Source organism: Nicotiana tomentosiformis, chromosome 4 (assembly GCF_000390325.3).
Source record: "Nicotiana tomentosiformis chromosome 4, ASM39032v3, whole genome shotgun sequence".
Taxonomy (NCBI): Eukaryota; Viridiplantae; Streptophyta; class Magnoliopsida; order Solanales; family Solanaceae; genus Nicotiana; species Nicotiana tomentosiformis.
In genome coordinates this window covers 38460836-38532924 of record NC_090815.1, presented here as the reverse complement: position 1 = coordinate 38532924, position 72089 = coordinate 38460836, and the positions used below count along the sequence as shown (strand labels likewise).

General features: G+C 38.8%; 3 protein-coding genes across 3 annotated transcripts; 2 read left to right on the top strand and 1 right to left on the bottom strand.

Annotated features, from left to right (window-relative positions):
- The first annotated feature begins 30194 nt into the window (after window positions 1–30194).
- Window positions 30195–30974, top strand: LOC138909528 (uncharacterized). The gene has a single exon (XM_070200732.1). It carries the CDS (start codon window positions 30195–30197, stop codon window positions 30972–30974), a length of 780 nt encoding a protein of 259 aa, XP_070056833.1.
- Window positions 30975–47765: 16791 nt separating this feature from the next.
- On the top strand, window positions 47766–53071 carry LOC104089323 (DNA (cytosine-5)-methyltransferase DRM2-like). Its single transcript, XM_033654315.2, has 10 exons — window positions 47766–47871; window positions 49303–49366; window positions 49534–49671; window positions 49818–49917; window positions 49997–50040; window positions 50306–50461; window positions 51014–51131; window positions 51428–51519; window positions 51661–52383; window positions 52520–53071. Exons 2-10 carry the CDS (start codon window positions 49364–49366, stop codon window positions 52946–52948), a joined length of 1803 nt encoding a protein of 600 aa, XP_033510206.1. The 5' UTR covers window positions 47766–47871; window positions 49303–49363; the 3' UTR covers window positions 52949–53071.
- A 7206-nt stretch (window positions 53072–60277) lies between these two features.
- On the bottom strand, window positions 60278–61332 carry LOC138909527 (nuclear localization sequence-binding protein-like). Its single transcript, XM_070200731.1, has 2 exons — window positions 61010–61332; window positions 60278–60560 (listed from the first exon to the last, which is right to left on the bottom strand). Exons 1-2 carry the CDS (start codon window positions 61330–61332, stop codon window positions 60278–60280), a joined length of 606 nt encoding a protein of 201 aa, XP_070056832.1.
- Window positions 61333–72089: the final 10757 nt, after the last annotated feature.

Here is a 72089-nt window from a genome sequence, read left to right as displayed (position 1 = left end):
TTAATTTGAAGTATTATATATTATTCAATAAAAATATCAAATAAAAGCCTTCGGAGCTTGATCCTTACATATTGCCTATTAGTCTTATTAAATAATTTTTTGTAGCCACTTACTTTTAAATTTTAATTTTAAAATTTTAAAATTCAAATTTCAAATTTAAAACTTTAAAGTTTAAACTTCAAAATTTAATTCTAAACCTTAAAAGTTTGCAAACACTTAAGTATCAATAACATTGAATAAGAAAAATAAAATTTAATTTAAAAAAAATAGCCCGGCCCGGTCCCGTTAAGCCTGAATCCGGACGGTTCCAAAAAAACCCGAAAATATACAACCCGCTAACAGCCCGTTATCTCAGCCCGCTAACCAACCCGGAATGTTAACCGGACGGGTTAGTTTTTTTGTGTACAACTCGTCTCAGCCCGCCCGTTAAACACCCATACTAATACCACAAATTCCCCTTTAAGAAAAATTAAGAAAATGAGTGGTTTGTTGGATCTTTAAAATATTATTACTAAACTTGACTGAGTTCTTAATTATTTTTTTATGAAGTGTAGGAAGTAGTCTTTTCAGAAACAAAGATTCCTAGGTAATGGATTCATTATGCGATAAACTCAAGGATTTTAACCTTATGCGGTTATAATATTTGATATGGTTGGGTACTAAAGTCTAAATTAATAGAGATTATTTAACATAATACAAACTTCAACGCTAATCACAGTTCAGACAATTTTGATTTGACAAGAGGGTTAATCATTTTTTAATTATTGTCGATAGTTTAGTAGTCACTGTTCAGAAATTGTCAATCTGAGTTAGTACCGAAAAACAAAAAGAAAATTTATCTCTACTACCTGTAGTACCAATTACCAAATACTACATTTCCACTAGCATTTTTCTGTCCATTTTGTTTGTTTGCCTTTTTGTTTTTGAGTGCTAATTAAGATGTATCTACAGTTTTCTGTCAAATCAAGAACTTATACTACTAAGCTTGTGAAACTAATAATATTTTCATGCTTTCTTCGTTCATATTACTTATTTCATCAAAAATTATGTCTCAACTTCCTATGCTTTTCTTAATTTCCCAAATGAATTTTTTTTAATAATGAAATATGCTGAAAGACTTTGAAAACAATTAGGGAAGGGCTGTATATATAATAGTAGACTGTAGTAATGTATCATTCAATCATAACAAATACTATGAAGAAAATTTAAAATAATTAATCATTAGTTCGACTGTTCACCTCAGTGCAAGTGAGGCTTTAGAGCTAATACCACTATTTAGCCGGCAAAAGATGAGAAAAACCTATGTTGGCTTCGTAGATGATGATATACAATCTTCTCTTTCATTTCTATATTTTGTCTAAAAAAATATATTTCATCCATCTTATTTCTAAAATACTGACTGATGTTTTGCATATTTCGATATGTGTTGATGTTACTTTACCCATGTTTTAACCACTTCTTGATGTTATTTGATCTTTAAAATTTCCAACATGGTTTAATTATTGGTTTTATGACTAATTAAGTTATGTGTGACGATTTAAGGTGTTTGGAGTGCAAAATATGAAGAAAAGGTGGTCTAGCCAGAGGAAGAAGGGTTGGATGCGTCGCATCCAACCTAGAAAAACATCATCTTTCGTGCACCCTTAGCAGTGAAGTCGGCCCATAGCGTCCGCCATAGCATCCGAGACTGGGAAGTAGAAGAGAAGGGTGGATGCGTCGCATCCACCCTCGCATGCAAAACTGGGAAGTAGAAGAGAAGGTGGATGCGTCGCGTCCACCCTCACATGCAAAGTTAAGAAATGGAGGACGAGGTGGATGCGTCGCATCCACCTTAGCATCAACCCCTGAAGCCGATTTGGACTAGGGTTAGGAGAACTCTAGCCCACGACTTTTGGACGCAATATATAAGCTTAAAAACGCTTTTTTTAGGGGATATAGATCAGAAGAAGGGGGAGAAGCTATAACCAAGTTCTAAAACCACGGAATTCGTCTTGAGTTCTTATTCTCTCTTTCTTTTATTGATTCTTATGCACTCTTATGAAATTTTGGATGATTGCCTGAATATGAGTGGCTAAGAACCCTATTGTTCTAGGGTCATGGGTATACATGAATGTTGATGTTTGAAGTTTAATTTGACGACGTTGGGTTTATCATATTGGGTTGTTTATTTAATTCTATTTTTAATTATTTTGCTGAGTAGTTAACAGTGAAATACTATCTACGAATCTAGAGTTGAACTCGAAAGTGGGAACCCTAGATTGCATATAGAAGTAAATAGAGTAAGTTCTCAAACCCGGGCATCGGGGAACGGATTCGCGATTAGGATAGACATATACCTAATTGCCTTACTCGGTTGCAATACAGGAATTGTAAATGCGTTCTTGTTAAACTTAATTCCATAGACATATAGGTATTAAGTTAACCTGAATAGGCGAGTAAGAACTCGACAGATTCTTACGAGTGAAATTAACCCTGTGAATCAACAATTCAGATAAATCATTTAGTTATTTTAAACTAAGAATGCAACATGAATGTTAGATGACCCGTGACCCTGGAATATTATATCCTATTGATTGTTATTCAAAACTATTTAAGTGTTGTGTTTAATTCTTAGCAATTCATTATTTGATAGTCTTTAGGTAGTAATTTAGAAAATTATATATTTTGTTAGAAATATCTTGAATCAATAAGCTATTCGAGTTTGAATTAGTCAAAAGTTAATCATAAGTCTTCGTGGGAATGATACTTTATTCACTACTTTATTACTTGACGACCACGTATACTTGCGTGAGTGTGTTTGGACCCGACAAGTTTTTGGCGCCGTTGCCGGGGACTTAGAAATTAGCTACGTGACTAAGTTAAGCTTTTATTAGATATTTTTTCAAGTTTTAATTTTCAGTTTGCCTTGTTTGTGTCAACGCAGGATCTTCTCTCGAATGCAGAGGAGTAGAAGTGCAAACAACCTCATTCCTCTTGATCCAGAAATCGAACGAACACTACATAGAGTGAGAAGGGAACTCGAAGCTAGAACGACAATAGAAAGAGAGTTGGACATCGCAGTTCAACCACAGCCAATAGAGATGGCAGGCAATGAAGAGCGTCCGGTGATTGAAGCCGCAAGGCCCAATCTTGCGAATATGACTCAGGCTATTGTGAAGCCTGATATCACTGGGCATTTTGAACTCAAACAGTACATGGTACAGCTGATTCAGTCCACAGGACAATATGTGGGTCTATCTCATGAGGACCCGCAGAGGCATATTCAGAACTTCTTGGAAATTACGGACACTTACAATTATCCGAACGTTTCCAAGGACTATGTCAGGCTGACACTATTTCCTTTTTCACTGTTGGGGGAAGCTAAGGAATGGTTGCAAAAGGAGCCCGCGAACTCTATCCACACTTGGGATGATCTAGCAAGGAAATTCCTGATCAAGTTTTTCCCAACTAAGAAGACAAAGTCGCTGAGGAGCCAAATTCTTGGGTTCCAACAACGGGATGGCGAGACACTTCGTCAAGCTTGGGAAAGATACAAGAAGCTACTCAGAGACTGCCCGCATCATTGTCAAACTGATGAGGTATTGGGTCACACTTTTGTTGATGGGTTAGATGAAGCATCAAAGATGAATCTTGACTCAGCTTGTGGGGGTAGTTGCATGGCAAGGCCGTATAGTGAAATACAACTCTTGCTAAATAACTTCACTGCTAATGACCATAATTGGCAAGGAGAGGGGGATTCAAGAAGGGGAATTAAACAGAAGGCAGCCGGGTTGATTGAGCTTGATGACTTTTCCGCCATGAGAGCCGATATAGCAAAATTGGCAAATCAGATGAATAGAATGACAACACAACAAATGCAACATGTACAGCAGATGTCTATTTGTTGCGAACTATGCGGAGACAGTCATATGATTGACATGTGCCCCACGAATCCTGAATCTATATACTATGTGGGGCAACAAAACAGAGGTTCTATGAATCAACATGCACAATATGGGAACACTTACAACCCAAACTGGAGGAATCATCCTAACTTCTCATGGGGCGGAAATCAACAGAATCAAAATCAGTATAGGCCTCAAGGAAATTTTACTCAACCTCAGAAGCCACCCCAACAAATGGAAAAAAGTACGAATGACTTGCTGAAAAAGTTGTTGCTAGACAATCAACAGCTCAGGACCGATTTCAGAAATCTTGAGAGGCAAATGAGGCAGTTAGCAGCAAACCAAAATACTAGACCTACAGGCTCACTTCCCAGTGATACAGAGAAGAACCCTCAAGTTAATGCAGTTACACTTAGAAACGGGAGGGAACTAGAGGAAGTGCCAAAGAAGATAAAGGAAAAACCTATACCTGAGGGAGAGCTGACACCTAAGGCAATACAAGAGTCAAAGGAAAATGATGCAAGTTCAGAGCGAATGGAGGTTACAAGGCCACCACCACCTTTCCCCCAAAGATTGCAGAAAAAGAATGACGATCGCATGTTCAACAAATTTCTCTCTATGTTGAGTCAGGTTCAATTAAATATTCCATTAGTGGATGTACTTCGTGAAATTCCAAAGTATGCTAAGTACATAAAAGACATAGTGGCTCACAAGAGGAAATTGACTGAGTTCGAGACGGTTGCACTTACTGAGGAGTGCACATCAAGGGTCCAAAACAAGCTTCCCCAAAAGCTTAAGGATCCTGGCAGCTTCACCATTCTAGTGCGAATCGGTAATATTGACGTGGGACGTGCTCTTTGTGATTTGGGTGCAAGCATAAATCTGATGCCTTTATCCTTGTTTAAGCAATTGGGTCTGGGAGCTCCGAGACCAACCACTGTGATGTTGCAATTAGCTGATAGGTCCATAGCCTACCCCGAAGGAGTGATTGAAGATGTGCTACTGCAAATTGGAAAATTCATCTTCCCAGCTGACTTCATTATTCTAGACTTCGAGGCTGATGAACAACTTCCAATCATATTGGGACGACCTCTCTTGGCTACTGGTGATGCAATAATTAAAGTGAGAGAAGGGAAAATGATTATGAGGGTGGACAACGAGGAAGCAGTCTTCAATGTCTACAAAGCAATCCAACTTCCCCGCCACTATGAGGAGCTCTCTATGATATCTGTTGTGGAGGTGGATGAGAAACTTCTTGACACGAGTGTATATCTAGACGATTATCTAGAAAAAGCAATCATGATGTTTGATAGCTTGGAGATGGATGATGAGGTTGAGGAGATGATGCATATCCTAGATGCATCATGTGCTTACATGCAAGGAATAATCCCGTTTGAGCCCCTGAATAGGCCAAGTGGCCCCCCACCAAAGCCGTCAATTGAAAAAGCTCCAAAATTGGAACTTAAACCCCTACCCCCTCACCTTCAATATGCTTATTTGGGAAGTTCTGACACTTTACCTGTCATTATTTCTTCTCACTTGTCTAAATTACAGGAAGAAAAGCTATTAAGGGTGCTACGTGAGCACAAGCGAGCAATTGGGTGGACAATGTCTGACATTAAAGGCATTAGTCCAGCTTTCTGCATGCACAAAATCCTCATGGAGGACGGACACAAGCCAAGTGTAGAGCACCAACGCCGACTAAATCCAATCATGAAAGAAGTGGTAAGAAAAGAAGTGATTAAGTGGCTTGATGCAGGTATTGTATTTCCAATCTCTGATAGTAAATGGGTAAGCCCCGTTCAATGTGTGCCGAAGAAAGGGGGATAACCGTAGTAGTTAATGAAAATAATGACTTAATTCCTACAAGAACTGTCACTGGATGGAGAATTTGCATAGATTATAGAAAACTGAACAATGCCACCCGGAAAGACCACTTTCCCCTTCCCTTTATTGACCAAATGCTTGATAGATTAGCTGGCCAGGAATACTACTGTTTCCTGGACGGTTATTCGGGGTATAATCAGATTGCTATAGCCCCAGAAGACCAAGAGAAAACTACATTTACATGTCCTTATGGCACGTATGCGTTCAAGAGAATGCCCTTCGGTCTTTGTAATGCACCTGCGACTTTTCAAAGGTGTATGATGGCTATTTTTACTGACATGGTTGAAAGATTTGTAGAAGTATTCATGGACGATTTTTCTGTGTTTGGATGTTCTTTTGATAGTTGTTTGATGAACCTTGATAAAGTGCTAGCTAGGTGTGAAGGGACGAACTTGGTGCTAAACTGGGAAAAGTGCCATTTCATGGTACATGAAGGTATAGTTTTGGGGCACAAGGTTTCAAAAGATGGTCTACAGGTGGATAAAGCAAAGGTGGAGACGATTGAAAAATTGCCCCCACCGACATCCATCAAAGGCATTCGCAGTTTCTTGGGTCATGCAGGTTTTTATCGTCGTTTCATTAAAGATTTTTCGAAAATTTCTTCTCCTTTGTGCAGGCTTCTAGAGAAAGATGTTACCTTCAAGTTTGATAATGCATGTCTGAAAGCATTTGAGGAGCTGAAGGGAAGATTGGTGACTGCACCAATTATCATTGGCCCCGATTGGGCACAACCATTTGAGTTGATGTGCGATGTAAGTGACATAGCAATCGGAGCGGTGTTGGGGCAAAGGAGGGATAAAATCTTTCACTCCATTTATTATGCAAGCAAAACTATGAATCCAGCTCAGATGAATTATACAGTTACTGAAAAGGAGTTGCTTGCAGTGGTGTGGGCGTTTGACAAGTTCAGATCCTATCTAGTGGGAACCAAAGTCATCGTCTACACAGATCATTCAGCTATCAGATACTTATTTGAAAAGAAAGACGCCACGCCAAGCCGAGGCTGATTCGTTGGGTCCTCCTCTTGCAAGAATTTGACTTAGAGATCCGAGATCGAAAAGGGACAGAAAATCAAGTGGCCGATCATTTGTCCAGATTAGAAAGTCGGGACCATGTAGCTGAAGGAGGGTCAATCAAAGAAATATTTCCGGATGAGCAAATATTAGCAGTCACCTCAGGTGAAGCCCCATGGTATGCAGATTATGTGAATTTTATTGCAAGTGTGGTGACGCCACTAGAATGGACACCTGACAATAGAAGAAGATTCTTACATGATGTAAGGTTCTACATGTGGGATGAGCCATTCTTATATAGGCAGTGTGCAGATCAGTTGGTGAGAAGGTGTGTTCCTGAGGAAGAGATGAAGGCTATACTGCATGACTGCCATGCTTCGCCATATGGAGGTCATCACGGCGGGGATAGAACCGCCCAAAAAGTGCTACAATCAGGTTTTTATTGGCCAAAATTGTTTAAGGATGCACATGCCTTCGTTAAAAATTGTGATAGATGCCAAAGAACCGGAACTATCATGAGGAAGCACGAGATGCCCTTGCAAAATATTCTGGCAGTAGAACTTTTTGATGTTTGGGGGATTGATTTCATGGGACCATTCCCATATTCTAACGGGCACAGATACATCTTGGTGGAGGTCGACTATGTTTCTAAGTGGGTGGAGGCCATTGCTCTTCCTACTAATGACGCAAAGGTAGTGGTAAGCTTTGTAAAGAAGCACATCTTCACACGTTTTGGGACTCCAAGAGTGTTGATAAGCGACGGGGGAACTCACTTTTGTAACAAATTGCTGAATAATATTCTTGCAAAATACGGAGTTAAGCACAAAGTTTCCACTGCCTATCATCCCCAAACGAGTGGTCAAGTAGAAGTTTCCAACAGAGAGGTAAAGCAGATTTTGGAAAAGACAGTAAGTATGAATAGAAAGGACTGGGCCGGGAAGCTGGATGACGCATTATGGGCATATCGCACTGCATACAAGACCCCAATAGGTACTTCTCCGTACAGGTTGGTTTATGGGAAGGCCTGCCATCTGCCCGTCGAGCTTGAACACAAAGCATATTGGGCGATTAAAAAGCTAAATATGGAGATGGACTTGGCCGGTGAGAAGAGATTGCTACAACTCAACGAGCTTGATGAGTTTCGATTGCATGCGTATGAAAATGCCAAATTGTATAAAGAGAAGACCAAAAGATGGCATGATAAGCATATCCAACATCGTGAGTTTGAACCAGGTCAAGAAATTCTACTGTTTAATTCAAGGCTAAAGCTTTTTCCAGGAAAGCTTAAATCTCGATGGTCGGGTCCGTTTGAAGTGGTTAGTGTGAAACCTCATGGTGCGATAGAATTGTGTGATAAGGGGTCCAATGCGACATTCTTGGTAAATGGCCAAAGAGTAAAACACTATTGGGGTGGTGACATTGCACGTCACAAGACCACGATGGATTTAGTGGAGGCATGAAGAACATGTTGCGTCGTGCCGCGACGTTAAATCAGGCGCTTCTTGGGAGGCCACCCAAGTTAGTTAGTTCATTGTTTTGTAGGAATTAGATCTTGTATGTATAAAAAATAAAAATAAAAAAAAATTTGTCCAGATATGAGAAAACGAGGCGGATGCGTCGCATCCCCCTTAGCATGAAAAAAATTGACGGGCCAATTGCTCAAGGCAGTGAAGTCTGCCTATCGCGTCCGTGTCGCGTCCAACAAATTTTGAAGGAAGAAGAGGGGATGCGTCGCGTCTAAGCTCGCACGCACAGGTAAGTACTATATATTTTAACACATCTTAAGAAAAAAAAAGTCAGGCATACAAACGCATACAAATTCGTTAATCGAACTTGCGACGCATACAAACGCATACAAATCTCTTTAATTCAACTTGCGAAGCATACAAACGCGACAGGTACGCATCATCTTCTTCGTTCTTTCTTTGGCTTCTCTCCTAATTCTTCTCTCTTCCCTCTCTCAATGGTAGCAACAAGTAGGTTTTGCAATTTCAAATATCACACATGTAATTAAGAAAGGAACTGACAAAGCCTGGGGTTTAGGGCTGTCGTTCTTGGTAGTTGTAATGGTTGCGAGATGATAAACTATAATTCCCTTCATCTCGTCAAATTTTGGGAGGGTAGTCGCATTACCCAACTGATAGAATGAACTAGGCACACTTGTTGCATATCACATGTTCGACGAATTGTCCATGAGGAAAATTTAGGCGTCGGTGAAGTCTGAGTAACCGAGCAACATTGGTATATGCTTGAGAATAGGTGTGGGGTCGAGTGAGGTGCTATGTGAAATTGACCGTGGTTAGTGAGCGTCGCTAGGATAGACCTCATGTTGGGCATAACGATATCTATATAGCGCAATGCTTATTTGTAAAAATTGAAGAGAGTTATCACATACTTGCTGAAAGCCATGAGCTATAATTCCATGAAGTATTGAATGGCATGACTTTATGAATAATTGGAAGTGCAAGCTGTTGCAACTGCTTTAAAGCTGAACTTCGCTGTTTCATATGCTAATTGTTGATTTCTTTGCATTGAAGGTACTTAGATTCGTAAAATGACAGCAGTGAGTAAACCGTCCAAGCAACAAGACAAAGATGGTAACAAGCAACCGCCCAAAAAGCCTACCGGAAGGGCAGCAGGCGGCCCAAATCCACAGAAAAAAAGAAGCGGACGGAGAAGGAAATGGAACTGCTGCCTAGGCAGTTAAGTGATAATTCAGAGCAAGAGGAAGAGGAAACATTAGTCAGGAGGACAGTGAAGAAGGGTATTACACCAAGCAAAGGAATAGAGATAAGAGAGCCTGTGACATACCAAAGAAAAGCCTCCAAAAAGAGTGATCCGACTGATAAAGGGAAGGAGAAGATTACTACAGAATCTGAGTCCGAATCCGATTCGGATAATGACCTCCTACATGTCAAAATGAGTGATGAAGATGAGGGTGAACACATAGACCGAGTTGCTTGGGAGAAAAACTTTGTTAATGAGAAGGCATTCCGAGCCTATAAGAAGATACTGGTTTCAAAGAAGTATATTCCGAAAAAGCCGATCAACATCGGAACACTTAAGAAAAAGTACTCAGAGTTTCTAAAATCAATTCGAGAGGTGCAACAATGGGGACCCATCTTGAAATGTCACGGCAAAGCCAACCTCACCATTGTTAGAGAGCTTTACGCCAATTGGCGTCACGCCAGGGGCAACATTGTGCGAGTAAGAGGGGTAGATATTAATGTGTCAGCTGAAGCTCTGAATAACTTCTTAAGGGTGCCACACATACTTACAGATAGGTTTGACTCCATATGCAAAACACCAGATTATGCACACATTAAGTCTGTCCTATGCCCTACCAGGAAGGATGCAGAATGGAAGCATGGGAGTATGGAGTACCATTCTATAGCCAAGGAATTCATGAGTGCGTTAGCACGTGTGGCTCTAAATTTCATATGTAACCGCCTGATGCCATGCCAACACAAAACTGATGTCCCTCGTCACCGCGCACTAGTATTATATGCTTTATTAGAGGGGATACCGCTCAACTTAGGAGCCATCATGCATGATCAAATGCAGCGCACCAGGATGAATTACAAGTGGAGGCTGTTCTTTGCTAATACCCTATCGGCTTTCTTGACAGAGATGGGAGTACTATGGGACAAGGAGAATGACGACATTGAGGCTAAAGCTCCAGGACCATACGATGTCACTCATGTTCTAGAGCCGAACAAGGGAAGGTCTTCTAAGCTCACTATTCAACAATTATTTGAGCAGATGCAAGCAGATATGCAAGAGAACAGGGCTGAGCTGATAGCGACTCGTGTCGAGTTGAGTGCCACCAGGGATGAGTTGAGACAGACTCGTGCGGATCTAAGCCGAGTTCAGACCGAGCAGGCCACGATGATGAAGGAGATATCATTACTCCTCAGAGCTCTGGTTCAATGTGCAGGTACAGACATCTCACAGCTGATTGCATCATCCACTGCCGGACCATCCACTCCTGTTCCTCCTATAGTCACTGAGGCTCCACACAACAGGCCTACTGAGGTCGCTGTAACACCTGCTACAGAATCAGCTCCAGTTGTTGATGATAGGACAATGACAGCTCTCCCTATGCATGAGGATGATGTTGAAAGGCCGGAGGGGGTCATGATGAATGCTATGGATGCAGATGCTCTTCCACAGAGTGCGGATGAGCCCTCCACCTTGACTTGAGGGAGTTCTTCTCACCCTACTTTACCTTGTTTGTGTGCATTGGGGACAACGCACAGTCCTAAGTGTGGGGTGGGGGGCTATTCATATTTTGTTGTATGGATGAATGTACTAAAATATTCACTGGATTAATGGCATATAATAGCAGTAAATTCATCTATATGGAGTAACTCTCAGTTTATTCTTGAAGTTATATATATATATATATATATATATATATATATATATATATATATATATATATATATATATATATATATATATATATATATATATATATATATAGTATCTTTGTAGGTAGTCATAATCCCCTGTGGTTTTTTTTTGTGCATCGGTTCTTTTCCATGGGATGTATTTTGAACCGGGTAGAAACTTTTTCTTTTAGAATAGATTAGAGTGAGAAAATAAATGGAGGAAGAAATATGAGATTCCGAGGGGGCTACTGACTTATTTGATAGTAGCATAGTCAGGCTTTGGCATATGTAGGGCCTCTCCTATGTTTTGAAATTGATCATGAAGCCTTCATGTATTGGATAGCATGTTTGTGATACCTATGTCTCGTTTACATGACTTATGTTCACTTTGCGCTTAATGTTTAATATCTCGTGGCTTCATGAATACTTGCATTGTTTGAGAGTCGGAATGTGACTGTCCTTAATGAGTCATGTGCCATGTGTGGTGAGATTTTTTGTGTAGTCCATGTATTGTACTTGTGTCTAGAACTTGCCCGGTATGTGAGTTGAAGCGAAATTTTAGGTGATGCTCGGTTTGAAAAATGATTTTAGGCTTTCTTTGATCTTTTTGAGCTTAGTACTTATCATAAATAAAATTTATCCCTAGTTAACCAATTTGAGCCTATTGACTTTTATTTGGTACCCACATTACAAACCTATACCCTTTTTATTTGGAATTGACATTGTTTTGATCCTTTTACCTCTTAAAGCACTTTAATTGTTAGATGAGCGCTAAAAGAAGTAAGAAGGAACTAAGTGTGGGGTGGCCTTTGAGTGAAACCAATGAAAGGAAGAAATGTGCACTTGTTTTGTAAAATAATACACCACTAGCGGAAAAAAAAAGAAAAAAAAGAAAAAAAATAATAATAATAATTTGGAATAAATATAGATGAATAAATTGTTGTTTCGTTCTTGCTAGTGGGTATGAATTAAAGTAATGCTTAAAGAAAGAGAAAATATTGTTGAGGGTGATATTATTTGTGAAATTGAAGTGGGGTTGAAGAATTTGCGCTTAAGTTATTTGGTGATGTGTTAAAGTGCTTAGGAGGTTGAGTCACTATTCCTAAAATATATCCTACCCGTCCCTTAGCCCACATTACAACCATGAAAAAGTCCTAATTGATTTTAGATCGAGCGAGCTTACATTAGTAGAGATTTACATTAAGGGCAAGCTTATGGTACCAATTACATGCATGTGATTTCTTTTGTGAGAGTGAGCGATTTTCGTTGATATATGAGCATGAGATTCGAATGTGTGGATTGATTTGACTTTCTTTGTTTTTGTGAGGGCACATGGTTTCAAGAGGGATAGGTAACATTATTAGACTTCTCTAGGATGTTGGGTGTTCAAGCCACGAGTACATTGTGACAATGAGTCGGTTTTTGAGGCTAGGATTGTTATGAGCATGCTGACTTGTTTGAATATTTTTGAAGAAGGGCATAAGTAAAGGGAAGGGTATGTGATGCATAGCCTAGAGCCTAATTGTTGTAAATAACCACGGTCATAGGTACAGTGTGCTTTGAATGATAAGAGCTTAATTTTGTTTCGTCTACTATAGGATGGTTTGTTCGAGGACGAACAAAGGTTTAAGTGTGGGGTAGTGATGTTTGGCATATTTTGATATGTGTTGATGTTACTTTACCCATGTTTTAACCACTTCTTGATGTTATTTGATCTTTAAAATTCCCAACATGGTTTAATTATTGGTTTTATGACTAATTAAGTTATGTGTGACAATTTAAGGTGTTTGGAGTGCAAAATATGAAGAAAAGGTGGTCTAGCCAGAGGAAGAAGGGTTGGATGCGTCGCATCCAACCTAGAAAAACATCATCTTTCGTGCACCCTTAGCAGTGAAGTCGGCCCATAGCGTCCGCCATAGCATCCGAGACTGGGAAGTAGAAGAGAAGGGTGGATGCGTCGCATCCACCCTCGCATGCAAAACTGGGAAGTAGAAGAGAAGGTGGATGCGTCGCGTCCACCCTCACATGCAAAGTTAAGAAATGGAGGACGAGGTGGATGCGTCGCATCCACCTTAGCATCAACCCCTGAAGCCGATTTGGACTAGGGTTAGGAGAACTCTAGCCCACGACTTTTGGACGCAATATATAAGCTTAAAAATGCTTTTTTAAGGGGATATAGATCAGAAGAAGGGGGAGAAGCTATAACCAAGTTTTAAAACCACGGAATTCGTCTTGAGTTCTTATTCTCTCTTTCTTTTATTGATTCTTATGCACTCTTATGAAATTTTGGATGATTGCCTGAATATGAGTGGCTAAGAACCCTATTGTTCTAGGGTCATGGGTATACATGAATGTTGATGTTTGAAGTTTAATTTGACGACGTTGGGTTTATCATATTGGGTTGTTTATTTAATTCTGTTTTTAATTATTTTGCTGAGTAGTTAACAGTGAAATACTATCTACGAATCTAGAGTTGAACTCGAAAGTGGGAACCCTAGATTGCATATAGAAGTAAATAGAGTAAGTTCTCAAACCCGGGCATCGGGGAACGGATTCGCGATTAGGATAGACATATACCTAATTGCCTTACTCGGTTGCAATACAGGAATTGTAAATGCGTTCTTGTTAAACTTAATTCCATAGACATATAGGTATTAAGTTAACTTGAATAGGCGAGTAAGAACTCGACAGATTCTTACGAGTGAAATTAACCCTGTGAATCAACAATTCAGATAAATCATTTAGTTATTTTAAACTAAGAATGCAACATGAATGTTAGATGACCCGTGACCCTGAAATATTATATCCTATTGATTGTTATTCAAAACTATTTAAGTGTTGTGTTTAATTCTTAGCAATTCATTATTTGATAGTCTTTAGGTAGTAATTTAGAAAATTATATATTTTGTTAGAAATATCTTGAATCAATAAGCTATTCGAGTTTGAATTAGTCAAAAGTTAATCATAAGTCTTCGTGGGAATGATACTTTATTCACTACTTTATTACTTGACGACCACGTATACTTGCATGAGTGTGTTTGGACCCGACAAGTTTTTGGCGCCGTTGCCGGGGACTTAGAAATTAGCTACGTGACTAAGTTAAGCTTTTATTAGATATTTTTTCAAGTTTTAATTTTCAGTTTGCCTTGTTTGTGTCAACGCAGGATCTTCTCTCGAATGCAGAGGAGTAGAAGTGCAAACAACCTCATTCCTCTTGATCCAGAAATCGAACGAACACTACATAGAGTGAGAAGGGAACTCGAAGCTAGAACGACAATACAAAGAGAGTTGGACATCGCAGTTCAACCACAGCCAATAGAGATGGCAGGCAATGAAGAGCGTCCGGTGATTGAAGCCGCAAGGCCCAATCTTGCGAATATGACTCAGGCTATTGTGAAGCCTGATATCACTGGGCATTTTGAACTCAAACAGTACATGGTATAGCTGATTCAGTCCACAGGACAATATGTGGGTCTATCTCATGAGGACCCGCAGAGGTATATTCAGAACTTCTTGGAAATTACGGACACTTACAATTATCCGAATGTTTCCAAGGACTATGTCAGGCTGACACTATTTCCTTTTTCACTGTTGGGGGAAGCTAAGGAATGGTTGCAAAAGGAGCCCGCGAACTCTATCCACACTTGGGATGATCTAGCAAGGAAATTCCTGATCAAGTTTTTCCCAACTAAGAAGACAAAGTCGCTGAGGAGCCAAATTCTTGGGTTCCAACAACGGGATGGCGAGACACTTCGTCAAGCTTGGGAAAGATACAAGAAGCTACTCAGAGACTGCCCGCATCATTGTCAAACTGATGAGGTATTGGGTCACACTTTTGTTGATGGGTTAGATGAAGCATCAAAGATGAATCTTGACTCAGCTTGTGGGGGTAGTTGCATGGCAAGGCCGTATAGTGAAATACAACTCTTGCTAAATAACTTCACTGCTAATGACCATAATTGGCAAGGAGAGGGGGATTCAAGAAGGGGAATTAAACAGAAGGCAGCCGGGTTGATTGAGCTTGATGACTTTTCCGCCATGAGAGCCGATATAGCAAAATTGGCAAATCAGATGAATAGAATGACAACACAACAAATGCAACATGTACAGCAGATGTCTATTTGTTGCGAACTATGCGGAGACAGTCATATGATTGACATGTGCCCCACGAATCCTGAATCTATATACTATGTGGGGCAACAAAACAGAGGTTCTATGAATCAACATGCACAATATGGGAACACTTACAACCCAAACTGGAGGAATCATCCTAACTTCTCATGGGGCGGAAATCAACAGAATCAAAATCAGTATAGGCCTCAAGGAAATTTTACTCAACCTCAGAAGCCACCCCAACAAATGGAAGAAAGTACGAATGACTTGCTGAAAAAGTTGTTGCTAGACAATCAACAGCTCAGGACCGATTTCAGAAATCTTGAGAGGCAAATGAGGCAGTTAGCAGCAAACCAAAATACTAGACCTACAGGCTCACTTCCCAGTGATACAGAGAAGAACCCTCAAGTTAATGCAGTTACACTTAGAAACGGGAGGGAACTAGAGGAAGTGCCAAAGAAGATAAAGGAAAAACCTATACCTGAGGGGGAGCTGACACCTAAGGCAATACAAGAATCAAAGGAAAATGATGCAAGTTCAGAGCGAATGGAGGTTACAAGGCCACCACCACCTTTCCCCCAAAGATTGCAGAAAAAGAATGACGATCGCATGTTCAACAAATTTCTCTCTATGTTGAGTCAGGTTCAATTAAATATTCCATTAGTGGATGTACTTTGTGAAATTCCAAAGTATGCTAAGTACATAAAGGACATAGTGGCTCACAAGAGGAAATTGACTGAGTTCAAGACGGTTGCACTTACTGAGGAGTGCACATCAAGGGTCCAAAACAAGCTTCCCCAAAAGCTTAAGGATCCTGGCAGCTTCACCATTCCAGTGCGAATCGGTAATATTGACGTGGGACGTGCTCTTTGTGATTTGGGTGCAAGCATAAATCTGATGCCTTTATCCTTGTTTAAGCAATTGGGTCTGGGAGCTCCGAGACCAACCACTGTGATGTTGCAATTAGCTGATAGGTCCATAGCCTACCCCGAAGGAGTGATTGAAGATGTGCTGCTGCAAATTGGAAAATTCATCTTCCCAGCTGACTTCATTATTCTAGACTTCGAGGCTGATGAACAAGTTCCAATCATATTGGGACGACCTCTCTTGGCTACTGGTGATGCAATAATTAAAGTGAGAGAAGGGAAAATGATTATGAGGGTGGACAACGAGGAAGCAGTCTTCAATGTCTACAAAGCAATCCAACTTCCCCGCCACTATGAGGAGCTCTCTATGATATCTGTTGTGGAGGTGGATGAGAAACTTCTTGACACGAGTGTATATCTAGACGATTATCTAGAAAAAGCAATCATGATGTTTGATAGCTTGGAGATGGATGATGAGGTTGAGGAGATGATGCATATCCTAGATGCATCATGTGCTTACATGCAAGGAATAATCCCGTTTGAGCCCCTGAATAGGCCAAGTGGCCCCCCACCAAAGCCGTCAATTGAAAAAGCTCCAAAATTGGAACTTAAACCCCTACCCCCTCACCTTCAATATGCTTATTTGGGAAGTTCTGACACTTTACCTGTCATTATTTCTTCTCACTTGTCTAAATTACAGGAAGAAAAGCTATTAAGGGTGCTACGTGAGCACAAGCGAGCAATTGGGTGGACAATGTCTGACATTAAAGGCATTAGTCCAGCTTTCTGCATGCACAAAATCCTCATGGAGGACGGACACAAGCCAAGTGTAGAGCACCAACGCCGACTAAATCCAATCATGAAAGAAGTGGTAAGAAAAGAAGTGATTAAGTGGCTTGATGCAGGTATTGTATTTCCAATCTCTGATAGTAAATGGGTAAGCCCCGTTCAATGTGTGCCGAAGAAAGGGGGGATAACCGTAGTAGTTAATGAAAATAATGACTTAATTCCTACAAGAACTGTCACTGGATGGAGAATTTGCATAGATTATAGAAAACTGAACAATGCCACCCGGAAAGACCACTTTCCCCTTCCCTTTATTGACCAAATGCTTGATAGATTAGCTGGCCAGGAATACTACTGTTTCCTGGACGGTTATTCGGGGTATAATCAGATTGCTATAGCCCCAGAAGACCAAGAGAAAACTACATTTACATGTCCTTATGGCACGTATGCGTTCAAGAGAATGCCCTTCGGTCTTTGTAATGCACCTGCGACTTTTCAAAGGTGTATGATGGCTATTTTTACTGACATGGTTGAAAGATTTGTAGAAGTATTCATGGACGATTTTTCTGTGTTTGGATGTTCTTTTGATAGTTGTTTGATGAACCTTGATAAAGTGCTAGCTAGGTGTGAAGAGACGAACTTGGTGCTAAACTGGGAAAAGTGCCATTTCATGGTACGTGAAGGTATAGTTTTGGGGCACAAGGTTTCAAAAGATGGTCTACAGGTGGATAAAGCAAAGGTGGAGACGATTGAAAAATTGCCCCCACCGACATCCATCAAAGGCATTCGCAGTTTCTTGGGTCATGCAGGTTTTTATCGTCGTTTCATTAAAGATTTTTCGAAAATTTCTTCTCCTTTGTGCAGGCTTCTAGAGAAAGATGTTACCTTCAAGTTTGATAATGCATGTCTGAAAGCATTTGAGGAGCTGAAGGGAAGATTGGTGACTGCACCAATTATCATTGGCCCCGATTGGGCACAACCATTTGAGTTGATGTGCGATGCAAGTGACATAGCAATCGGAGCGGTGTTGGGGCAAAGGAGGGATAAAATCTTTCACTCCATTTATTATGCAAGCAAAACTATGAATCCAGCTCAGATGAATTATACAGTTACTGAAAAGGAGTTGCTTGCAGTGGTGTGGGCGTTTGACAAGTTCAGATCCTATCTAGTGGAAACCAAAGTCATCGTCTACACAGATCATTCAGCTATCAGATACTTATTTGAAAAGAAAGACGCCAAGCCGAGGCTGATTCGTTGGGTCCTCCTCTTGCAAGAATTTGACTTAGAGATCCGAGATCGAAAAGGAACAGAAAATCAAGTGGCCGATCATTTGTCCAGATTAGAAAGTCGGGACCATGTAGCTGAAGGAGGGTCAATCAAAGAAACATTTCCGGATGAGCAAATATTAGCAGTCACCTCAGGTGAAGCCCCATGGTATGCAGATTATGTGAATTTTATTGCAAGTGGGGTGACGCCACTAGAATGGACACCTGACAATAGAAGAAGATTCTTACATGATGTAAGGTTCTACGTGTGGGATGAGCCATTCTTATATAGGCAGTGTGCAGATCAGTTGGTGAGAAGGTGTGTTCCTGAGGAAGAGATGAAGGCTATACTGCATGACTGCCATTCTTCGCCATATGGAGGTCATCACTGCGGGGATAGAACCGCCCAAAAAGTGCTACAATCAGGTTTTTATTGGCCAAAATTGTTTAAGGATGCACATGCCTTCGTTAAAAATTGTGATAGATGCCAAAGAACCGGAACTATCACGAGGAAGCACGAGATGCCCTTGCAAAATATTCTGGCAGTAGAACTTTTTGATGTTTGGGGGATTGATTTCATGGGAACATTCCCATATTCTAACGGGCACAGATACATCTTGGTGGCGGTCGACTATGTTTCTAAGTGGGTGGAGGCCATTGCTCTTCCTACTAATGACGCAAAGGTAGTGGTAAGCTTTGTAAAGAAGCACATCTTCACACGTTTTGGGACTCCAAGAGTGTTGATAAGCGACGGGGGAACTCACTTTTGTAACAAATTGCTGAATAATATTCTTGCAAAATACGGAGTTAAGCACAAAGTTTCCACTGCCTATCATCCCCAAACGAGTGGTCAAGTAGAAGTTTCCAACAGAGAGGTAAAGCAGATTTTGGAAAAGACAGTAAGTATGAATAGAAAGGACTGGGCCGGGAAGCTGGATGACGCATTATGGGCATATCGCACTGCATACAAGACCCCAATAGGTACTCCTCCGTACAGGTTGGTTTATGGGAAGGCCTGCCATCTGCCCGTCGAGCTTGAACACAAAGCATATTGGGCTTTGGCATATGTAGGGCCTCTCCTATGTTTTGAAATTGATCATGAAGCCTTCATGTATTGGATAGCATGTTTGTGATACCTATGTCTCGTTTACATGACTTATGTTCACTTTGCGCTTAATGTTTAATATCTCGTGGCTTCGTGAATACTTGCATTGTTTGAGAGTCGGAATGTGACTGTCCTTAATGAGTCATGTGCCATGTGTGGTGAGATTTTTTGTGTAGTCCATGTATTGTACTTGTGTCTAGAACTTGCCCGGTATGTGAGTTGAAGCGAAATTTTAGGTGATGCTCGGTTTGAAAAATGATTTTAGGCTTTCTTTGATCTTTTTGAGCTTAGTACTTATCATAAATAAAATTTATCCCTAGTTAACCAATTTGAGCCTATTGACTTTTATTTGGTACCCACATTACAAACCTATACCCTTTTTATTTGGAATTGACATTGTTTTGATCCTTTTACCTCTTAAAGCACTTTAATTGTTAGATGAGCGCTAAAAGAAGTAAGAAGGAACTAAGTGTGGGGTGGCCTTTGAGTGAAACCAATGAAAGGAAGAAAGGTGCACTTGTTTTGTAAAATAATACACCACTAGCGGAAAAAAAATAAATAATAATAATAATAATAATAATAATAATTTGGAATAAATATAGATGAATAAATTGTTGTTTTGTTCTTGCTAGTGGGTATGAATTAAAGTAATGCTTAAAGAAAGAGAAAATATTGTTGAGGGTGATATTATTTGTGAAATTGAAGTGGGGTTGAAGAATTTGCGCTTAAGTTATTTGGTGATGTGTTAAAGTGCTTAGGAGGTTGAGTCACTATTCCTAAAATATATCCTACCCGTCCCTTAGCCCACATTACAACCATGAAAAAGTCCTAATTGATTTTAGATCGAGCGAGCTTACATTAGTAGAGATTTACATTAAGGGCAAGCTTATGGTACCAATTACATGCATGTGATTTCTTTTGTGAGAGTGAGCGATTTTCGTTGATATATGAGCATGAGATTCGAATGTGTGGATTGATTTGACTTTCTTTGTTTTTGTGAGGGCACATGGTTTCAAGAGGGATAGGTAACATTATTAGACTTCTCTAGGATGTTGGGTGTTCAAGCCACGAGTACATTGTGACAATGAGTCGGTTTTTGAGGCTAGGATTGTTATGAGCATGCTGACTTGTTTGAATATTTTTGAAGAAGGGCATAAGTAAAGGGAAGGGTATGTGATGCATAGCCTAGAGCCTAATTGTTGCAAATAACCACGGTCATAGGTGCAGTGTGCTTTGAATGATAAGAGCTTAATTTTGTTTCGTCTACTATAGGATGGTTTGTTCGAGGACGAACAAAGGTTTAAGTGTGGGGTAGTGATGTTTGGCATATTTCGATATGTGTTGATGTTACTTTACCCATATTTTAACCACTTCTTGATGTTATTTGATCTTTAAAATTCCCAACATGGTTTAATTATTGGTTTTATGACTAATTAAGTTATGTGTGACGATTTAAGGTGTTTGGAGTGCAAAATATGAAGAAAAGGTGGTCTAGCCAGAGGAAGAAGGGTTGGATGCGTCGCATCCAACCTAGAAAAACATCATCTTTCGTGCACCCTTAGCAGTGAAGTCGGCCCATAGCGTCCGCCATAGCATCCGAGACTGGGAAGTAGAAGAGAAGGGTGGATGCGTCGCATCCACCCTCGCATGCAAAACTGGGAAGTAGAAGAGAAGGTGGATGCGTCGCGTCCACCCTCACATGCAAAGTTAAGAAATGGAGGACGAGGTGGATGCGTCGCATCCACCTTAGCATCAACCCCTGAAGCCGATTTGGACTAGGGTTAGGAGAACTCTAGCCCACGACTTTTGGACGCAATATATAAGCTTAAAAATGCTTTTTTTAGGGGATATAGATCAGAAGAAGGGGGAGAAGCTATAACCAAGTTCTAAAACCACGGAATTCGTCTTGAGTTCTTATTCTCTCTTTCTTTTATTGATTCTTATGCACTCTTATGAAATTTTGGATGATTGCCTGAATATGAGTGGCTAAGAACCCTATTGTTCTAGGGTCATGGGTATACATGAATGTTGATGTTTGAAGTTTAATTTGACGACGTTGGGTTTATCATATTGGGTTGTTTATTTAATTCTGTTTTTAATTATTTTGCTGAGTAGTTAACAGTGAAATACTATCTACGAATCTAGAGTTGAACTCGAAAGTGGGAACCCTAGATTGCATATAGAAGTAAATAGAGTAAGTTCTCAAACCCGGGCATCGGGGAACGGATTCGCGATTAGGATAGACATATACCTAATTGCCTTACTCGGTTGCAATACAGGAATTGTAAATGCGTTCTTGTTAAACTTAATTCCATAGACATATAGGTATTAAGTTAACTTGAATAGGCGAGTAAGAACTCGACAGATTCTTACGAGTGAAATTAACCCTGTGAATCAACAATTCAGATAAATCATTTAGTTATTTTAAACTAAGAATGCAACATGAATGTTAGATGACCCGTGACCCTGAAATATTATATCCTATTGATTGTTATTCAAAACTATTTAAGTGTTGTGTTTAATTCTTAGCAATTCATTATTTGATAGTCTTTAGGTAGTAATTTAGAAAATTATATATTTTGTTAGAAATATCTTGAATCAATAAGCTATTCGAGTTTGAATTAGTCAAAAGTTAATCATAAGTCTTCGTGGGAACGATACTTTATTCACTACTTTATTACTTGACGACCACGTATACTTGCGTGAGTGTGTTTGGACCCGACAAGTTTTATACTATGATATATATGCATTCTCTTATGAGAAGGTGTTCCCGTTGTAAGTAAATAATATTTTGTGTGTAAAAGTTAGTGTACTGAAAAAGAAAAATATGCTGTCGACTTTGCAACAAATTGATCAATTATAGAGTTTTACTAAATGCAAATGCTTTTTTCTTCATGTTTATGCTTGTACTTTGAATTTGCCAACTATTATATATTACTCCCCATTGGGCACGTAGAAACGAACCTTATAACTTGATAGTTACGTTGGATCGAGCGTGACCAAAATAAAGAATCTTTCCAATTAAAAAGCACAACTAATTTTTCAAGAAAGATTACAACGAAAAGGATGTATTCTGAATTTTTTTGGGGTTAAAAACATAGGGTTATTAGAATTGCTTATGATAATATATTATGTTATGATAGACAATAAATGTGAGCACCTAATTTTTGACTATATTTGAATTTTTATCACCTTTTACTATGTAAATATTTTTAGAAATTTAATATATATATTTTTTTAACTTTGTTACACTTTTTTTATATATAGGATAAAAATTAAAAATAATTTAAAAGGTCAATTATTACTATTAATATTATTTTTATTTTTATATTTATTTTAAAATAAATTAAATTAAAAAAACCGAAAAAAATTAAATATTTTTTAAATTTTGGATGGGAATAAAAAATAGGAAAAGTAGAAGTATGGAATTAAAAAGTAAAAGTAAAAGTAGGTGGAAATCCTTTTTTTTTAAAAAGTAAAAGAAAGTTGGAATTAAAAAATAAAAGTAAAGGTAGGTGAAAATTTTAAAAAAAAAATTAAAAGAAAGTGTAAATTAAAAAAAAAAAGTAAAATAAGTGGAAATTAAAAAAAAGAAAAGTAAAATAAGTGAAAAATAAAAAAAGTAAAGTAAAAAAGTGGAAAATTAAAAAAAAATAAAAGTAGAGTAAAGTGGGAAATTATTTGTTTTTAAAAAACGAAGAAAAATGGAAAGTGAGAATTCTTTTAATTAAAAAATAATAAAATACTAAAATAAAAAAAATAAAAATGTGAAAGAATTTCGAATTTTTTTTCTATAAATAGAAGAGAAATGTGAGGAGAGAAGAGGGAGAGAAGGAGAAAAAAAGAGGGAGGAGGGAATTGAGAGAAATTTATTTTCTTTTTCTAGGATAATGAAATTTCTACTCGTTTCATTTTTTATTTCTCTTTCTTTCGAAAAATCCAGCAATTCATCACCATGTTGAAGACCCAAAAAAGCCTCAAATTTAAGACTAAAAATACCTTGTGAAGCTTCATTGGTAGTCACCTCTCTCATACCAAAAACCAGCAGCCTCACGAGATACAATCGAGTTTATGTCTGGGTTCGAATTTTAGAAGGTTCGTCGCTAGATTTTCTGCTCATTTGCCGATTTGCCCTTGGTTTGGTGTACTTGTTTGGCTCAGAATTGTTTTATTTACAGGGGTGAGACAGCTATGGCGGCTCTGTTGGGGACAACTAGAATTCGAGCTTGTACATGTTGACTTTTAATTGGCTTTATTAATTTTGTATATATTATGATTTATTTGGGCCTAATGTGATACTTGTCTGCTTTTTACCGCTTTGATATTGTTGAACTGTACATATAAACTATCTTTTCACGCATCCCTCTTAGTCTTCTTGGAATTAAATTCGGCATTTACTTGACACAACCCGCTTTCTTTGAGATAGCCGAGGTGCTTGTCACCCGGTGAAGGATTTTAGCCATACATGTTTTAGGCGAGCAGCACCACTAGCTAAGCCGGAAAGCAATGCAATCGGTACGCTGACCCTCCTCGGCTCGAGTTGTCTGCTCGAGTAAGCCAGTCTAGATACCTTCTCCAATAGAATTTAAACCTGGAAGAACAAATATCATGCCTGATATCCCTAGTAGGTTCGCTTTATTTGCATCCCATGCATTTGACTTAGCAAAACTCAGTACAGGGGTCGGGTCCGTATAAGACAGGTATCCTCTTTGAGATCATCATGTTCACTTATGTGCTACTTGCTACATCATTTGGAAGGCTTGCTTGTATTGTTGACCGGCTTTAGAAAATTAGTTGAGCAAAATTATAAATAAAAAAAAATAAAAAATTATCAGGTTTAATTTGACCGGCTGTACTAAAAATATTTTAGTAGTCTGGCGTGAGGTGTAAAGATTAATTTTCATAATAATCAAAAGAGAACATAGTCGATTTGACCAAACTACGCAGGTCTGATTCTCACCGGATGTGAGATACGTAGGCAAACCTCATCGGTTCCGGCCCCAATTTTCAAAAAAACAAAAAATTCAAAAATATTTTCCATTTCCTTGATTCCCTCTTTAGAATTCTTTCCTTAGAATATCCAAAAAAAAAAAATCCAAAAATATTTTCCTTCTTTTTCCAAGTCTTTCATTTGAAAAAAAAAAAGAATAAAAAAAATTTCAAATCAAAATCCAAAATATTTTCTTCCTTCTTTAGAATTCCTTCTTTTAAAAAAAATAAAAAAAATCAAAATTCCATAAAAAGAAAAAAAAATTTAAATATTTTAAAGTCTTTATATAAAAAAAAAGAAACAAAGAAAAATGGGTGAGTCTATTCTCGATCTCCTTGAACTACGTAATGATCGAATTCATGCGGCGACATGATACGTAGGCAACCCCCAAAAGGTTCGATCAAAATATTTTTCAACGATTCTAAGATGAGGGATAAAATGAGGTGTGAGTGAAAAAAAAAAAAAAGAAGAAAAAGAGGGAAAAAAAATAAGAGCGCCAATAAGAAGCAACCTGATAAGCCGGAATAAAACATGAAGCCTCCAAAAGCATGTTAGAAATAGTGATAATGATATGAGCATGGCGTATTACATGTGATTCATATCTATAAAATGCTTAGCCCTAACACGTTTTGTTGTCTTTTAAAGTAAAGCTTAAGGTGGTTGGTTTGTGGTGAAGCTGGCAACATATCATTTCTTCACCAGATCTAAGGGAACGATAGTAATGGCTAACGATGATGAGATCGAGCTGGTCAGTGACGACCCCCAAGGTCAGTCAGTTGAGCAAGAGTCGGAGGAAATAAGAAAATTGAGACAACAATTGTCTAATGTATATCAAGCTTGGGTTTATGGTCAGCCTCCACCCCAGGGTCTCTCAGAGGGAACTTCCACCGTACCCCTGGCTACTCAACCACCGCTCCATTCAACGAGCGATCACATTCTACTACCAGGGTATGTGCCAAACTACAGCCTCCATGCTGCTCCTGATACCTCTAATGTGCGGCCTCCAGTCGCACCGGTTAGGAACACTCCTCTCGTCGTGTCTGGCGCACCGGTATATACAATCCCGCCACCATTTCATGCTTATAATGGCCAATACCACTATCCAAATATGGCTTTCAGGGTCTCAACTCCATATAATCAGACTCCTCAGTACGAGTCACCAGTGGAAAAAGAAAAGCCTGCCAGGACGGTTGAGCCAGATGAGATGGCCAGGAAAATGAAAAGTCTTGAACAGAACATAAAGAACATACAGGGACTAGGTGGTCACAAAAGTGTTTTATTTAGTGATCTATACATGTTCCCTCATATCCATTTGCCACCAGGGTACAAGACCCCAAAATTTGAGAAATATGATGGACAAGACGACCCTATCGCCCTCTTGAAAAGGTACTGCAACCAGTTGGGGGATGCAGGTGGAAAAGAAGAATTACTGATGGCTTATTTTGGGGAAAGTCTTGTGGGGGTAGCCTCCGAATGGTTCATTGACCAAGATATCTCTCACCGGCATGCCTGGGATGACATGGCCCAGATATTCGTCAAACAATTTTAATACAACATTGATATTGCACTAGATCATAATTCCTTGTCCAATATGAAGAAAAAGCTGACGGAAAGCTTTAGGGAGTATGCCATCAAGTGGAGGGAGCATGCGGCTCGAGTTAAGCCACCCATGGATAATCATGAGTTGATCACTGTTTTCCTAGAGGCTCAAGAGCCTAATTATTTCCAAAATATGATATCTGCAATGAGTAGGCCTTTTGCAGAAGCAATCAAGATAGGGGAAATGGTTGAAAATGGCCTCAAAACTGACAGAATTGTAAGTCAGGCTGCTCTCAAAGCCACCACCCAAGCAATCCAAAATGGCTCGGGAAGTTTGGCAAATAGAAAGAAGAGAGATGTAGGGTCCATGATGACTTCAGGATCCAGAAAAATTCAAAGAGGGACATCGCACCCTTATATGAAAGTTCAACAGGGGCAATCCAGCTACCCTCAACATTATTATCCCCGTCAATTCCTCAGTACTCTGTAGACCCACCACAATAAATAGTGTTTAATGCTCAATCCTATGCTCGGCCACCCAATCAACAGGTACGGGCGCCAGCTCCAAGGATCCCCCAACCTCAGTAGCAAAATTTTTGGGCAACCTACAATACTCGTCCCAAGAAGGATTATGGTCAAGAACAGAGGACGGTGGAAACATTCACTCCATTGGCTGAATCATACTCTAGTCTGTTCCAGAAGTTGAAGCAAATGGGCGTGATTGGACCCATCGCTCCCCACCATATGCATCCCGATTCACATGGATTTCAAGCAAATGCTAGATGTGAATATCATTCAAGTGCCCCGGGGCATATTAGTGATGACTGTTGGACTCTGAAAAGAGCCATAGAAACACTCATTGCTGAAAAATTAATTGTACTGACAAATGGCGAGGACCCTCCTAATATGACCAACAACTCGTTTCCATTACACAATGATGTTCATTTTGTTGGAATAATTGACCGAGATCAGGAATACAAGCCGGTTGGTCAAGTAGAAATGACAGTGGGAACGATTCAAGAGGGAACCAAACTGGAAATAAATCCAAGTCGAGATGTGTCGTTGATTGTGAAAGGCGCCCCGAGCTCAGAAAAGGTAACTTTATTTGTTCCCAATGTCTCAAGGTTGGAAGTTCGCTCCAATGTTCCAAGCCCAAGGTTGTATGTCCTTGGAGGTCACCGCATCACAAGGCAGAATCAGGGCGGTATGAAGGGTATGACAGATCCGATCATAATCAAGCCTGCCATACAACCCCATGTGACAAACATGAAAACCATTCCTTGGAACTACAACAAAACTGTAGTAACCTACAAAGGCAAGGAAATCATAGAAAAAGTGGGGAAAACTGGAGGTTTGACTCGATCGGGGAGGTGTTACTCTCCATAAGAGTTGAGGAAGGCCAAGCAAATCAGAGAAGACCAATTGCCAATAAAGAAACCAGTCACTGAAGAAGAGGCGGAGGAGTTTTTTAAAAAGATGAAAGTTCAGGATTACTCAATCATTGACCAGTTGAGAAATACTCCTGCCCAAATCTCTCAGTTATCTCTGCTCATACATTTAGAAGAGCATGCCCGTGTACTAATCAAAATCCTGAACGAGGCACATGTCTCAGAGAAGACCACCGTGAATTAGTTAGAGAAGATGGCCAATAGATATTTTGAGGTGAACAGAATCTCCTTTACTGATGATGAACTTCCGAGGAGGGAGCCGGGCATAATAGGGCTTTATACCTGATTGTCAAATATGAGGGGCATTATGTAAAGCGATTCATGGTTGATGGAGACTCAAGTGTAGATGTATTCCCTCTCTCTACCTTGCAAAACATGAAGATCAATACAGATAGAATTCGACCCAGCAATGTTCGCATTCGGTCTTTTAATGGCTCAGCGAGAGATACCATTGGGGAGATCAACCTCACCATGACGATTGGGCCTGTTGATTTTGAAATTGTCTTCCAAGTAGTGGACATGAAAACTTCTTATAACTTTCTTCTTGGAAGGCCATGGATCCATACGACCCGAGATGTGCCATCAACCTTGCATCAGATGCTCAAATTTGAACACAATAGGCAAGAAATTATTGTTCACGGAGAAGACGAGTCATCCATTTACAAAGACCCGTTAATCCCGTGTATTGAGGCCAGGGAAGGGTGCGAGCCCATTGTCTATCAGGCTTTCGAAGTGGTTGCTGTGGACTATGTTGAGGATGGAAAGCCCATTCTGCATCCTCGTCTCTCTGCCGCATCTCTAATGGTGGCTGCACTTATTATGAGACAAGGTTATGAGCTAGGAAAAGGCTTGGGGGCCTCATTGCAAGGAATTTCGGAACCCATTTCTCCGTTCAGTAACAAGGGTACTTTTGGTTTAGGTTTCAGGCCGACACAAGCAGATGAAGACAAAGCCAAGCACCGCAAAAAGCATGGGTGGGCCTTGCAGCAACCTATCCTTCACATTTTCTACACTTTTGTCAAGCCACGACTCAAAGAGGGTCAAAATTCCTCGGCGCAGGCAAACATTGATGAAAATTTCCACGGCCTCAGCCAGATGTTTTCTGAAGTGAATATGATCCAGGCTGGTGAAGGCACTAGTCATGCCGATATGCAACTAATTGGCTCAGACACCATGCTCAACAACTGGGAAGCAACTCCTCTCCCCACAAGGAAAGAGTCTTGGTAGTTTGCTTTTGCAACGTTTATTTTTGTACTTTGGGTTACTTTCAGGGTTGTAATCCAAACATCTCAGTATAATTGTTTTGTTGTTAACCCTTCTATCCTTTCAAATTCAATGAAATGCAATTCAGTTTCGTATTAAGTTTTGTATCTTTTCCTTTTCCTATTTCATGTCATTTTGTTTCCATTTCAATTTTGTTAATGCCGACTTTAATAACATGACATGCATGCAGAATTCATGCTCAGATCTTAAAAAGCTGTCTAATTTCGAAATAATGCATCAAGAGGTTGAATATGATGAAGATGAGGCTGTTGAGGAAATAAAAAGAGAGTTGGAACAATTTGAAAACAAGCCTAAGCCCAAACTCAATGAAACTGATCCAATTAATATCGAAAGCCAGGAAGAAGTTAGGGAAACAAAGATAAGCAATCACACTGAACGAAAAGCCAGAGATGCCTTGATTCAATGTTTATTTGAATACAGAGATGTGTTTGCTTGGTCTTATGATGATATGCCGGGTTTAAGTGCTGATCTAGTGGTTCATAAGCTTCCCACATATCCTGATTTTACACCAGTTCAACAGAAGCAATGAAAATTTAAAATGGACATGAGTGATAAAATCAAAGAGGAAATAATAAAGGAATGGAGCGCCAATGTAGTTAGAGCTGTACGATACACCACCTGGGTGGTAAATGTTGTGCCTGTGCAAAAGAAGGACGGAAAAACCAGAGTCTGTGTTGACTACAGGGACCTGAACAAAGCAAGTCCAAAGGATAATTTTCCTTTACTAACCATCCACATACTTGTAGATGACTGCGGTAAGCATGAGATACAATTTTTTGTGGATTGCTATGCCGGATACAACCAGATTCTAATGGATGAGGATGATGCAGAAAAGACTGCTTTCACCACTCCATGGGGTACTTATTATTACAGGGTCATGCCATTCGGTTTAAAGAATGCGGGGGCAACTTACATGAGGGCCATGATCATCATTTTCATGACATGATGCACAAAGAGATTGAAGTATATGTCGATGATGTCATCATAAAATCAAAGATACAGGCTGATCACGTGCGCGATTTGAAAACGTTCTTCGAACGGCTTCAAAGGTATGACCTTAAGCTCAATCCAGCCAAGTGTGGATTTGGGGTGCCATCTGGGAAACTCCTCAATTTTGTAGTCAGCCGTAGAGGCATCGAATTGGATCCATCTAAGATAAAGTCCATTCGAGATCTGCCACCCCCGAAGAACAACACTGAAGTCATGAGTTTGCTCGGGAGATTGAACTACATTAGTAGGTTCATTGCTCAGCTCACAGACACATGCGAGCCCATCTTTAAGTTGCTGAAAAAGGATATTGCTATCAAGTGGACAGATGATTGCCAAAAAGCTTTTGACATAATCAAATATTATCTGTCAAAACCCCTTGTACTGGTCCGGCCAGAACCTGGTAGGCCTTTGTTTTTATATCTATCGGTGATGGATAATTCCTTTGTATGCGTTCCGGGGTAACATGATGCGACATGTAAAAAGGAGCAGGCAATCTACTATTTGAGGAAGAAGTTCACCAATTATGAGGTTAAGTATACCCTTTTAGAAAGAACATGTTGTGCCTTGACTTGGGTCGCTCAGAAGCTAAGGAATTATCTCCTGGCCTACACTACTTACCTCATATATAGAATGGATCCTTTGAAGTACATCTTTCAAAATCCAATGCCCACTAGAAGGCTCGCAAAATGGCAGATTTTGCTCACAGAGTTTGACATCGTCTATGTCACTCGCACCGCAATGAAAGTAAAGGCTTTGGAAGATCATTTGGCAGAGAATACAGTTGATGATGATTACAAGCCACTAAACACATACTTCCCAGACGAAGAGGTCAACTCAATAGAGGAAGTAGTTTCGGATGACACTCGTGTATGGAAAATGTATTTTGATGGGGCTGTCAATATCAAAGGAGTTGGGATCGGGAAAATCCTTATCTCACCTATTGGACAACATTACCCTGTAACGGCCCGACTTCCTTTCTTCTGTACCAATAATACGACGGAATATGAGGCTTGTATAATGGGTCTAAAAATATCTCTCAATATGGATGTGCATGAACTATTGGTTATGGGAGATTCTGACTTACTTATCCGGCAAGCCCAAGGTGAATGGGAGACTCGAGACATCAAGCTTATTCCATACAAACAATGTGTACAAGACCTGAGCAAGAGATTCAAATCTATCGAATTTAGGTACATTCCCCGGTTTCATAATGAGCTAGCCGACGCCTTGGCTACCTTAGCCTCGATGCTCCCTTATCCAGGCAATACCTATATTGATCCATTGCAAATACAAATTCAGAATCAACACGGCTACTACAATACTATTGAGATAGAGCCAGATGGTGAACCTTGGTATCATGACATAAAACGATTCCTGAAAATAAGGGAATACTCAAAGCATGCCAAGTGAGATCAAAAAAGAACTATAAGGCGGCTCGCCGGCGGTTTCTTCCTGAATGGGGACATTTTGTACAAAAAGACCCCAGAGTTGAACTTATTGAGATGTATAGATGCCATAGAAGCTGAGCGGATCATGAGTGAAGTGCATTCGGGGGTATGTGGACCTCACACGAATGGATATGTTTTGGCGAAGAAGATTCTGCGGGCAGGGTATTATTGGCTTACTATGGAGCGAGATTGCTTTAGTTTTGTTCATAAGTGTCACCAATCCTAGATTCATGGTGATCGGATTCACTCGCCTCCTTCGGAGTTGCATCCCATTTCCTCTCCTTGGCCTTTCGTTGCTTGGGGAATGGATGTTATTGGGCCAATCGAGCCAAAGGCTTCAAATGGGCATAGATTCATTCTGGTCGCCATTAATTACTTCACCAAGTGGGTGGAGGCAGTCACTAAGAAAGTAGTGGTAGACTTTGTTCATTCCAACATCATATGTCGCTTTGGTATCCCAAAGACCATTATCACTGACAATGCAGCCAATCTAAATAGTCATCTGATGAAGGAGGTATGCGAGCAATTTAAAATTGTGCATCGCTATTCTACCCCCTACCGGCCTAAAGCCAATGGAGCCGTTGAAGCGGCTAACAAGAACATCAAGAAGATCCTTAGGAAGATGATCCAAGGGTCCATGAAATGGCATGAAAAGTTGCCTTTTGCTTTTTTAGGATACCGCAAGACTGCTCGCACATCTGTGGGTGCAACTCCTTATCAGTTGTTTTATGGAACTGAAGCTGTAATACCGGCTGAAGTTGAAATTCCCTCTCTTCGAATCATTGTGGAATCAGAGATTGAAGACACCGAGTAGGTCAAGAACAGATTAGAACAGCTAATGCTGATTGATGAAAAACGGTAGCAGCAGTGTGTTTTGGCTAGTTATACCAGCAAAGAATACCACGCACTTATAATAAGAAAGTGCGCTCTAGGAACTTTGAGGTAGGCCAACTCGTTTTAAAACGCATCCTTTCGCACCAGGTAGAAGCTAAAGGAAAGTTTGCCCCGAAATGGCAAGGACCCTACATCATCAAGAAAGTGTTACCAAAAGGGGCTTTGTACTTGGTAGATGAAGAAGGACTGGTACCAGACATGACTATTAACGCAGATGCAGTCAATAGATATTATGTTTGATACATACCCACTGCAAAATTTTCACGTATCGATTTTCTCATATCGAGATAACGAAGGCTATCTTTGCTCACTATCCCAAATAAGTGTCACCCTTTCGTTAACCCTTTTGAGCCATATTTGTCTTCTTGGTTTTCCCTCATTTTGGAACCCGTGTACTTGTAAAAAAATCTTCTCAGTCATTGAACTACGTTCGACTTGATTCTGAAAGGATATGTAGGCAGCCTCTCTCTGGGGTTCAGTCACACCAAAACAAAAATCCACAATCCCCCAAAAGTTGAAGCTGGGGAAGATGTTACAATGGTTCAGCGATGGTTTCGCCTGAAAGGTCCCAAAGTTGTAATTCAATCCAAATTATTTTTACCCAAATCCTTTGCAAGTCATTCCAATCAATCAACGAGAATGTTCAAGAATTGGAGGATACAGTTATTTGGATCTGATGCAACTAAAATGAGAGAAATAAAATGTGAGAGTCTTATTAGTGAAAACCCTCACATGCACCATAGGGCGATGACGAGCAGAGAAAATGAAAATGAGAGTCTTGTAGTGAAAACTCGCAAAGAGCACTATAAGGCGATGGTGAGAAAAGAAATGAGAGAGGTCAGTTAGCGAAAACCTGCAAAGGGCGCTACTAGCCGAATGAGGGTCTTTGATACTCCGGTATGAGCACAACCAAGACAGTTTCAAGATGAACATTTGCGATGGATTTTGAGAATTAGACAGCACAGGCGGATCAAGCGTCCAGTACAAAATGTATGTCATGATTCATTGAAGTCGGCACATACCTCCAGAGAAGTCTCCCTATTCCTCTCCCCCGAAATGGGCACCTTTTGTTTAGATACAATTCCTTTTTTCACTTTCAATTGCTTTTCTATTTTAACCCATAATTTTTCTTTGAGTCCTTTTTCGGTCCAATCTTGCATCAAAAGCAAAGAAAAAAAATGGCTGTAAAACTGACTACAGTTTCCCTGTAATACCAAGCATAATTTGGGGCATATACGGCATTGATGAAGGCACGAATCCATGTGTGATCTCTTTTGATAAGACGAACAAAGTGTCTCAAAGATACTAAAAAGGTTGCCTAAGCAAGACTTGCTTCGTGGGAAAAGTTGACAAGCACTACCGATACAAACTGGTACTAGGTGCAAGACAACTAAGTTCGATTTTAAAGGAAATTTGTCTTGCCTTAGGGACAAGGGTTAGCGGTACCATGGACATCCAGATATGAAACAGTCGGGAGAAACATCCGAGAGCCAAGGTCTCCAGGAAGCGATACAGAGTATCCAAGCATCTCAGTACCATACTGGCAGAATCAGTTCTTCTACAGCAGTTGCCATGCATTCAAGCTAATTAGGGCATCAAGGCCGCAAACCAACCACCACTTTGAAAACTCACAATTTTGTTTTTGTTTGAAGAAGGAACAAAGCAGTGCATAATGGATATTCTCAAAGGATGAATGTCACCAAACTTAAGCTCCTTAAAAATCTCCGTTTTCTTTATTTTCAGCATGCATCACTACTGTTCATACCTCCTATTTACGTAGCTTAACTCAGGTAGAACTGTTTCGCCTAGGGGGATCCAGCTCATAGTTCCAGGTAGAAGTACTCTTTGCTCAGGATGTTTTATGTAACTTAACCCAGGTAGAACCTTGTTGCCTAGGGGGATCCAGCTCATATTTTCGGGTAGAAGCACTCTTCGCCCAGGGTGTTTTATGTAGCTTAACCCAGGTAGAACCTTTTCACCTAGGGGGATCCAGCTCATATTTCCGGGTAGAATTACTCTTCGCTGAGGCTATTTTACATAGCTTAACTCAGGTAGAACTATTTCTCCTAGGGGGAACTAGCTCATAGTTCTGGGTAGAAATACTCTTCGCTTAGGATGTTTTACGTAGCTTAACCCAGGTAGAACCTTTTTGCCTAGGGGGATCCATCTCATAATTTCGAGTAGAAGTACTCTTCACTCAGGATGTTTTACGTAGCTTAACCCAGGTAGAACCTTGTCGCCTAGGGGGATCCAGCTCATATTTTCGGGTATAAGCACTCTTCGCCCAGGGTGTTTTACATAGCTTAAACCAGGTAGAACATTTTTACCTAGTGGGATCCAGCTCATATTTCCGGGTAGAAGTACTCTTCGCTCAGGCTGTTGTATGTAGCTTAACTCAGGTAGAACTATTTCGCCTAGGGGGATCCAGCTCATAGTTCCGGGTAGAAGTACTCTTCGCTCAGGATGTTTTACGTAGCTTAACCTAGGTAGAACCTTTTCACCTAGGGAAATCCAGCTCATAGTTCCTGGTAGAAGTACTCTTCACTCATGATGTTTTACGTAGCTTAACCCAGGTAGAACATTGTCACCTGAGGGGATCCAGCTCATAGTTCCGAGTAGAAGTACTCCTCGCTCAAATTGTTTTACGTAGCTTAACTTAGGTAGAACCATTTCGCCTAGGGGGATCCAACTCGTATTTTCGGGTAGAAGTACTCTTCGCCCAGGTTATTTTACGTAGCTTAACCCAGGTAGAACATTTTTGCCTAAGGGAACCAACCCCTGGTTATATCCATTTTCAGTAATACAGGGCACCAACCTCTGGTTACATTTTCTTTTTCAGTAATACAGGGCACCAACCCCTGGTTACATTTTCTTTTCAGTAATACAGGGCGCCAACCCCTGGTTACATTTCATATCAGTAATACAGGGCACCAACCCCTTGTTACATTTCCTTTTTAGTAATACAGGGCACCAACCCCTTGTTACATTTCATATCAGTAATACAGGGCACCAACCCCTGGTTACATTTCCTTTTCAGTAATACAGGGCACCGACCTCTGTTTACATTTTTGTTTTTTTCCCAGTAATACAGGGCGCCAACCTCTGGTTATATTTCCTTACCAGTATCAGGGTACACCAATCCCTAGTTGTGTTTTCCGACATAACGTCATCACTCACTGATCTCCTTACTAGTATAGGGTACACCAATCCCTAGCTGTGTTTTCCAACATAGGGTACACCACTCCCTAGTTGATTTGATCTTAAATGCAGGGTACACCGCTCCCTGATATCATTGCCAATATAGGGTATACCATTCCCTGGCCATATTTTCCCAACAATAGGTACACCAATCCTTGGTTGAGACATCTTTTTGACAATAAAGGAACACCATCCAAAAAATAAATAAATAAATCATCATGATCTTTTTAGGGTACACCATTCCCGATCTTTTATTGCATTCAATAAAGAAGTAGTTTATAATTTTGTTACAATAACTCACGAAATTTTCCTAGTGAAAACTAGGGCAGAAAAATTTCGTTCATTTGTTTGTTTTGGTGTCTAAGCAGGTGTTACCCCGAGGCATAGGATTCAAGATGACCAAAAGAAGAATTCTCAATCCAGAATAAAGAAAAGAAAAGAAAAAGAAGTGAATCCAAATACAGAAGCAAATAGAAAAGATATGGACTACTCAAGACGACTGAAGTTACGAGCTTTACATTTCCCGTTTTGATCAGAAGAAGTCGTAGAAGAATGAACTAGCATCTGCAGCTAGCAAGCATCAAGGTTCAGATCAGAGTCTGCGTGACGAACCAGTCAAGACTCAAGTTCAAGTTTTAGAAAACTTATAAATAGGAATCTTGTAACTCATAGCTGATAGGTTTGTTTAGTTTCTTTTGATTTTGATGTAATAACAGGATCACAGACTGGAGCCTCGACGAAACCTCACTCGACTCTCCAACTCATCATTCCATCACTCTTCTTGAACTACATGCGACCTGATTCCCCTATAATCCGGGATATGTAAGCTGTCCAAAACCAGGACTCGGTTGCATCCTATCTTTTATTTCTTTTCCATTTGAATAACGGTTTGAACAAAAATTAGTCACATGGCTCACCTAGTCTTTGCCTGAAAACTCTTCATGTTTCCAAGCAAAGAGGGCAGTTGTGAGCACCTAATTGTTTTACTATATTTGAATTTTTATCACCTTCTACTATGTAAATATTTTTAAAAATTTAATATATACTTTTTTATCTTTGTTACACCTTTTTTATATATATGGTAAAAACTAAAAATAATTTAAATGGTCAATTATTACTATTCATATTATTTTTATCTTTATCTTTATTTTAAAATAAAATAAATTTTAAAAAACCGAAAAAAATAAATATTTTTATATTTCGGATGGGAATAAAAAATAAGAAAAGTAGAAGTATGGAATTAAAAAGTAAAAGTAAAAGTAGGTGAAAATTATTTATTTTTTAAAATGTAAAAGAAAGTGAAAAATTAAAAAAATAAAAGTAAAAAAATGTGAAAATTTAAAAAATGAAAAGTAAAATAAAGTTGGAATTAAAAAATAAAAGTAAAGGTAGGTGAAAATTTAAAACCAAAAAATTAAAAGAAAGTGGAAATTGAAAAAAAGAAAAGTAAAATAAGTGGAAATTAAAAAAAGAAAAGAAATGTAAAATAGGTCTAAAATAGAAAAAAGGAAAGTAAAAAAAGTAGGAAATTAAAAAAATAAAAGTAAAGGAAAGTGGGGAATTATTTTTTTTTTTAAAAGAAGAAAAATAGGAAGTGGGAATTCTTTTTAATTAAAAATAATAAAATAAAATAAAAATTGAAAAAATTCCGAATTTTTTTCTATACATAGAAGAGAAATGTGAGGAGAAAAAAAAGGAGAGAAGGAGAAAAAAAAAAGAGGGAGGAGGGAATTGAGAGAAATTTATTTTCTTCTTCTAGGATAAGGGAATTTTTACTCGTTTCATTCTTTATTCCTCTTTCTGTCGAAAATTTCAGCAATTCATCACCTTGTTTAAGACCCAAAAATGCCTCAAATTCAAGCCTAAAACACCTTGTGAAGCGTCTGTGATGACCCAAAATGTCATCTTTAAATTTAATAATCAATTATGTATTCCAAGACCTCAAAAAATACTATTTATCATTCCTCGATTTGTGTGCGCAGTCCGTAAAATTTTTCGGAAAGTTTTTATGTGAAAAATGGATTAAAATGTGAATTGGAGGTTTAAAACTCAACTAAGTTGACTTTGGTCAATATTTTGAGCAAACGGACTCGGATTAGTATTTTGACAGTTTCGGTAGGTCCGTATCATGATTTGGGACTTGGGCGTATGTCCGAAATCAAATTTCGAGGTCCCAAGCCCGAGATATGGAATTGTGATGAAAAAATTAAAAGATTGAAAGCTTAATGATTTTTAAGAATTTACTGATGTTGGATTTTTTGACATCGGGTCCGTATTTTAGTTTCAAAGTTCGGTATAGTTCCACTATAATATTTATGACTTGTCTTCCGAATTTGATGAGAAACAGAGTTGATTTGACGTGATTCGGACGTCCGGTTGTGAAAATATAAGTTTTAAAGTTTTCTTGAAATTTTCTTTGATTTGATGTCCGATTCATAGTTTTAGGTATTATTGTGGAGATTTGATCGCACGAGCAAGTTCGTGTGATGTTTTAAGACTTGGGTGTATATTTGGTTGAGGTCCCGAGGGACTCGGGTGAGTTTCGAATGCTTAACGGATCATTTTTGGACTTGGCTTGATAGCTGCAGTTCTGGTTTCCTTCTACGCGATCGCGTGAGAAGGGATGCGATCGCGTAGGGTTAATTAGGCAGCTAGAATTTTGTGCTATGCGATCGCGTGGGCGAGTCCGTGTTCGCGTAGGTTTGGCAAGCTGTGCTATGCGAACGCGTGGCTAAGACCGCGTTCGCGAAGAGGAAATCTGAGAGGAAGTTGGGCTACGCGTTTGCTCTATGCGATCACGTGAAGAGCGATGCGATCGCGTAGAGTTGGAATTTTGTACATCGCGATCGCGTGGCATTGTTTGCGATCGCATAGGGTTAAACCTGGGCTGTGTAAATCTGTGCTTCGCGGTCGCGTATGAATGTTCGCGATCGCGTAGAGCAAATGACTAGGCAGTGAGTTTAAGTTCTGAAAATGGGACTTCGTCCCATTTTCCATTTTTAATGAAATTGGAGCTCGGATTGAGGCGATATTTGGGAGATTTTCAGAGAAAATATCGGGGTAAGTATTCTTAATTCAATCTTGGTTAGATTACCCGAATCTATCACTGTTTTTCACATTTAATTGGTGAATTAAGTTGGAAAAGTTTGAAAACCCTCTTGGATAAATTTGAGGATTTGAGGGTCGAATTGTTATCGGCATTTAGTCATATTGGTATAGTTAGACTCGTGGTTGAATGGGAGTTCATATTTCGTAACTTTCGCCGGATTCCGAGACGTGGGCCCCACGAGCGATTTTTGAGTTAATTTCGGATTTTTATTGAAAAATATAGTATTTTCTTATTGAATTGATTCTATAATTTTTGTTGACTGTATCGAATTATCTATGACTAGATTCGAGTCGACCAGAGTTGAAAAATCGAGGAAAAGGCATACTACGTGATTAAATTGGAGCAAGTCGAGGTAAGTGACTTGTCTAACCTTGTGTGGGGGAAATCTCCCCTAGGATTGGTATTGATGTGATTATTGAAATGTGTTGAAAGTCGTGTATATGAGGTGACGAGTGTGTACACGGGCTAAATATGAAAGATTATATTTTTAAATTGTGTAGATTAGTGTTGCGCATTTATTAAATTATTTTATCTTGTTATATTCTTCATCATTGATCTGAGATATACACTTTAAATTTGTTTGACCTTCTCCTGCTAATTGTTTTTACCAATTCAGCTGAAATTTGGTTTCTTTTATTTTGTGCATTATTTGAAGGTTGATTTTCTTTAAATTAAATATTATTAATACAAAGTATTTGACTTTTTAAATTTGGTATTGAAGCAATGTATTAAAGGTTTTGAAATATTATTTTGCTGAATTATTTATTCTTGAATATTTTATGAGATTTTCGTACTCACTGTGATGGAGCCGTGAGCTCTTTATTGTGGAAAAATATTATTGATGATTTATTTTGGCATGAGCCGTGAGCTCTTTGTTGTGAAAAATTATTGTTGTTGAATTATTTTGGCATGTTGAATTATTTGGACACTTGAGGTACAAATTGTGATATTGATGTGGTATAAAGTCTGGGTGTTGAAACGCATGCGGTGAGATAAGGGTGGCTTGATACGCGTGGCTAGTAGGGAGAACTACTAGAAGTCATGCGGTGTGATAAGGATGGCTAAAGCGCAGGATGCTATTTCGGGAAAAATATTTTCTTTAAAATAAATTGTGAAGGCTCACGCAGTGATATAAGAAAATGAGATATTGTGAATTGAATTATGATTTGGGACTACGAGGCGGTACCTCGGGAGTGTCCTTATTGATATTGATTTATGGCCGTAGTTGCCTTTGATTATTGTTGTGTTTTTTTTTTTAAGTTGAAAAGAAATTCTGTTTTGTTTTCACGAGGTATTATTTGCCATTATTTTGTATAATTAAATGGTGACACACTACTTGATTCATTTCCATTGTTATTTTATTTTATTATATTGTTAAACATTTTACCATGCCATTATTATTTTTCAGTAGGGCCTGACCTGACCTCGTCACTACTCTACCGAGGTTAGGCTTGGCACTTACTGGGTACAGCTGTGGTGTACTCATACTACACTTCTGCATATCTTTTTGTGTAGATCCAAGCACATCTTACCAGCCCAGACATCAGTGAGTTACCTGCTTACGGTGACTTCGAGGTATATTTGCCAGCGTCCGCAGACTCCGGAGTCTCCTTCTATTCTTGTTATGTTGCTTCCTTATTTTTATTTAGACTCTGATATATAGAGACATTGAGAATAAATTCTTAGAAGTTGTGACTTATTTCTACCAGGTTTTGGGAGTTGTAATTATGTAAGTTTTCAGATTTCTGCTTTTATTCTGCATTGATTGGCTTACCTAGTCTTAGAGATTAGGTGCCATCACGACATCCTACGGAGGGAATTTGGGGTCATGACAGCTTCATTGATAGTCACCTCTCTCACACCAAAAACCAGCAGCCTCACGAGATACATTCGAGTTTCGGTCCGGGCTTGAAATTTAGAAGGTTCATCGCTAGATTTTCTGCTCATTTGCCAATTTGCCCTTGATTTGGTGTACTTGTTTGACTCAGAATTGTTTTTGCATTAATCAAGTTCTGAAGGAAATTTTTGCTTAAAGCTTCATTACTTATCCTCCCTGTTAATTATTTCACTGTTTTATGTGATGTTCTTATAGAGGTTCATGTAATAATTTTTTGTGCTGTTTTATTTATACACATTGTCATGTTGTAGTTTCTTTTTTATATGTTTCAAGTTACACATTGTCAACAGATTATTTGAATAGGATTTCATCTTAATGAGATTTGTTGTTAAGAATTAAGAATGAAGATCTTGCCATATTAATGGGCCATGTGTTGGAGTTCAAGTAAGTGAACAAAAATGAGTTATGACATTTAATAGGAAAGAAAGAATTAAACATGGGTTGGATTGAGTATAAATCTGCCATGCCCAATAATTTTTGTCACTAGATTAATAATTAGTCCATTCTTCTATAATAGATAAATGTCTCATAATTTCAAAGATAGAGTAGTAAGTTGTAAATATTTCTAAATGTGGATAACTTGTCAATACTTTAAATAGCTAAAATATTTTCCGACTTCCAAATAATTTCATATCCATAAACTCTTGGTCTTATAATAATTTCAAATTAGTTTAGGAAAATAATACAAGTGCGCGTTCACGTGACTTGACCAATCAACTCTGAATAATAATAAGTGTGTTATTAATTGTGTACAGTACGCGTGACATGATTCTTGACACCAAATAAAAATGAGTACACGTACGCGTGACTTCTTTCAAGATAATTTTCATAAATCTAATCAAGCAATAAAAACGGACATAGGTAAAACATGAGAACCAATAAAACACAGGTTATCCAAAATAATATAAGCCAAATGTAGTCAATAAAGCGACCGTGCTAGAACCACGAGACTCGTAAAATGTCTTACACCTTCTCCCCGGTCAACAGAATTCCTTACCTGGACTTTATTTTTGCAGACCAATAATAATAGAGTTAAACCTTCCTTTGACTAGGAATTCAAATAAAAGATGACTTGGAACACCCAAAAAATCAATTCCAAGTGGCGACTCTGTAAATAAAATAATTCCTACTCAAATTTGTCACTTTAATTGAAAAAACTCTTTAACCCACAATAATCCATAAAACATACATATCTTTTGGAAGTATAAAAGGGGTGTGACAATAAACGAGGAGGAGAATTTTCTCCCTCAATCAAGGCTATTGCTATTTCTTATTAAATGACCCGTTATGTATGCTGATGGTAAATATGCTTACAATTTTACATGAAGACATGTGAATGCAAATTTAGATCGAGTTTAAGTTTTATATGCCCTGAAGATGTCAAAAATAATTACATAATTAGTTATATCACTTATAAGGTAATTATAAATAAATTTTTGTGATAACATTAGTTGGTAACCTAATAAAAATATAAATAACTTGTTAATACAATAGGTTAAACTACAATGGTTGTGTAAAAAATGTACATTATCGGTTTATATGATATAACTAAAATCCAAATCAAACTAATTGTCAACCGAACTTTTATACTTGTCTAGCTAGGTCCTTGTTTTCATTGTTAATATTATATTTGGAAAAATGACAATGTATAGCCGTTCTCAAAATAATAGTCAATATATATATATATATATATATATATATATATATATACACACACACACACACACACACACACACGTTGTTTGTTATAAACAAAAATTATATAAATTTTATACACTATTTCGGCTACCAAATGTAAATAGTTTCTGACACGGGCTAAAAGTGATAATACCCCTTAATATTTTGCCGAAAATATTTATTAGTTTTAACACAAAAAAATTGATCAAATGCAAATGTTTTTCTTTTCTTTTTAAAGAACAAAAAATGTGTGGATACTCACTAGTAATTGTTATTCCATTAGAATTTACCACCATCACCATCATGAACTACACACCTAATAAAAAAAATTTACGGTAGATGATCTTTATCCCTCATGTAAATAAAAAAAAGAAAAAGAAATTAAAGAAAACAGCTCCTCTTGCTCTCTTTTGTAACAACACTCTTGCCTAACTATTTTTTTTTTTCTATTTTTCAACAGATTATTTGTTTTAAATTACAATATAAACTTGATTATTTATGTCTTGACGACTATGAAACAGGTTACTTAACGTTCATGTAAAAACTAAAATTTATTACATTAAACTTGAATCACACAAAAGTTTGGAAATTAAAGCTTCATTAATCATTTCCTTTTTGTTAGTATGTTTGTTAAATTGTTGATCCTTTGGTTATGTTCCTTCTTAACAGCAAGAATTTGGTTTAAATTTGACATTTACACATCGTTTCTCATAGACAATCAGTACTGTTAGATATTTTAATTAGTTAGGTTAGTTTACTATTTTCCTAATCTTACGGGCATATGGATCAAAGTTTGCTATTTTCAAGTTACTGAAATTGTGTACATAATGAACTAATTGGGTTGTTTTAATTGCCTTAATGGCTAAGTGGGTGAGATAATGTAGAAGTTGTATTGCCTTTATAAAAAGCTATTTCATTGTTGAGTAATCTATCGTTGTGTTTTACCTTTAAAATAGCTTTGTGTTTATCTAGTTTACTTCCACTTTTCTAATAGTGATATCAGAGCAAGACTAGATCGAGAAAAGAGAGAAATACTTGTAAGCGAGAGTTCATCCAGAAATTTATTCATCTATGATTACGAATAGCAACTTTGTGCAGACATCCATTCCTCATTTTTATGGTCATTATGACCATTGGAGCATGCTAATGAAAAACCTTTTGAGGTCCAAAGAGTTTTCTCAAGAACTATATTTTCCTAGCCATTGATCGTTCAATATTAGAAACAATATTTCTTTGCAAATTTGGGACTCCATGAAAAAAAGTACCGGAAAAATGCAACGGCAAAGCGAGCATAACTTCAAACTTTACGAGGTGAGTTTGAGAGACCATGTGTATGAAGCCAGAAGAGTCGGTGTCATTATACTTCTCACACGCTATGGCAATTGCAAACAAGATGCAAATTCATAGAGAAAGATTTGTATATGTCACAATGATGGTAGGTTTTTGGATGCTTTGCACCTATTATTTGACTACATTTTAATCATGTTTGAGCTAAAATGTGAATAATGTATTCTCATTATATATTTTTTATTGTGTAGGTTGTGATTCCAAGTTAAAGACGTATTTTTGGAGCTAAAAATAAGTTTTAAAAAAAAAAAACTTCAAAATCTGAGTAAAAATTTGAGATTTAATGCGAGGATCGAGTCGGATGTGGAGGACCGAATACACATATAAAAGATCGAGGAAAAATGCTCAAGGCCATTTGAATGGTCTATCATAAAGTAGTGGCCAAAATGGGGGATAAGGTGACAACAATATGTCACCAAATTGTATTTAGAAAATTTCCCCCAAGATGGACTAATATGACGTGTTGGCCAACGTGTCCAACAAAGGGGCTGCCTATTTAGTAGGCGTTTGGACATAAGAATTGTAAAATTCGAACAAATGGTGAAAAATATTTTCAAAGTGAAAATGATATTTGAAATTTAGAATTGTGTTTGGACATAAATTTCAGTTTGGGTTATTTTTGAAATTTTGTGAGTGATTTGACTGAAAATTTTGAAAAACAGTTTTTTGCAGTTTTTTAAATTTTCGAAAATTTCCAAAATGCATATTCAAGTGAAAATTGAAAATTTTATGAACAAACGCTGATTTTGAAAAAAGTGAATTTTTTTTTGAAAAAATCTTCCATCAAATTTTATGTCCAAACGGGCTCTTAGTTTGTTTAGGCAGAAACGCAGGCCTTCTGATTTTGTCCATTGACGCGGCGCATGGGACGCCGCAGTGCGCGCTACGCCTGTGTAATTTGTCAGGGTGTTTTCCCACTTCGATTCAGAGAAAGTAGTTTCGTTCGGGTCGACTCCTACTTGGTATAAATATAATGGAAATATATTTTTGAAGAGACTTTTGACCTACGAAAAATTTGAGAAGCAACTAAGGCAAGAAGACACAAGAATTCATCAAGATTTCAACCAACACTACTAGAAATTCGGTAAAAACTGACCAAAAAAACAGACCAACATTGGTCGGTAATGGCCAAAAATCGACCAAAACGCGACCATTTATGTGTGGACGGTATTTTTGTGGTCGGAAAGGAATACCGACCAAAGTTGGTCGGAAATTACCGACCAACTTTGGTCGGTCAATTAAATTTAAAAAAAAATATTGCAAAAAAAACCGACCAAAGTTGGTCGGTTTTTTCCGACCAAAGTTAGTCGGTATTTTAATTATGTAATAAAAAGATTCACCATCTGAGAATCGAACCGAGGTCTGTACTGTGGCAGGATACTATTCTACCACTAGACCATTAACACATTTTGTTTTAAGATTGTCTTTTATTTGATTTATACTCTTTAATTGTATTTTCGCATGAAAATAACCGATCAAATTTGGTCGGTTTTATTAAAAAGTAAAATTACCGACCAAAGTTGGTCGATTTTTTTAAATGACCCGCCGAATTAACCGACCAATTTTGATCGTTTTTTTAATATTAATATTTATTTATTTTAATTGAAAAACCGACCAAAGTTGGTCGGTTTCTTGAAACATAAATTTCGCGGGACTCAAAAATAATTTTTCGCATTTTTGCGCCAAAGAAAACCGACCAAAGTTGGTCGGTTTCGAAAAAAAAAAAAATTAAAAAAAATATTTTGAAAAACCGACCAACTTTGGTCGATTTTTTGACCGACCAAAGTTGGTCGGTCGACCTTGATCGGTTTTTGTTGAATTTTTAGTAGTGCAACAATCGGTGCAATACGGGAGTTTGTATCGAATCATTAGTATCGATGTTTTCTATGTTTTTAAACCTTATTGAGATGACTTTTTTCATTGCTATGGAGTAATTTTCATTAGGGAGTTGACATATACGGTATTTTGATAACTTGATTAGAAATTCGATTCTTGATAATTGTTGGAACTAATTGATGGGGTTTTAATTCGTATTGTGAAGTTATTTATTATTTTGCTTAATCGAAAGAGGAGTTTGATATTGAATTTCTTTATATCTTATGCTCTAGTCTAAATTCGTGATTCAAATAGGTAATCGAAAGAGCCTCTTGAATTATTAATCGAACTAGAAAATAGTAAAATATTCGTAAGAAGTTACCCTTTTGACCATAACCATCATTTTATTTGTTGCAATAGTTTACCGTGCTTCAATTGGATTAATTACTGAAATTAACATTCAATCGATAGAGGAACATTAACTTCAAGTGTAATCTAATTATCTGTTGAATTTGTGAGAATCAATAGTATTATAGAGTGAACTAACTCAAGAATTAGATCCCGAGTCAATTATCTTGCACATGTCTAGTCAATTACCCTTATTTTTCTCGTTGATATTTCTTCGTTGCTCATCTGCTGTCTTTTGTGATCAATTATTAATTGCTTAATTTTTAGTAGTTAATCGTAGTTGATAATCATCAAATCAAGTGTTAATTTTTCTGGATAGTAATCAATTGAAGATTATTCGAACACTGTGTAAATTCAATACATGTGAAGACGATAATTAAACTATACTAGCGAATAATAATTTTGTGTTGTGTTTTGCATTCGTCACACCACCAATGAGAAGATCCTGCGGTCCATGTTATGTTAATTTAGTTTTGTTATCTGTTCCATTGAAGAGTCGAAAGATCTTGATACTCATTAGCTAGCTACAAATTCTTTTATGGTTCTTCATAAAAATTGAGTAGCAGGATACGGAAGAGTAAGTCTTACAAGCAGCCATAATCTCCAAATATTTTGCGCGTAGAAGGAACAAGTGGAAAGGGAAAAACTCAAACAAAGCTGAATAGGGAATCACAGAAGAACGATATCATCATGGTCGTGATTAGTAACACGTACGATAAATAAGCGAGAAAATGACAAAAACGGTCTCTTATCTTTGGAAGTAAGTTCATGATAGTCCTTTAAATATACACTTATCAGTTTTAGTCCTTTAAGTAATCAAAAAGTTGACAATTTTAGCCTCCATCCATTTAAAAACTAACACCGTTAGTTTAATTTATTGCCCCCTAGCTTATCTCTCGTTGTTACTAAGGGAATAATTTTAAATTATTTTTCATTTTTTCTTTTTTGGCTTTTCTATTGATCATCAGCTGCACATTCTTCTTTCCTGAACCAAAGATGCTTTTAGCAAAAAAGAAAGGAAAAAAAAAAAGAACAAGAAAATAAGGATGCCATTGTAGCACTGTACTTTTATCATCTTTCAAAACCCCTTTCTTTGATTAAGGGTTTTCTTTTTCTCCTGTCAGCTACATTTATATTGAGAAATGGGGTTCTTCTTCTTCTTATTATTATTATTATTATTATTATTTATTACGTATGTTGTTGTAAACACAATAGTACCTCCATTTCAATCTACCTCTCCAAGAAGAAAAAAAGGAATTTTGTTAAAAGGGAGAGGAATATCACAAATTTATTAGTCAGAATAATTGAATTGCACTGTAAAACACGAAAAATAGAAGCATATGTTGACAACTTGAAACTGGTTTTTTTTTTGGGGCAATAAACTAACGGTGTTAGTTTTTAAATGGATGAAGACTAAAATTGTCAACGTTTTGAATACTTAAAGGACTAAAACTGATAGGTGTATATTTAAAGGACTATCATGAACCTACTCTCAAAGGTAAAAAACCGTTTTTATCATTTTCTCATAAAGAAGCCAATGTCTTTTGCAAAAGTGACTGAGAAGGAGGAGGACGTCTCTTTGTTGATGGTATCCACAGAAGAACACCACACGCACTTATAGTATTTAGCAATCATGTGTGTGGAAAAAAAAATATAAAACCTTTCCCATAATACAGCACATGCATATCATGCACAATATATAGTTTAATTTTTTTATACATTATTTCGGTTCTTTTGGAGATCAATACTTTACCTTACTTTGGTTCCGGACTCTCAAATATTGCTTTTATAAAGGACTGTTTCATTGTTGCGTAATCTATCGCAATGTTTTACTTTTCAAATAGGTTTGTTTTTATCTAGTTTACTTCTCATTTTTCTAATAACTATAATTACAGTACAATACACAACAAATACCGAAACTCAAAAGGGAATTAAGTATACCAATATATTTAAATGCTCGGATAGTTGCAATCACTTATTAACTAAAAAAACAATATGGTACAAAATTAAGCCAAAACAAGATTTGTTTCCCGAATCACGTACTATAAGAAATGAACATCATTACTAATAATCTAGACTTTTAAATGTAAATTAACCCCCTTTCTCCCGTTTTCTTAGGTTATTTTGATATTAGGAGAATTACTAGTATTGTTAAAACGAAACCCAGCATTTCTTTTTTCTCGTCCCAAATTTTATACAGAGTAATAAGGATGCACGTGTCCTAAATTTTACAAAAGAAAGCACGTGTCCCTGCATAAAAAAGGTAGTGCTTTGAAATGACTACTTCACCCTTCATGTTGGTTATTGTGCGTTCTTATGTTAAGGTGATATATGTAATTTCGCAGCTCAGCCCCAATACAGTGACTTTGTCTCTCCTTTCCTTTGTAGAAAGCAGCTAAGTTTCTACTGCTTGGTGTAATTTACTTGCACTTTCCAAAATTTACACATTTGTATAGCTTTGTGTTTAGCTTTGTTTCCTCGTTGATTCTCAAGGAATCACCCAAGCTAATTCTGGTAAATGTAGTTTATTTATATCTGCATGCGTGTCTTATTATTATATTTTGTGTGAATTAGTTTATCTATTAGTAGTAGTTTCTTCTTTTTCCACATGCGATGGAAAATTATTGTGATCATTCCTCTAGCTAGGTCAGTAGAAATGTGTATCCACAGTACATGGCAAAGAAAGATGTTTTTTTTTTTTTCCTTTATAACAGAAATAGAAAGTTTTTGCTGCATGCAATTAACCTAAACTAAAACGATGTAGAGGCAAGAAATAAATAATGATCAATTTTTTTGCAAATTACTGTGTGATTGTGATGAAATTACTTATTTAAACGGATAGATATGCGGATTTGAGGCAAAAAAAAAAAAAAAAAAATCAAAACAGTGAATGCTCAAATGACTAAAAAAAAACTAAAGACTGAGAGAATCATTCTGATAAAGTAGCAAAACTTTCACCTTGTTGCCTAGGTGAGGGTTCGATTCGCCACCTTGTAATCCCCTCCCCCATTTCCCCCACGCCTACAGCCAATTTAAATATAAAATATGGAGTGGAATGGAACCCCTTCAAGTGGCAAAGGTTGAAGGACTTGCGACTTATCTAAGCATGATATTTAAGTGGAGAAGGGTGGGCCCATTATCACCGAGTTTCGAGGGCTATGGGTGGTCCTAAGCGTTGACCCTAGACGGAGTTTTCAGTCATCAAAAAGAAAAAAAAAAGTAACAAAATCTTTCATTGACTTTCTGCAGGGTTCGTAAATCTGCCCTACTATATGATTCCTTTTTTTTCTTTTTCTTTTGCAGTCAATTTAAGAGCACTGTGTCTATATTTAAATAAAGAGACCGTTTAGCAGATTTAATCAAATAAGTTAATGAGTACACCATTTGATTAGTGGGATATATACTGAAATTTAATTTCTTGGTGTACACAAGGGACGAAACTACATAAATCAGTTAGTTTGATATAATGAGTGTTTTGAAGTTTCTTTTGGTTGTTTCTCGTTTCGATCACTTAGGTTAGGTGCAGGGCATTTTTTCAAGGTAAAGAATAATGGAAGGTTTCCATTTTGTAATACTCTATACGTTGTCACTATATATTCATCAAGAGTTCACTTTCCGAGATGCCAATGAAGTTTGATGTACTATGTACTCATTCTTGATGAGAAAGATAGAGCTAACATACTTTCATATCTGCAGTATAAGATACTCCACATGTTTAAACGTTGGAGCAACGTCTCTTCATTTCCTTTTAAAATAGACCTTGGTTTAGTGAATGAGATTGGAGATTTGATTTGTCCTAATGTTAATCTTTTTAAAAGGTATCCGGTATGTTCTTGGATAGTTTTCTGTGTGAGATTTGCTGGGCTAACTTTTTGCTTTGATGATTGCTCTGTGGAGCTTTAGTGGCAGTAAATCTCATTTACCTTCTCGTGTTATGTATAATAGGGTGCTGAATTATTCTTCTTGTTGAACAAGTTGGACTTCTTTTTCAGGCATACCTTGAGCAATGGTAAATTTATCTTGTTTCTCGATTCTCTAATATTGTGCAGGTTTTTGACTTCCTTCTGGTCTTATAGATCAGAAAAGAATGTATATGGTCGTTCTTTGTTCATATTTTTGATAATGGAGGAAAAACATTTATTCTTTATTTGTATTTCATGTTTCAATCCCGTGCAGGACAAGAATCTTTCTGGAGAAGACAATGACAACATTGACTGGGATACTGAAGATGAGTTAGAAATACAGGACACGAGATTTTCCTCATGCGCGGATTTAAGAACTACAGAACAGCATGCTGCTGGTTGTGATGGGGAGGTAAATGCTTTTAGCCTATATCTAGTGATCTTTCTTGTTAAGGACATCTTTTATACCCCCCACCCCCCAAAATTAAATAAGAAGGAGAATAGTTCATACCATTGCATCTCAGCTAATAGTCTCGTTTGGTCTTCTCTTACCGGAAGGCAAGCTCATCATCAGTACCCTCCAAGTCCAACTTCATTCAGCAGTTTGCAGTGATGGGATTTCGTGAAGAATCTATTGTAAAAGCAATAGAGCAAAATGGTATTTGAATTTGCCAAGTCTTTATACAACTAGGTAATATTTTTTTCAACTATGGTGTTTATGTTACTTTGACTTACAGGAGAAAATGAAGGTTTGGTGTTGGATGCTCTTTTGACATTGAAGGTGCGTAATGTCTGCTCATTTTAGATTTTATAAGAGAAGGTAACTGGCTGAAGATATTCTTGTTCACCAACCTTTGCTCTTCTAATATTTGCCTATACGTGCCACTACTTGCATAGGATCGTCTAGAGTGAGATTGCGCGACGAATGATGGCAATTAATTGTCCTTTATCCTGTCTGTATAGCTCAGATAGGCTTGAATTATGTTAAGAACATGCATGAATTTTATCTTCCTCTCATACTTTTTGTTTGTCTTCGGATGTTGCAGGCACTTGAAGACTCTCCTGAAGAACAGCCTAATACTTGCTCTCAGCTGGAGCCCTGCATTGGTTCTGATGATAGCTCTTCTGAATACAACGAGAAGTTTATGGATGATGTTTATGAGGAAGATAGTTGGTCTTCAGACTCAGGCTCAGACAGTATAGTATGTTATCCTCAATCATACACCATTCTCAATGTCTTGTGTCTTTCTGTGGCATATAAAATAGTTGATCCGGTTTCTCTTTTAAGATACATATAGCCATTTTTTGATCGAACACTTTTTTTATCTCTGTAACATGTCATTTATGTATTTTTGAACACCCATGGCTTCTTCTCTTACTAGATTTTATTATTAATATGAGGTGGTTTAGTCTTACATATATGCGGAGAACTACAAATAAAATTAAAGGTATCTGTTTTCAGCAACTATCTTTGACGGTCATCGATCAGGCTCTTCCAGTTGGAGGGAACACAAGATATTTCCTTCTTTTTATTTTATTGGTATCTGGGAGACAGAGAAGTGGTTTGTTTTGGAAGTAATTTCTAGAAATGAGGAAATGGTGGCCTGTAATATTTCTTTAGCTCTATTTATGCATCAACTAATATTTCTTTAAACATTTTACGGAAAATTTCCTGGTCCTGAATCCTGTTATGAGTTTTATGGGCACAATTATGTAAAGATTTTCTAACATTTTCCTTTTATAACGTGTGATAGTATTCTGCTAAACAATGCTACTTGAAAGACGAGAGCAGTTCTTTGTTTGAAAAAGAGCAACTCTTGGTAAATATGGGATACCAAGTGGAGGAGGCTTCCATAGCAATGGAGAGATGTGGTGCGTATATTAAATTATGTTTTTTCCTCTATATTGCTAATGTTATCAAAATCTTTTATCGGATTAGCTAGACATTTAGTTTCGCTTTTGATATGTATTAATTATTCTAATGTTTTATCACTAGCTGAAGAAATCTTTCTCATGCAAGTTCTAGGTAGACGCTAGTAAGTTCAGTTCCTAGCCAACTTTGTGCCAACGCTGTTGACGCTGCGATGTTCCTGAATATCTTTTTAGAATTGCAGCACCTATTTTAAATTCATTTCCAGATTATTATAGTCCTCTTCACAACTCTCTAGGTCCAGGAGCATCGCTTGTTGAATTGACAGATTTCATCTACGCTGCTCAAATGGCAAGAGAAGAAGACGCCTATCTGCCAGAAGATGTAAAGGTATGCTTTCCCCTTGCAGTATTTTGAAATGGACTCATGTGAACTAATAGTTTATTCTACTTTGTTCGCATTTGTAACGACAAATTAGCAATATCATTTTTCATTAACTGATCATGCCTTAGCTTCCTTCCATTGTGACAGCCAAAACTAAAGCATATGTTGAATGGTAGTGGTGGATCCATGAAGAGGACGCTGTATAATGAATTATGTAAAAGGAAAAAGCAAAGGGTGATTTGTGATGAAGAGACAATTCGATTGCCCAAACATATGATTGGATACGGGATTCCTACCGAATCAGTTTCACCAATGGCCAAAAGAACTCTTCCGGAGCAAGCTATTGGCCCCCCATTTTTCTATTATGAAAATGTTGCTCTAGCTCCCAAGGGTGTGTGGGATGCCATTTCCAGATTCTTGTATGATATTGAGCCTGAGTTTGTTGACTCAAAATATTTTTGTTCTGCTGCAAGAAAAAGGGGATATATTCATAATTTGCCCGTTGAAAATAGATTTCCTTTGCTTCCACTCCCCCCATGTACCATTCATGAGGCACTTCCCCTAACAAAGAAATGGTGGCCATCTTGGGATACACGGACACAGTTAAATTGTTTGCAAACATCCATTGCGAGTGCAAGATTGACGGATAGAATCAGGAAAGCTATGGAGGACTTCAATGGTGAGCCACCTATGAGAGTGCAGAAGTATATTCTTGATGAATGTCGGAAGTGGAATTTGGTGTGGGTTGGGAGAAACAAAGTTGCTCCTTTGGAGCCTGATGAAGTTGAAATGCTATTAGGGTTTCCAAAGAATCATACCAGGGGTATAAGTAGGACCGATAGATACAAGTCGCTTGGTAACTCGTTCCAGGTTAGCTTAACTTTCTTTCTTCTGATTCTCGCTATATATATATCCAAGTTTTCTTTCCTTCTTCCCCAAAATCTTGGGTTTGCAACTCGTCCATTGACTTATTTAGTTTCTTTTCTTTGTTACAATATATTTCTAGATTGACACAGTGGCATACCATTTATCGGTGTTGAAAGAAAAGTTTCCAGATGGTATCAACGTCTTATCACTCTTCTCTGGAATTGGTGGTGCTGAAGTTGCTCTTTACCGTCTCGGTATTCGATTGAAGAATGTGATTTCGGTGGAAATATGTGAAGTCAACAGAAATATTATGAGAAGTTGGTGGGAGCAAACTAACCAGAGAGGGAGTCTTATAGAGTTTGACGATGTGCAGCAACTGAATGGAGATCGCTTGGAGAAGCTCATAGACTCATATGGAAGGTTTGATTTAGTAATTGGTGGAAGCCCGTGCAACAACCTTACAGGCAGTAATAGGGTGAGCAGGGATGGGCTTGAAGGGAAAGAATCTTCTCTATTTTTTCACTATGTTCGGATATTGGATTTGGTGAAGTTAATAATGTCGAGATGATAATATGATAGAAATTTGCTGATGGGCTTGAAGGCGAAAAGGGATAGAATTTGTCTTTGCTCTTTGAGAAACTGATGTACATATTTTTGCAGCATTCCTTAGTGCCATCTTAATACAACTATTACCTTTCTCAAAAAATAAAAATAAATTGTGGTTTTTACACTTCACTCAAAACTCCATACCTACTTAAATTGAGACAACCAAATAGGATGGAAGTCGTATGCTCTTGTCACACTTGTGAGACTTGATGCTAGAGCTAGGAGCTGAATCATCCGGTCAAACAGTCTACATTCTGAACCTCTATGAACCGCTATTTTAGTTCAAGCATACCAACTCTTAGAAGAAGAATCTGACATTGCTTTATTAGAGTATACAGTTTGGACAGCAGATTGTAGTTATGATCAGGAAAAAGCAGTAGTAGGCAAGTTCTGTACTTTGGTTTTTGATGTTTTGTAATTCAATACCACACAAGAGGGGTGATTTGCGTGGTATCCAATTTTTCGCGTGTACAGATTATAGAAAGACCTGGTTTTTCTATGTGTTCCTTATACTAATGTTGCGGAATAATAAATGCGGAAAGTAAAGAACACAAGTATTTTTATGTGAAAAACACCTAGCTCAAAAGGTGAAAAAATCACGACCTACTACCCAGTAGGATTTTCCCCAACACTTCATTAAAATCACTGAGCCAAAAACAACATACACGCATCGATAGGGAACCCCAAAGAAGAGCTAGAAAAAGGAAAGAGGCACTATAACTTAATAACTCCATTTCTTGTTCCAAAACGGAAGGTACGCTCAGCCCCTGATACATTGCTATTTCTTAATCCTTGCGGCCAGGGATAATGAGTCTGTTGGTTGTTAAAGTATAGCCTCTTTCGGGGTTAGCGATAAGAGTACACTGGCCCGTGTGGTAGCGGGCGAACTAAGGATTTTGTGCTTGCAAGGAAGCGTGCCAGTGGGTGAACGCATCACCAGCCAAGCTAGTCACTTGGAACATAGGAGTATTCAATCTCCGATCTTCTGGGCCTTGAGAACCGACTTCGGATTTGCTCCTTAGATAGTGAGTAGCAAAGAAGGGTAGGGTTTAAATTTTAGGGTTTTCACTTCCACATCCCAGCTCATCGAAGCTACCGCGTAACAATTGAAATTTACCTCCTCAGCCGGAGGCGGAACCGTCCTCGGAAGAGTAAGAAAGGAGAAGGGAACGGGAGTTTCTTGCCTCCAAAGAGTATAAAGAAGCGGAGTGTCACCCCAACAAACTAGACGCACGCATCAAGGCGTTCTGCCAACGAGCGAAGGCAATCGCTCAAGAAAGGGGATTCAGCCTCGAAAAATGCGATGCAGTGAAAGACGCTGCGGACTATGTGGTCGATGACGTAAAAGATATGTCGGTAGCTAGCGAACTACGCTTTCTAAAGAGGTTAAGGCATGACCTAGTAAACGGAAATAGCGAGACTGGGGTCTCATCGAATGAGAAGTTCGAAGATGGAGATCAGGTTCGGCACGAAATCATAAAGGTTTGAGGACCCGTTGGTCAAAGGAAAGGAAAGGTCCTGCTTCCGGGATGGAGCCGTATGACGTGAGAGTGTCACATACGGTTCCTTTGAGAAGGGTATGATAGCACCACCTATCACGCCCGACGAGCGGTCCACGGAGCTGCATCCCTACTCACCTGGTCTATGCACATCGCTCTCTCCAGGAGGTTAGCCGCCTATCCTAGATCTTCCCATTTCCAAGAAGATCCCGGGCTCGATCTGGTTTAGTATCAAGGTGATTCTTTTTCTGTTCCTATATATATGGGTCCGTGTAGCATTTTCACGATATCGTTATGATCAATTAATGGGACTTGTCCGAAAAGTATTCTTGCCTCTATCATTAGCTCGGGTTGTCCCTGTTTCTGGCGTTTTAGTCACCTTTCAATGGCTCCATTAATTATGTGCGAGGAATTACCCTATTGAGTAATGGGAAGCGGGCTGGTCCCCGAAAATGCCCCGCCCGTAAGTTCCTGTGTCGTTGGGGAAAAAAATCTCTTTTTATTTTTAGATTCGAAATTTTTCATTTTTTTCTCCCAATTTTCCACTCTTTCTGTGAGGCAAAACCTTACCATACTACACTACACTTCGACACAAGAGAAGAGGACCAGGCGCTTTGTATCTTCGGGATAGGAGTTGGCGGTCTTCTTTAAGAGAGCTTCAATCTATTATTCATTATGGATCAACTCATATTTTCACTCTATTTTCATTACGAAAATATCTCACGTCAGGATCTGTTGCTCAAACCGAATCACGCCAACGTTATGGAAGTTCCTGGATCGTGTAAAATAATAGTAGTACCAAATACAACACTTTCTATCAAAAATGGAAAGTTGGCTATGAAGATTCTGTAGATTTCCCCCAACGCAATAAAAAATGTTAAGATATTCTTAATGATATTCGGGCTTCTACCCAGCAGAGTCTTCCATAACTGACCGACCGGTGAAAGGATAGCCGGACCCGTTGAAAGCCGGCAGTTATTGATGGCTCGGAAAGAAAGCTGGGCTAGGTCTTCTTCCCTTAGAGAGGCTTATTCTCCTTTCCCGAGTTCTCAAATATTTTCTTTATTCTCTGTTTATTCTATTATTAGTTCTATTGTTCCGATCCGCTTGTGTTTCAGGAAATCAAACCGAAGTAAATTCATTCAACAATGCCCCCTCGGGACATTCTGTATTGGATTTTGCCAACACCGTTTCACCTTCCTTGCTTTCTGTTCTGTCTTGCATTTCACCATGGCCCTTTCAAACCGGTAAAAAGAAAGCCCTTAGCCATCATTACATTACTTATGCGCCAGCTTTCATCTCCTTCCACCTATACCTAATCCATTCATACGGGAAATGCCATCCTATTACTGTCCTATCCCCTGCTTTTCAACCTTTCCGTATCTCTCTTTGTACTCTTTCCTTTCTGTCTTTTCAATTCTTTTCTTTCTTTAGTTTCTTTCTTAAGTAGCTTATTAGCTTGAAAGCTTTTCTTGCCTTTAAGGCTTAACCGGAATATGCTGAAAAGTGATCGGTCATTGAGGAAGACTTAGCTTAGGGCTGAAAAGTAAGGAAACTCCAACATTCATTTCCATTTTCTTTTTGTTTTTAAGCCTATTGACCGACATTGGCATTAAGACTTAATGAATTTATTCACATATACCTACTTTCTTTATTCATTCACTAATACCTACGGTTGAAACAGAATCAGACTTTGTTGGTTTTGTGCCGATAGTGTTCTCTCATCTTTCAAATGGTGAATCACCGAAGCCAAATCCATCTTGCGCAGATGGGAGACGATGATCAAAGTCAGACTTGAGTATGGGACGAGAACTCGCTCATTTTGATCCCCTTGTTGACTAAGCAAGGTCGCACTAAGATTGAGAACACCAACGGAACACTCTCTTACCCCCACTGACAAGCTAGTGTGCAATGATGACCAGCCCGCAAGCTACTAGATTTGTTTTCTTAGCTGCTCTGGATTCTATTCTAGATGCTACTTACTTACATATGATTTTTTATTTCACAGGTTAGCCCATCTATATAGCATAGCTGAAAGCGGATAAAAAAGGTTGTTCCCATAGCGTTACGTAGGCTTAGCCCCTCTCTCTAACTAAGGATACATTCAAACCAAAGTAAATCAAGCCTAATCGGTCACGACATCTTGTTGATATTAATTGAGGAGTTTGATGGAGTTTAGCTGACTGAATCCATAAACCTAGAAAGTCGCCGTCATTGGTACGTTTTTATTTAAATTTGACTATATAGGTAGGTATCGGCGGGGCTTGCGTAATGTACTTGTAGTTAAGGGTGAAGTAGCACTTTTTATTTTAGAAGATCTACTGAAGTACCAAAGGCGAACAAGGTTCTCTTCAACATAAAACAAAAGGACGATACGGCCAGTAGAGGAATGGTGAAGAAAGATAAATAGAGGTATCCGCAACACTCTGACGAAAGCCACTTTGGAGAAAATAGGTACTGAACCATTGAAAGCATGCCAATTGTGCTTGACGAAGACCAACAATGGCCTTATGAAAGCGACAAAGATGAGTAGGCTTAGAAGAATCAACAAATCCAGGAGGTTGTTGCATGTATACCTCTTAAAGTCAAAGACCATGGAGGAAGAAATTTTTCACGTCAAGTTGGCGAATGGGCCAGTTTCGTGAGATGGCAACTGCTAGAACTAAATTTAGTAGTCCGAAACGGTAAAAAAAACCATAATGGACTAAATTCATGAGAGGCATACTTTCTTTAAGCGGTCCATATCTTGGCCACCACATCATTTTGAACTATTCAAGGACTAGTCCAATATTGAAGCATGTATCGAATCTATATGATTGTAGTCTTAATTTGAATACCGCTCTGTGGGGATCTCGAAGAATGCATTTTTGTAGTCCAAGTAAAAGATAGGCATACATCATGATCTATGGGTTCGGCCACACAAGAAATGCATCCGGGTTCATTTTTGAAAGATGGTCCTCAATCTTTTCATGGTATAACCATTCTGATAACGAGCATAGTTGACAGCATTGATCCCTTCTCATTCAGGTATTTTTGTAAGTGGACCGATCTTCTTCGGATAGAATTATCTCTGCCTAGTCCCATATAAGTCTAGATCCTTCATTACAGACGTCATATTTCCCTTGTATTTCTGAAGGACGAGCGTATGAAAGAAAAGGGGGAGCCATAGTGGTAGGGCATTTCCAGGTTATGTTTCTGCTGTGACCTTATGAACCGTGTAAGAATAAGTATCAAATAAACCAAAAGTTATCAGCTTCTTTCTAAAGTGCTTCAGTTCGACGTGATCTATCACAGACGCTTTTGAATCAGATTCTTCCCCTACTTTCCACACATCATGAGCGGATTATTTCTCCCTCTGAAACTCCAGCCAAATTGTTCGGGGATGACGGTAAACCCGTTTGCAAATCACAAAGCAGACAACTTGTCGATCTTCGCCTAGCTTCCCGACTACTTACTAATAAAGGGAAATAATAAAAATGGGTAGAGCAAGATTCTGTATTGACCATGAAGACGTGATAATTCATGATTTCCTATCAATTAGTCATCTGAATCTTATAATGTGCTAATGGTTGGGGGCCCGTCCAAGCTTTCTTGATCAATAGAAAAATTGACCCTCCCCCCTTTGACTTGAGCATTGAATTGACCTTTTGTACTGAGGACGACCTATGAGATAGTTTGAACCGGTTCTCAAACCTACTACTATACAAACAGTCTTCTTTGGCTAAGGCTGGAAAATCTAACTCGTTTTTTGTTAAATAGAGATCTCGGATCAAGGGCTATCGACCGGACAGTGCTCTGTTGGTCCATTTACAAAACTCTTTGTAAATCTAAGAATTATCTCTAACCCTTTATGGAAACCAGCCTCTAGTTGTTGCGACAATTTCAAGTTAACTCTAACTTGAATACTTCACTCAAAGTACCTAGTACAATTTCTTCTAGATAAAGCTGAAAGATACAACTCAAAAGCCCTACTACAATGAAACTAGAATAAAAGAGAGATACTTGGAACTGGTTCTTCTATCCGGTTCATGTAGCTTCAAGTTCGCACACTTGAATCACACATGAATTTCTTGCAAAATGTCTTGTTATTTTGCTCTCAACTCACGTTTAACTTCAGCGTCTATACGTGCCTGTAAAATGAGAACATCCTGCAATATATAGAGTTAGTAGAATAGGAAATAACTAGAAGTCTAATGCTTTACTCATCCTTGGTGGAAGAGTTCTAGTTATCTTCAACTTCTAACTCCTCCCTTATCTAGGATAGAGTTCTCTTCGAGTAAGGAGTCCTTCTTCTTATCACTTATGCAACCTTTTTATTTAGGAGATATCAGATATAACCACTTAAGCTTATCTCTTTCACGTGCATGCCTTGTGCTCGAATATGCCCGTGTCTGTGTACACTGTGTATGAACCTGGTTCATGCGTGAGTTACTTTGTCAATCATGGAAACAAACTTACTTGGGACAACAAATTCCCCCTTTTGATGATGACAAACTCTATGCGTTTCATAAGCATAAGACCTGTTTCAACTCATCTCAACATCAACAAAATGTTAGAACACTTTCCATTCTTACAGTCACAAATCATCAAGGACCAGGTTCGTTAGGTTATAAACATCACAGTGCAAAGTAAAAAGCACAACTTATCTTCCCCCTTTTGGCATCATCGAAAAGTTTCATAATTCTGTTAGATAATCAGATTTTAATAGATATTACTCATGGCCACTGGGGCTACTTCAAATGCAATCATGGAGTCAAGCGTCATATATCAATCTAATGATAGTAATTATCTAAGAAGCATCAACAAACAGTTAGAGCACAAAAACAGTTGATTAACATTGATACTAGTCATACACAAAGCATAAAGAAAAATAAAGATACTGAATCATGAGCAAAAAGAACAAAAAGAAATCATATCCGGGTCACTGGTTTGTCTAACTAGGCTAGGAAGGTTTCAAGGCTGGGAACGACCAGGTTCTTGGTTTCTGGCCTGAAGTAGCTTTAACATATCATGAAGAATGCCTTCATTCTTCTCCTTCTCCTTTGCAAGACTAGCCTTAAGAGCATCCCTCTCAGTTTTTACTTCAGCCAGCCTCTTCTTCAGCCTCTCAATCTCAGCATCCTTAGCCCCATTCTCTTGCACCAAGGCTCTTACTTTGCTATTCAAAGGCACCTTCTTGGATGAACCAGGTTCTTTGGCAGCAACATGGACTTCATAGTCCCAAGTAGTCAAGGTTTTTGCTCCAAAATGATCCTTGATTGTACTAACATCCAATTTCTTGAGGGGTACCTTAAAGTGAGCAAGTACAACCGTGTGAATAAAACTATAGGGTATGCCGTGAGTTTTGGTGCTAGTTAGAACCCTATCAAGAAACTGAATAATAAACCTAGGCCAATTGATTTGCCTCCCACTATCCAGGCATTCCATAAGGAACAAGTCCATGAATGTGGCAATGTGCCTTCTTTCCTGCCTGGGCAGTACAACCTTGTTAACAAATTCAAACAACACTTTGTGGGGTGGCTTCATCTCACCTTTGTATACAGCCTTGGGCTGAAGCTTTTCCTCATTATCAGCAAACTTCCTTATAATGGCAAGTGAGGTGGGGATGTTTTCTAGGCTTGGCCATTTTAACTTTTTGTAATCATTGTACCCTTCAACAGGTACTCCCAGAATTTCTTCCAATTCCTTGTCATCAAAGCTCAAAGTCACCCGCATTTACCACACTGGTGACTCTGCCATTATTTATCTCACAATTTGACATGAATTCCACAATCTCAGTTCTGGAAAGCTTTCTATCCATCTAAAGGACCATGTCCTTCCAACCCTGCAGTTGTAGTTTTTTCCAGCAGCATCATCATGCCTTCCTCCTCCAAGTCCCTGAGGAGTCTACCCTTCAAGATGTTTTTTTTCCCAAACTTAACCATCTTGTCCTTCTCTTCATCAGATTCCTCTTTTTCTTCACTCTCTTCTTCCTCCACTACTTTCACTTTTCTAGACTTCATGGCAGACCTGGTTCTTTTTGCCAAGGTAGAAGGCTCTAACTCCTTGTAGCTCTTCCTCTTGTGGGTGGAGTCTCTACAAGGATAAAAGAGGAAGGCTTTCGCTTCTTGTTTTCCCTAGAAGTTCTAGGAATTTTAACTCCTGAACTCTTCTTCCTTTTTGGATTATAAGTGTCAGACACGTGTTTCAGTAGGTCTTCGAGGGGTTCCTATACTGATGGAATAGGTTCTTGAACATTCTTCCACGATCTAACCAACCCCTCAACAGCTTCTCCAAACCCACTACCCCATTTTTCTCTCAAACTTTCTTTCTCTCTAGCAGATTCCTCACTCCACACTACCATAGCTCATGTTTCTTCAGTCAAACCAACAGGAGTGGGTGGAGATTCAGCCACTCCTTTTCCTATTACCCTCACATCACCTTGAGCACCCTCACTCTCTTTTTCTTTTTTCTTTTTATTTTTACCACCCAGTTTTCCAGATTTAGTTGTTTCAAGCCCAGCTATTGTTCATACCAAAACAAACCTATTTTCTTGATTTTTAGTAACCTCAGAGATTGTCTCAGATGTAATTTTTGGACCAGATGTTTCCTGCTCTGTTTCAGATGAAATAGATTCTTCCCCATCAGTTGCAGACTTGAAGGAATCTCTAGATTTTTGGGGTTCTTCTGCCTGACTTGCCTTCAACTGCTCATTAATTTTCTTGATGTGTTCTCCTCCAGCGACTACTTTGCGAGCAAGCATCTTGAATCTTCTTTTCTTAAAGATAGGTGTGGTTGAGGGTCTGATTGAAGGTGTGGGTGTGGATTCTTTGGGTGGTGATGAGGGATTTTCAGAGATGTTAGCCATTGATGATTAGAGGATGAGAGAAGATGAGTATGTGTGTGTTTAGAAGATGAGAGAAGATAAAGAGAATTATTTGGTGGATGGAAATTTAGAAGTGAAGAAACAGCAAAGGCCAAATCAATATAAAGAGGAAGAATTTAATTGGGGTAACGACAGCGTTTTTAGAAGCTCAGAAGTCTAATCAAACTGGGAGTCAGTTTGAAAAGACCTTGAGGATTCTCCCTAGAATCTAGGCACTTATTGCGTTTTGGGACTCTCTTTGGGTAAAACTGGTTCATTTTGTAACAGATAAGCTCAAGGAAGGTTAGGATTAAATGTGACTCTCCTTTTGATCATAATTCAAATATAATTATTTCAAAATATGCAGAATGGAGAGTACGTACCAAGTAATCTTGATGAACCATGTTCTTCACTAAGAAATCTCTTGTGTAAGTCTGAATTTTCCAATAGAATAAAGATAATATCATTAGAGATTAATGAGACATTTTAGAACATGGCACAAGAGTATACTAGTGAAAGTATGAGATTGAACAAAATCTAATCTAATTATATACAAAATTCACAAATTTACTAACCAATTATTTTTGAGTTAGAACTGATTACTTTTAAGTGATATTAATCATCCCTAATTCTAACATGTTCTTTTCAAAGTGATCTCTACTTAGAGATTTTTTGAAGATGTCAGCTATTTGCTTGCCAGTTACAGTGATCAAACCATTTTCATAGTTGTCCCTCAAAAAGTGATGCCTAACATCTATGTGCTTAGTTCTTTTGTGATGAACCGGGTTCTTGGTCATACAAATTATACTAGTGTTATCACAAAAGATGAGGATACAACCTACATCAATTCAAAAATCTTAATTATTGTTTGATCCACAACAATTGAGCACAACATGAGGCAGCATAAACATACTCAACTTCAGTAGTAGATAAGGCCACAAAATTTTGCTTTTTGGTGGCCCAAGACACAAGACATGGGCCAAGAAAATGTGCCATACCTTAGGTGATTTTTCTATCCATAAGAAAACCTGCATAATCAGCATCAGCATATCCTACTAACTTGAAATTACTACCTTTTGGATGCCATAGATAAATGTTAGTGGTGCCTTTTAGGCATCTCAAGATCCTCTTGACATTAGTCAAGTGAGACTAATTTGGATTTGCTTGAAATCTAGCACAAAGGCCTACACTGAAAATAATGCCAGGTCTGCTAGCAGTGAGATATAACAAGGAGCCAATCATTCCCCTATACAACTTCTGATCAACAGATGAACCAGGTTCATCTACATCTAATTTTGTGGCTATTGCTATAGGAGTGTCAATTTCTTTGGAATCTTCCATTTTAAACCTTTTAAGAAACTCGTTCACATACTTCTGCTGATGGATCATAGTTCCATTTGAATTTTGTTTAATTTGTAAGCCTAAAAAGAAAATAAGCTCAACCATCATACTCATTTCAAATTCACTCCCCATCAGTTTAGTAAATTCTTTACTTAACTTATTAGTAGTTGCTCTAAAGATTATATCATCAACATATATCTAAACTACCAAGAATGCTTTACCTTTTTCTTTCAAGAATAAAATATTGTCAACTTTACCTCTCTTGTAGCCATGCTCAAGCAAGAATTTTGATAATCTTTCATACCATGCTCTTGGAGCCTGCTTGAGCCCATAAAGTGCCTTGTCAAGCTTGTACACATGATTAGGACATTCCTTGCTTTCAAAGCCCGAAGATTGCTTGACAAACACTTCTTCCTTTATATAGCCATTGTGGAAGGCACTCTTGACATCCATGTGATGGAGAGTGAATTCCATGTAGGTAGCAAAGGCTATAAGGAGTCTAATTGCTTCCAATCTTGTAACTGGAGCAAAAGTCTCATCATAGTCTATGCCCTCCTCTTGACTATATCCTTGAACCACCAATCTTGTCTTGTTCCTTGTATCTGTTCCATCTTCGTTAAGTTTATTTTCGAAGACCCATTTTGTGCCAATTACTAATATGTCCTTAGGTCTTGGTACCAGATGCCAAACTTGACTTCTTTCAAATTGGTTGAGTTCATCTTGCATTGCATTCACCCAGTCTGCATCCTGCAAAGCCTCAACAACATTTTTAGGTTCAATAAGAGATAAAAAGGCATCAAAAGTACAAAGATTCTTCAAAGAAGATCTAGTTTTGATTCCAGAGGCTGGATCAGTAATTATGTTCTCAATGGGATGAGATATTTGATACTTGTAAGGTTTCACAACTAGCGGGTTTTCCCTAGATGTTCCTTCAATGTTTTGTTGCTGAGGAACATGTTCATGGACAGGTTCCCTCGAGGTTTGAGGATCAGTTCCTCTTTGTTCAGTTCCCCCTGTCAGGTTGCCCTGGGTGAAAGAACTTGTTCCATCACCTGTTCCTTTCTCTGGTGCAGCTTCAGTCTGAGCTGTGGTTTTATTTGAGTTTCTTACCAGCTCAATTGCTTCATCATCATGTTCGTGCCTCTCAGAAAGAATATTAGTTTCATCAAAAATCACATGTACACTTTCTTCTACACACATAGTTCTTTTGTTATAAATCTTATAAGCTTTACTATGTGAAGAATATCCCAAGAATACTCCCTCATCACTTTTGGGATCAAACTTACCTAGGGAGTCTTTACTATTATTATGCACAAAGCACTTTCGTCCAAATGCCCTAAGATGGGATATATTTGACTTTCTCCCTTTAAGAAACTCATAGGGAGTCTTCTCAATAAGAGGTCTAGTCATTTACCTATCTATGATGTAGCATGCAGTGTTTATAGCTTCTACCCAGAAACTATGGGACAATTTACTAGAAAGAAGCATAGTCCTAGCCATTTCTTCCAATGGCGTATTCTTTCTTTCAACTACTCCATTTTGTTGTGGATTCCTAGGAGTAGAAAAATTATGATTTATGCTATGCTCATCACAAAATTCAGCAAATTTAGCATTCTCAAATTCATTACCATGATTAGACCTAATTGATGCAAGTTGATTACCTAGTTGTTTCTGAGTTTTTCTAACAAAAGAAGTGAACATGTCAAATACTTCATCTTTAGATGTTAAAAATAATGTCCAAGTAAACCTAGAGTAATCATCAACAAGCACCACAACATATTTCTTACCCACCCTACTCAGTGTTCTCATTGGACCACAAAGATCCATATGGACCAGTTCCATTGTACTGGCAGTGCTTACCATTTTCTTGCTTTTGAAAGAGGATCTTGCATGATTCCCCATTGCACAAGCCTCACAAACTTTATTGTAACGACCTGACCAGTTGTTTTAAGTATTTTAGCTTCGATCCTCTAATTTATGCTCCCTCTATGTTATATTGTGGTTACGTGACTTGCCGGGGTGCTTGGTGTCGGGTTCGGGAGAGTTTCAGAGTGATATGGGACACATAGTCCCTAAGTTGGATGTTTAACTCGTAGGAGTTGACCGTCATTTGACTTGTGTGAAGATGACTCTGGTATAGAGTTTTGAAGGATCTAATACCTCCGTAGGATGATTTTGGTCTTAGGAGCTTGTCCGGATTTTCATTTGGAGGTCCGTAGGTCATTTCGGCGTTAATTAGCGAAAGTTGCAAGATTTTGGAGAGTTTGACCGGGAGTGGACTTTTTAATATCATGGTTGGATTCCGATTCCGAAAGTTGGAATAGGTCCATAATGTCATGTATGACTTGTGTGCAAAATTTGGTGTCAATCGGAGTTGTTTTGGTATGAATCGGCGTTGGTTTCGGAATTCGGAAGTTCATTAGTTCTTAGGCTTGAATCGATGCACGACTCGTGATTCTAGTGTTGTTTGATGTGATTTGACACTTCGAGAGTGTTTGTATGATATTTTAGGACTTGTTGGTATGTTTGGTTGAGGTCCCGGGGGCCTCAGGTGTAATTCAGACCATGTTCGACGCTTTTCGGATCATTGTGGAATAACTAAAGTTGCTGGTTTTCTCAGGTCTGGTTTCCTTCAATGCGACTGCGAGGTTTGGTCCGCGATCGCGAAGGGATTTTTGTGGACTGTTAGTTTTTACTCTTCGCGTTCACATATTGAGGGCTGCGATCGCGGCAGCGGTGAAGCTTGTGCTTCGCGAACGCGTAGAGCTGATCGCATTTGCGTACAAGGAAGTAAGGCAGCACAGTCACGCGAAGTTGTGCCTCACGATCGCGTGGGCATGTCCGCGATCGCGTAGGTCTTTGTATCAGTTATCCGCATTCGCGTGGAGTCAACCGCATTCGCGAAGGCCATTTTAGGGGCAGCCTAGTTTTCTTCTTCGCGATCGCAAGGGATATTCCGCGATCACGATGTGTAATTAACTGGGCAACAAAACTTAAGTTTGAAATCGAGGGTTTATTTCATATTTCACAATTTGAACTTAGAGATATCGGTTTGATGCATTATTTCGAGGGATTTTGAGAGAGACTGTTGGGGTAAGAGTTCTTAACTCAATTTTGATTAAATTCCACTAATCTATCATTGATTTTTATCATGTATTTAGGGATTTGGGCTGGAAAATTTGGGGAAAAGTGATAAAACTTCTTAGGCTATTTTTGAGATTTGAAAGGAGAAATGAGGTCGGATTTGAATAATTCTTGTATGGTTGGACTCGATATCGAATGGGTGTTCTGTTTTTGTAATTTTAGTCATGTTACAAGGCGCGGGTCTGGGGTGACCTTTTGGAGCGATTTTTTAATTCTTTGCTAAAATTATAATTTTATTATTTAAATTAGTTTCCTATAGTTATATTTATAGTGTGAAATTATTTTGGCTAGATTCGAGCCATTCGGAGTTGGAAAATCAAGGGAAAAGCCTTCTAGTTAATTGATTTAGCGTGGTTTGAGGTAAGTGACTTGTCTAACCTTGTGTGGGAAAAATTCCCCTTAGGATTTGATATTATTGTGCCAATTGTGATATGTGGAGGCCGTGTATGCAAGGTGACGAGTGCGTACACGGGCTAAATGTTGAGATTTCAGTTTTAGCTACGTAGTTTCTTTTTCATCCTTTAATTGAGTTGCTTTAGCATGTTATAGCCATCATGTTTAATCTAATTTCACATGTCTACTTGTCTTATCTCTTATTTGCAACTTGTACTACATGTTTAGTTGAATTACTTGCTTTCTTAATTCCGTATTCATTATTTAACAGTGAGATTCTTTACTTGAAATTTGCTATCCTTGAAATATCTTGGTGTTGAGTTAAAAAGGCCGTGGTTTCTATTGAGGCAAAGTGTAAGTTGTGAAATATCATTTTATTGAGTTATGTTTTTGGCATTCTTGTTATTGTTGAGAGGATTGTTTGGTTGTTTTCACGAGGTTTCTGCCGTGTTGTTGTTACTATTTGCACGAGGTTTTTGTCGTGCTATTGTTTGATACGCATGCGGTGGTATAAGGTCTGGTGTTGAAACACATGCGGTGAGATAAGGTGGGCTTGATACGCTTGGCTAGTAGGGGAACTACCAGAAGCTATGTGGTGCGATAAGGTGGGCTAAAACGCGTGGTGCTATTTCGGAAAAATAATTTTCTAAACTAAATGTGAAGGCTACCGCAGTGATATAAGGAAAGACTATGAGTTACTTTTATGATTTGGGACTACGAGGCGGCGCCTCGGTAGGGCCCCCTATTGATCTTTCTCTATTTGCTGTATTTGTTTTGGTTGTTGTTTCCTTAACATGTAAAATCCTTGTTTTTCTTTCGTGTTGTATTAACTGCCTTGATTCCGTGTTGTTAACTTTCCTTTGATTCTTTAATGTTTCACTTCCTTTGTCATTATCATTATATCATTATGTCTTCTGTCTTGTTTTCTTATTATCTCCGGTAGGGCCTTGACCTGACCTCGTCACTACTCTACCAAGGTTAGGCTTGACACTTACTGGGTACCGTTGTGGTGTACTCATACTATGCTTTTGCACAAGTTTTGTGCAGATCCAGGTACATCTTATCAGTCCCAGTACTAACGCACTAAGCTTTTTTTTTTATGATTTAAACGTACATCTGCCCACGTACGCAGGCCTCGGAGTCCCCTTCTATCCCGTTCTTCCTTATTTCATTTCACTTTTATAAACAGTAATGTATAGGATTGTTCAGTACTGTACTTAGAGCTCGTGACTTATATCTCACCAGGTTCTGGGAGGTGAATGTATTGAGTTTACAGATTTTATTTATGAAATTGTTGGAGTTTTGAAATCCTAAGATTTTATTTAATGTTTTCGCATGTTGTTAGGCTTACTTAGTCTTTGCGACTAGGTGCCGTCACGACATCCTACAGAGGAAAATTTTGGTCGTGACAAGTTGGTATCAGAGCTATAGGTTCATAGGTGTTATGAGTCACAAGCATGTTTAGTAGAGCCTTGCGGACCGGTACAGAGACGTCTGTACTTATCTTCGGGAGGCTATGGAACCGTTAGGAAAAGCTTCACTTCTTTGATTCCTTATCGTGCGAAATTGTTGACTTTGGGATTCTAAACTTCTGTCTTTCTATTCTCTCACAGATGGTGAGGACACGCACAGTTGGATCATATGACCAGACACCCGCGCCTCCTGCTAGAGCCGTGAGAGGTCGGGGCTGGGGTAGAGGCTGAGGACGTCCATGTGGTGCAGCCAGAGCATCTGCACAAGCTGCTACAGAGGAGCCATCAGTAGCTCCAGTTGGAGAGCAGGCACCTGAGATGCATGTTACCGCACCAACACTCCAAGAGACTCTCACCCAGTTTCTGAGCATGTTCAGCACTTTAGCTCAGGCAGGGTTGATCCAACTTGCTTCGGCCACATCTCAGGCCAGGGGAGGAGCACAGACTCCCGCCGCCCGTACTCCAGAGCAGCGGGTTCAGGTTGACTAGGTCCCAGAGGTCATACCAGTACAGCCGGTCACCCATTTCAGCCCGAGGTTAGGGCAACCATTTTTGAGGGGGAGCAACTCAGGCTCGAGAGGTATATGAAGCACCACCCTCCTACTTTCCGCAACTTGGCTTCAGAGGATGCCCAGGTTTTCCTTGAGGAGTGCCACCGTATCCTCCATACTATGGGTATTGTGGAGTCTAGTGGGGTTTCTTTCACTACGTTTCAGTTCAAGAGAGCGGCTTATCAGTGGTGCTGAGCATATGAGTTCGGTAGTCCAGCCGAGGTAGCTTCGCTCACTTGGACCCAGTTCTCGGATATGTTATTGAGGGAGTTTGTTCCCCAAAGTCTCAAAGATGCATGGTGCAAAAAGTTTAAGCAGTTGCGCTAGGGTTCTATGACCGTGTTGGAGTATCTAATCAGGTTTAGTGATTTGGTTAGGCACGCACCAGCGTTGGTTGCTACTGTTAGAGAGCGAGTGCATCGATTAATCGAGGGGCTCAACCTCAGTATCAGATTTAGCATAGCTTGAAAGTTAGAGATAGACATCGCATACCAGTAGGTAGTAGGGATCGCTAGGATATTCGAGGGTATGTGGACTCGAGAGAGAGAGGAGGGGGGGCCAATAAGCCTCGAGATTCCGGCACATATAGTGGTATCCGTGCCCTAGTTGCAACTCGTCATGGTAAGGACTATGTGAGTCGCCATGTTCATTCAGCACTTCCAGCCTCCAGCGGTAGTGCAGCCTATCTTAGGCCTCAGGCTCCCTATTATGCACCACCATTGTCTAGTGCACCTCTTGCACGGGGTGTTTTCAGCGGTTAGTCAAACTGATCAGGTCCGAGCCAGCCACATCAACCACGTCCTCCGAGAGCTTTTTTGAGTGTGGTGACACTCGTCATATGGTGAGGGATTACCCCAGACTCAGAAGGGGTGCACCTCTACCGACTACTCATGTTCCGCGTATTCCACCGAGTCCTCAGGCTTCTCAGTCCATGGTTGCCGCACCAGTTTCCACTCCACCTATACAGCCAGCTAGAGGTGGAGGTCGGGCAGGTAGAGGTATCCCTAGAGAAGGAGGCCAGGCCATATATTATGCTCTTCCGGTCTTTCATAGAGATGCATCAGTCATATTTGATCCAGGCTCCACTTATTCCTATGTGTCATCTTATTTTGCTCCATATTTGGGTATATCCCGTGATTCTTTGAGTTCTCCTGTCTGTGTGTCCACACCTATTAGAGATTCTATTATTGTTGACCGTGTGTATCAGTCGTGTTTAGTTATTCTTGGTGGTTTTGCGACCAGAGCCGATCTATTATTGCTCAGTAGGGTAGATTTTGATATTATTTTGGGCATGAACTGGTTGTCGCCGTATCATGCTATTCTCGATTGTCACGCCAAGACCATGACGTTGGCTATGCCTATGCCAGGCTTACCACGGATAGAGTGGAGAGGTGCTTTAGATTATGTTCCTAGCTATCTCATTTCTAAAGGCTCAGCGTATGGTTGAGATGGGGTGTAATGCTTATCTAGCTTTCGTGAGGGATGTGAGTGTTGATACTCCTACCGTGAAGTCAGTTCCAGTAGTGAGGGATTATCCAGATGTATTTCTGGCCGATCTTCTGGGCATGCTGCCCGACAGAGATGTTCATTTTTGCATTGATTTGTTACCGGGCACTCATCCCATTTCTATTCCACCCTATCGTATGGCCCCAGTATAGTTGAAAGAGTTAAATGAGCAATTTCAAGAGTTGCTTGATAAGGGCTTCATTCGGCCAGTGTGTCACCTTGGGGTGCTCCAGTCTTATTTGTAATGAAGAATGATGGTTCTATGCGCATGTGTATTGATTATCGCTAGTTGAACAAGGTTACAGTGAAGAGCATGTATCCATTGCCATGTATTGATGACCTATTTGATCAGTTACATGGTGTTAGAGTGTTATCTAAGATTGAGTTGCGTTTAGGCTATCATCAGTTGAAGATTCGGGACCCAGATATCCCGAAGACTGCCTTCATGACTCAGTATGGTCATTACGAGTTCCTTGTGATGTCTTTTGGGCAGACCAACGCCCCAGTAACATTCATGCACTAGATGAACAGTGTATTCCGGCCCTATCTTGACTCATTCATCATTGTGTTTGTTGACGACATTTTGGTGTACTCCTAGAGCGGGGAGGACCATGAGCAGCACCTGAGGACCATACTTTAGACCTTGAGAAAAAAGAAGTTATATGCAAACATTTCAAAGTGTGAATTCTGGCTAGATTCGGTGCTATTTTTGGGTCATGTGGTATCGAGTGAGGGGATCAAGGTAGATCCGAAGAAGATTGAAGCAGTGCAAAGTTGGCCCAGACCATCCTTAGTTATGGAGATCCGGAGTTTTCTCAGTTTGGTAGGGTATTACCATCGATTTGTAGAGGGTTTCTCATCTATTGCAGCACATATGACCAGATTGACCGAGACAGGTGATCCATTCAGGTGGACAGAGGAGTGTGAGGAGAGATTTCAAAAGCTCAAGACAGCTTTGACTACGGCCCCAATGTTGGTGTTGCCTTCGGGTTCGGGGTCTTATACTATGTACTATGATGCGTCACGTATTAGTCTCGGCGCGGTGTTGATGTATGATGGTAGGGTGATTGCCTATGCGTCTAGACAAATGAAGGTGCATGAGAAGAACTATCATGTCCACGACTCGAGTTAGCAGCTATTGTTCATGCCTTGAAGATCTGGTGACACTATTTGTACGATGTCCCTTGTGAGGTCTACACTGACCACCGGAGTCTACAACATCTGTTCAAATAGAAGGATCTTAACTTGCGGCAGAGGAGGTGGTTAGAGTTGCTTAAGGACTATGATATCACCATTCTATATCATCCCAGGAAGGCAAATGTGGTGGCCGATGCCTTGGGTCGCAAGGCAAAAAGTTTGGGCAGCTTAGCATATCTACTAGTAGTATAGAGTCCATTATCCTTGGATGTTCAAGCCTTGTCCAACCAGTTTGTTAGATTGGATATTTCTGAGCCGAGACAAGTTTTGATTTGTGTGGTTTCTCGGTCTTCTCTTTATGATCGTATCAGAGAGCGTCAGTATGATGACCCCCATCTTCTTGTCCTCAAGGACACGGTATAGCACGATGATGCCAAGGAGGTCACTATTGGAGATGTTAGTGTATTATGGATGCAGGGCAGGCTATGTGTGCCCAATATAGATGGCTTGCCTGAGTTGATTCTCCATGAGGCTCACATTTTGCAGTACTCCATTCATCCGGGTGCCGCCAAGATGTATCAAAACTTGAGGCAACACTATTGGTGGAGGCGGATGAAGAAGTACATAGTGGAATATGTAGCCCGGTGCCTAAACTGTCAGTAGGTGAAGTATGAGCATCAACGGCCTAGTGGATTGCTTCAGAGGTTAGATATCCCAGAGTGGAAATGGGAGCGGATTACTATGGATTTTGTTGTTGGGCTCCCACAGACTTAGAGGAAGTTCGATGCAGTTTGTGTGATTGTGGATAGGTTGACCAAGGCAGCTCATTTCATTCCAGTGGTGACTACTTATTCTCCAGAGCAGCTGGCTCAGGTTTATATTCGTGAGATTGTCAGGCTTCATGGCGTGCTGGTATAAATCATCTCTGACCGGGGTACGCAGTTTACATCGCGATTCTGGAGGGTCGTTCAACATGAGTTAGGCACGCGGGTGGAGTTGAGTACAACATTTCACCCTCAGACGGATGGAAAGTCCAAGCGCACTATTCAGATATTAGGGGACATGCTTTGTGCGTGTCTGATAGAGTTTGGGGGGTTTTTGAGATTAGTTCTTGCCGCTTGCGGAGTTTACCTACAATAGCAGTTATTAATCGAGCATTCAGATGGCCCCGTATAAGGCTTTGTATGGTAGGCGGTGCCGGTGGGTTGGATTGAGC

Coding starts and splice junctions, on each gene's coding strand:
- LOC138909528 (XM_070200732.1), top strand. CDS start 30,195: ATGGATCCTTTGAAGTACATCTTTCAAAATCCAATGCCCACTAGAAGG.
- LOC104089323 (XM_033654315.2), top strand. Junction 50,041..50,305: donor ATGCTCTTTTGACATTGAAG/GTGCGTAATGTC, acceptor CGGATGTTGCAG/GCACTTGAAGACTCTCCTGA. Junction 50,462..51,013: donor ACTCAGGCTCAGACAGTATA/GTATGTTATCCT, acceptor AACGTGTGATAG/TATTCTGCTAAACAATGCTA.
- LOC138909527 (XM_070200731.1), bottom strand. CDS start 61,332: ATGGCTAACATCTCTGAAAATCCCTCATCACCACCCAAAGAATCCACA. Junction 60,561..61,009: donor ACTAAAAATCAAGAAAATAG/GTTTGTTTTGGT, acceptor TTATCCTTGTAG/AGACTCCACCCACAAGAGGA.